General features: G+C 51.1%; 2 protein-coding genes, 2 long non-coding RNA genes and 1 other non-coding gene across 5 annotated transcripts; 4 read left to right on the forward strand and 1 right to left on the reverse strand.

Moving 5' to 3' along the window:
- Positions 1-1,644: 1,644 nt before the first annotated feature.
- LOC135372794 (uncharacterized) lies at positions 1,645-4,185 on the forward strand. The gene is made up of 5 exons (XR_010416117.1): positions 1,645-1,745; positions 1,898-1,989; positions 2,097-2,409; positions 2,485-2,592; positions 3,168-4,185. It is a non-coding gene; the product is annotated as an uncharacterized LOC135372794 (long non-coding RNA).
- Positions 4,186-20,730: 16,545 nt separating this feature from the next.
- On the forward strand, positions 20,731-23,294 carry LOC135372799 (uncharacterized). Its single transcript, XR_010416120.1, has 3 exons — positions 20,731-20,934; positions 21,058-21,176; positions 22,198-23,294. It is a non-coding gene; the product is annotated as an uncharacterized LOC135372799 (long non-coding RNA).
- Positions 23,295-40,018: 16,724 nt separating this feature from the next.
- On the reverse strand, positions 40,019-40,140 carry LOC135379598 (U5 spliceosomal RNA). The gene has a single exon (XR_010419081.1). It is a non-coding gene; the product is annotated as a U5 spliceosomal RNA (small nuclear RNA).
- Positions 40,141-46,818: 6,678 nt separating this feature from the next.
- LOC135389423 (uncharacterized) lies at positions 46,819-47,607 on the forward strand. The gene has a single exon (XM_064619474.1). It carries the CDS (start codon positions 46,819-46,821, stop codon positions 47,605-47,607), a length of 789 nt encoding a protein of 262 aa, XP_064475544.1.
- A 2,213-nt stretch (positions 47,608-49,820) lies between these two features.
- LOC135389437 (uncharacterized protein K02A2.6-like) lies at positions 49,821-50,198 on the forward strand. The gene has a single exon (XM_064619485.1). The coding sequence runs from the start codon at positions 49,821-49,823 to the stop codon at positions 50,196-50,198; it is 378 nt and encodes a 125-aa protein (XP_064475555.1).
- The last annotated feature ends 21,475 nt before the right edge of the window (positions 50,199-71,673 follow it).

Genomic DNA, 71,673 nt, shown 5'->3' on the forward strand with positions numbered 1-71,673 from the left:
TTAATGTTTTATCTTTCAGCTGAGTGTACTTGTGACCCCACCAGCACTTATCAAGGTGAAGATGTAACATCGTCAGTGGCCCTGTTACTAATGTCTAATCTATGAATTTCAGATACTTTCGACGTATTCATTGCGGTGAACAACGCTGTTGGGACAGCGCACTCACGACGTGGGAAGATACATCACAGAAATGTTGAAAGATATCAGGTAAGTTACGCTAAAGTGCGTTTGAGAGCTCTTCACTGACTTGTGTTCCACCGCAGCACAAGCCTTTACGGCTGTGCCACTGAATGTAAAAAATGCTGAGTGATTTTAATAAAGAATTTGCAGGGAAGTAGAATGTGTCACACCTTATTGACTCTTTTACAGATGTGTGGAAACGTCGTAGCGGATGACTGTGAATTATGAATCTCCAACAAGTGGCGTCACCCGGCGTCATTTTCAAGATTTTACCCTTTTTGAAGGTACGTAGTCAATGTGTGAGGCACTCACGTTCTTACTACATGGTTATCCATGCTTTTTCCGTCTTCGCAGGCAATAGGGCTGTTGATAGGGAGAATGCTAGGCTACTGCCAGACTGCAACCATAGGCGCTGTGTGTAAAGGTATGTGTATACGTCGATGCGTACTTCACAGTGACATTTTGCTGTAGGACGCGGCAGGCAAGGGAGTCCATGGCGAAAAGTGAATCTCGCCGAAGTTGAATAGCGTTAATTTTTGCGCACGAAAGGCAAGCTGGACACATCGCAAATCTCCAGTCGTACGAAACGCAGTGCAGCACGGTCGCCGGTTATGCCACTGGTTCAACATATGTTTCATCGTCGCACTTCGGACATTGCGGGCAGATACTTTTAAGTTTACCCGTTGTGGACCGATGCTGTGTGTGTTCATGGACATCATGTTTTCAAAGACATGTAAGTGCTCAATAACCAGCTGCGAAAAAAATGCTTTTCATGTTACGCTGTGATATAATACCTGGTGAGGTAATACGATGCTATGACGCTCAGTTTCATACGAAATAAAGTGTTTGATATAATGTTGCTGGTTTGTTTGATGTAATGTTGCACTGTTGTGCGGTGTTGATGTAATGTTCAGAGAATGCCAGTAAGCCTGGCTAAGGCACGGGGAAAAGGTCCACTAGAGGTCCGTCAAAGGTCGTCATTGACGTACGACGGACTTCTTTGGGACGTACGAGGATCCCAGACAACACGAAACCTCACTGGGACGTCCGAAAAAGATCCCCAAATCCCACGTCCCGCGTGGGCAATCCCATAGACGTCCCAGGAACAGCCGCGGAGGGCAACCAGCATGAAGTCCATCATGAGTACTTCGGCGGTCGTAATGGGGACTTCCCTCCCGCTCTCCCACTTTCCTTCTTCTACTCACTCGCAAACACTCGCAAACTGCGAGGCCGAATTGTGGCGTCCGTTGGCAACCAGATGGCGCTAATCATTTTAATTTCTCACTAGCTTTGTAATGTTACTCACAGTATTGTTTGAGTAACGCAAAGCTGCTAACGTAGACAATAGAGAATAACGTGCCGCGGATAATTGCATGTCATGGTTTTGAAGTTGGTAACAAGCAAACGGTCATACGGTACTGCGGCTGAGTGAAACTGAACGCCAAAAGTGGCCGGAGCAGGACGGTTGTCCGTTCTTTGTATTTGTGGCTTCCATGATGGCAGCGTTCGTCCGTGCGTATTGCCGCAGTTTGATGTACAAGTGAGAGACATGGACGGCACTATAGGTATGTTTGCTCTTTTTTAGCTAAGGATAGTTTGTCACGGATTCTGTTTTTCATAATGCAGTGAAGTTTTGCGGCGTACGGACATAATTTTCTGGCAGTTCAGAGAGAACACGTTTGACAACGTAGACAGCGTTTAGTGTGCTTTTCTCCAGTTTCAGGGTTCGTTATGAAGACGTTTGACAAGTTGCTAAGTTGAGAAGTTGTTTGAGAACTCGCTACCAATGGCCGAGTCCAGAACAACACTGTAAGTTAGAGTGACAGTGAGTTTTATTATCAAATACAAATAGTATGAAAACACTGGCTTGTGACAAACATGTATCTTGCACCGTAACACGTTGAATGTCATTACAGGGGATCAGTCAATGAAGGATTTGCCAAGTTACAGCAGCCTCCTATCCATCACAAGCTTTTGGGCTGAACGCAGACATGGTAAGCTGTAGTACTCTTTCTCTAATTTCAGGTAAACCAGGGCCAGTGCATTCATTGCGTGGGAATCAGCTTGTACACATGGATAGCGTAAGCTAGCTTCCAGTACGACAAAAAGGATGCTGTGCCAGGGGTAACTGACTGTCTTCTGTCCTATGCACTTTAAGATTGCTCTCAGCAGAGTATTACTCACTTCCATCTTCTCAGTTCAGAGGAACAAGTCAGCGTCATTTGCAAGGTGGCCCGCTTTTTCATTTCTATCCCAAGCAGAGCACTCAGTGATGCAATTCTTAACATTTTCCTATCTATATAGGTAACCACAACAGTTCTTTCACAGCGGCCTGTCCTGCAGCATCCCAATGAACAACTACTGTACGACCCGTATGGGAATTTTTTTCATGAGCAGATCAACAATGCCAAGGTAATTAAATTTGTGATAGGATTCCAAGTGTGTCCCTGCTTCCAGGGGCTCCATTTGGCATGCCACTGACCTGTATTACCACGTGAGGCTTGCGAACTGGGCATGTTTACCTCCGGTACTGTTTCAGAGCAATCAATATAAGCTAAATAATGCAATCTATTTATTTTCTGTGTGTACATGCATACTATGTGGACAGTATAAGTACAGCATGGGAGAAAAGTTTACGGAACACGGCACCTGCGTATTTCTTCGTCGGAGCGCTTCCCTGCTAGCTATCACGAAGCGGCCGAATAGGGAATAGGTGGCGAGCTATTGTATCCATCCCTCAGTATGTATGTCCACTCCTTTGTGCTGCTAGGTTGTCGCTCCATTGGAGAAATGCGACACCCTGTTGTTCCGTGAACTTTTGTCCCAAGCTGTACATACAGGTTTTCGCCCCAAGCGGTATCTAAGTAGCTCTTTTTTATTTTTTTAAATTGTATTCTCAATAACAAAACATTTTGTATACCGCCCTGGAAAGAAATGAAGTATGTGATCTAAATATTTAATGACGTCTCGGTTTTGTTCGTTGCCAGGTTACCTCACGAAGATCCGGGTGCCTCAAGCGTCGCTACCTTCTTGGGGGAAAAATGAAATAGACAACTATGTGACAACATAGACAACATCTTTCATCTAGACAACTATGTCGTGACTGTACCACGCACCGCGAACTCAGGAACGTCACAAATCAGGAGCAGCAGATGGAAGCAACAAAGAGGACATTTAAACTGTGTGTACTCAGATACATAGCTTTGTTTCGGTTAGTTAGTTGAAAACTGCACCGCTCGCATATGAGACAAGCATATGTTGCCTTGCGCGTTAGGAAAATCTATTAAAATTGCCTTTGTAGTAAGCTGTGTATTTTGATAGGGACACGCTATATCAGACAGCAGCTCATGGTGTAAAAATCTGATGCCAACACGGCAAATTCTGAACTGTAATTTTGAAAATTTAATTTCTCAGCATGAGAAAATTATTAAATTGCTTGTAATTTGTGACAAAAGTTTTAGATAAAACTTAACATTTCAAGCGAAAATGTGCTGTGGATATGCAAGCTATCGTTCCTATCTTTTTTTAGTGTGGAAGCTGACAGGACTTGTGCGTACAAAAATTCTCTATGGATCTTTGTGGCAATCTCAGAAACGGCACTATATTAATTTGCTTGTATCTGTATGTCGATATATGCATAGTTTGCTACAAGTGCTCTTATTTGGGCATACCAGTGCCACACCTTACCTTTTTGGCTTCAACTTCTGAATTCAATTCGACTTGCCTTTTAATATAACCGGTGTCCCGTCTCTGTCTAGTGATTCACTGTGCCGTAATGAGGCTGACTGGGGAACGAATCACTCGCTGTGACAAGCCAAACTGTTCTCTTTATGCAGATGTGATGTCATGCTTACGGTGTTGCACATGTCATTTTCGTCTGTGCAATGTTCCAAGTAAATGTGATTTGTAGGATTTTGGATTGCTATAGGAACTGTGCAGTGTGATATTTTGTTCCTTTGAAGCTGAAATATATTTGAAACCAATAAACTGACAGTTTTTCCCTTCATAAAAGCGAATGTGGTTTCCTTATAGCGTACACACTAACAGTGTGGAGTTCGCAAATACGCGCACCGGATACCGATGACCGCCGACCCTAGAGAACAATCAGCAGATGAGGCTAGCACCTCTGCAGAGCAAATATGCTATGCTGTGAAGCCTCCTACCAGCGTGGGCTTGAGGTACCGGAGAAGTCCCTCAGAAATCCTTTAGAGATCTCGAGGGACGTCTGTGGGACCGTCACTGTTACGTACTTTGGAGTTTCATTCAGACTTCCCAGTGACGTCTATGGAACCAACTGCGGTCATCTCTGGGATGTCTGCAACATCCGCATGGAGGCATACCTGGGACGTCCCTGGTACGCATCTGTGTTGTCTGGGATGTTATTTTGGCACTTCTGAGTACATCCCAAGTATGTCAAATATATGTTTCAGGATGTCCTCAGGATGCTTTCATCGTCCTGAGGGTAACATCATGTGGATGTCAATGGGACATCGGTGGTTTACTGGGATGGCTTTTCCACTTCAGTCCGAACAATCAAACACACCGTCAAGAAGCCAACAATGGAGTGGACGCAGCCACAACGCTACGAGCTGGAACTGGAACCACGAACCATCACAACAGCAAAAAACCGCCAAAGCCAAATGGAAACGGAAGTGCTCAAATTCTCGTCCCCACTACACCACCAGGATATTAAACTTGCAGCACACACATCGAACGCGCACGGCGTTTGTAAAAGTCGTGTTTTTCTTCATTTTAAAGAAGGTGACATCAAAGAAAAATAAACTCACCTTTGTGTCGTCTGTCGTCGTCGGCTTCGAGGGCAAAACTGGATGGCTAGTTTGATCAAGCCATTAGCTACAATATGTAAACGATGTGAACGAACGTGTACGTAACGTTGTTCCGAGTGTAGTGCTTCTATTTTGCAGCAATATTTATGTGTACTGTATATCTTCGTGGAGGTAAATTTCAAGTGCAGTGTGTGTATTGCGGCGTACGTTACACTACGCTGGTTGCGACCGGTTTGTGCTGTGCAAGGCTGGGTATTTGTTGGAAGTGCTTGTTATAGTGGACAGCAGCTGTGCAATGGCCGCGGGCTCTGTCTTTTCGTTAAGAGCTAATGAATTCCTCCTGTGCTTCCGCAGCGATCATCTCGTGAAGTGACGAGCGTGCGAAAGGTTCCTTAACGGAGGCAGTGATGTGCATGGTGGATTCCGCGGGTTCATTTTCTGTGTTCATGTTTGCCGTTCGTCTTGCTGGTCGTGTAGCCATAGTCAGGGTTGTCCGTAAATTGCGCGTATATAAAATAAATTCACGTAAATTGATAGCATCGTTTTTGTTCCTCTATTTCGGCAATGTCACCGAATACAAGGACGAACAAGTTAGGTCATGGTTACGGTCAGGCTCCGAAAAAAAGAAAAAAGAAAGTCTTCTTTTCTTCATATGAACCTGTAGGTTCTTACTTCTGCGCCAAGAGAAATTCTCACATCTCCTTAACCCAGAAACAACAGACACACAGTATGCTACGAAGGAACTCACCTAAACTGAGGTATTTTATTCTGGAACTGCCATGTTACATTTTCTCGTCCTTGCAGCCAGATCTCTTATACACATTTCCTGTTTCCGATATTTCCAAACCGTAGAGAACCTGCCCATTTTTTTTTCATTATGCCTGATTATCAGCTTGCGTGCACTGTATTCGCTGCGAGATCGACCTACAGAGGGCAACGCCGTTACCTTTTTAATGTAGATAACACACCAGCCGGTGTACGAAGTTGATAGTTCTTTCTCGTAATCCTTGTGTATATTCACCGGAAGATAATTTGTAGCGCGATGGTACGATACTATTGGGTTCCTTTATGCACCACCTACTGCACTGAAGGCAAAATAATAAACAAGTAAAAGCAGACTATGCGAGCAAGCTACCCACACTATGGTAGTTTGTCGTTTCTCCGTAGTGTGCCAACACCATTCGATCTCAGGGCAAATCCTTTTTGTCTTTATGATGAAGTTTTGAGTCGCCCTAGGATCAGCTCATCATCCATCCCGCTTTATATGCACGGTGCATATAAAGGGGTATAATTTTAGGGTCTGACTTTTTAGGGTGTTACCCAGTTGTCCTCTCCCCGTTTGTAAACAAATGATTTAGAGTGTTCGACAGTGCTCCAATTTGGTAGAGTTCAACTCCGCCCGGAGCTAGAGGGGAACAATGTCGCACTCAAAAGGCACGGTCGCGAGGGGATTAAGTGGTCCCTGAGGGGGACGCGACCTACAGTCCAATTTTTTGTTTTAATAGGAGGCAGCGATGAGTCATCAGCACCAATCAGTCTGTCTACCATGATGACGTTTCTCTGGTAGAGGCCTACTAGGACTGATATGTACCCCCTTCAGTAATTTTTTTTTAATTTTCGGGTTTAACCCGTTTGCTCCCAAAAAAACAGTTCCCATCGACTAGTTTTCTCCATGCGGTACCTACACAACTAAGTGACAATGCGGTTCTAAAATGCTTAACTCTTCTATTTTTGAAACAATTGCTGTTATGCAAGAGGACTCGCTGTTGGGCACGTTGGTCACTATACATGAAGATCCAAAACACAGCGCGAGAAGACACGACGGAAGAAGAGAGGACAAACAGGAAGGAACAGCGCCTGTCCTGTCCTCTCTTCTTCCGTCGTGTCTTCTCGCGCTGTGTTTTGGATCTTCATGTGCTGTTATGCAGAGATATTGAATAAGTGTTGACATTACCAACCACAGTTACACCTCCTAACAAACAGTACTAAAATATTGCCCGTCATCGTTCTCTGTTGCGAAACGACCAGGTACATTTATTGCGCCTCGAGAAGAAACAGATTACGCCCTAGCTCCAGATTCTAGCAAAACCTACATTCTGAAAGGTTTACTATGAAACTATGCTACCACTAGATCTGTACTGAATTTATCAGTACCTTCGCAGGTGAACTTCATAAAGTTGAGTGATGAGCATATCTGAAGTGACATGAGTCTGCAAGGGTGGTATAAAAAATACAGTGCGGTTACATCCGAATTGTGAAAGAAGAGCTTAACCCGATATTTACCCCAATTCTTCTGAAAATAAATCATGAAAACGCCAGCCATTAAGTATAAAGTGCAAGGTATTGCTTTTAAAGCGTGAGTGCTTGGATATGAACATTTGCAAGAGATGAACTGAATGCCGGAAAGAGTTGAAAAGTTTCCATTGATGAATATCTTCACAGAACAAGATTACCAAATCACAAAATTCATTGAGATGGTTGGACCCATGCCACTTCCTACCTATTAACTTGTCTTGAAGCAAATGGTAGCTACCAGCCAACCTTTTATGGATTTCTGGCGAAAGTTAACATGTTTCCTGTCGGGAGAAGTGAGATGTCTAATCAAAATAAAAAAAAAGCTTGAGAGTGTGAGACAACTGATGTTCTGAAGCTGGAACAACATAGAAGGGACAAATACGTACAAAGCCTCAATTTGCCTAAGAAATTAACGATGAAAGATGAATGTCACAGAAAAGGTTAGCCAGCTGCAGCAGTCGAACCCACATCTTCTGGACGCACCCTGGAAGTCGCTGAGAAGGCGTGTTAGCTTAGCTCAATTGGTAGAGCCCTGGACCGGCGATCCAGAAGATGTGGGTTCGACTCCTGCAGCTGGCTAACCTTTTCAGTGACTTTCATCTTTCATCGTTAACTACTTAGGTAAATTGAGGCTTTGTATGTATTTGTCCCTTCTATGTTGTTCCAGCCTCAGAACATCAGTTCTCTCATGTTCAACAGTTGCCGTCTGCGTCGATCCCGTCGTATGGATGTGTGTATGAGTGAGCAAAAATGTAAGAGTGAAAGGAGGATTATTTAGAGAGAGTGGATGGTTTGTCCCTTCAGATGACGCACCCTGGAAGTCGCTGAGAAGGCGTGTTAGCTTAGCTCAATTGGCAGAGCTCTGGACCGGCAGTCCAGAAGATGTGGGTTCGACTCCTGCAGCTGGCTAACCTTTTCAGTGACTTTCATCTTTCATAAAAAAAAAAGCTGTCACAAGGAAACAAAACCTACCCATTTATAGGATGCCAGTGTTTGGAATTGTGATGTTGGAGTCACATCAGAAACACCTAGTGACAAAGCTTTGGAAATTGAGATAAAATGGAAAAAACGAAATACAGATATTGGCTACAGTAGAGTGCAGCCAGACAAATAAGAATTGTGGATATGTATTTAACCTGGGTGTTTCTTCGCTCTACCTTGCAAGTGTTTTATTCTTTTTCTTCAGCTGGTCTAGCGTTGCCTATATCTCCCATTTATTCTCTCCTGAGCCGTCAACATTTGTTTCGGTTATGCAAAGAGTAAATATCCAAAGCGAGAAAATGATTGAAGTATTAGCTCTGCATCACTGTGAAGTCGATGTTTCTTACCCATTATGGTTTTAGACACCCAGGCCTGTACTTTGAAAGTCAACAGCAGTGCTACAGAACAACGCGTTTCTGTCCTTTCCACGAGAAATGCTCCATGTATGACAGACAGTCATTCTTTTTCAAGGCAGATAGTTTTACGCTCAATCAGGTCCTAGGATTAGCCCAAAAACAAAACAAATGTGTTTAGGGAGTCTAAACAGGTAAACTAAAAAAGTAATATTTCTCGTCCCGCTAGCTACCCACAGGGACGGACACAGGGCGTATGTGGATGACTCTCTACGGGCAGTCCGCGAGTATCATCCTCAGGACGTTCTGCGGATACCCCTCGAAGGACAAGGACACGATGACACTGTGAGGACATCCTGAGGACCGTGTGTGTTCTTGGGGGTTAACCTCCCCTGCGTCAACATATCAAGTCGTGGAAAAGCTAGAATTATCAACGGAAAGACGAAGACCCGATCCATCAAAGGAGCGCCCGAGTTCGCCCTCGGTCGTTCTTATCGCGTCCTACCCAAGGACAATCTTCCCGAACGTCTGGGAGCAGGCGCCCGGATTTACATCGTAGCCGTCCTAAAGTTCCTGGCTTCTGACGTGCTCCTGTCGGCGGGCAACGCCGCTGCCTATAATGAGACGAGGATAATCCCCCATCACCGCCTCGGGCCGACCGTTCTCTCCTGGAGGTTTATCGTTAATCTCTCCCACGTCAACATATGAAGTCGTGGAAAAGCAAGAATTAGCAAGTGAAAGAAGACTCGGTCCAATAAAGGAGTGCTCGAGTTCGCCCTCCGTCGTTCTTATCGCGTCTACCCAAGGGAAATTTCGCGGAACGTCTGGCAGCAGGCGCCCGGGTTTACGTCGTAGCCGTGTTTGAATTCTTCGCTTCTGACGTGCGCCTGTCGGCGGGCAACGCCGCTGCCTATAATGAGACGAGGATCATCCCCCATCGCCGTCTCGAGCTGGCCGTTCTCACCAGGCATTTTATCGTTAACCTCTCCAGCGTCAACATATCAAGTGGTGGAAAAGCTAGAATTAGCAAGTGAAAGAAGACCCGGTCCAATAAAGGAGTGCTCGAGTTCGCCCTCCGTCGTTCTTATCGCGTCTACCCAAGGGAAATTTCGCGGAACGTCTGGCAGCAGGCGCCCGGGTTTACGTCGTAGCCGTGTTTGAATTCTTCGCTTCTGACGTGCGCCTGTCGGCGGGCAACGCCGCTGCCTATAATGAGACGAGGATCATCCCCCATCGCCGTCTCGAGCTGGCCGTTCTCACCAGGCATTTTATCGTTAACCTCTCCAGCGTCAACATATCAAGTGGTGGAAAAGCTAGAATTAGCAAGTGAAAGAAGACCCGGTCCAATAAAGGAGTGCTCGAGTTCGCCCTCCGTCGTTCTTATCGCGTCTACCCAAGGGAAATTTCGCGGAACGTCTGGCAGCAGGCGCCCGGGTTTACGTCGTAGCCGTGTTTGAATTCTTCGCTTCTGACGTGCGCCTGTCGGCGGGCAACGCCGCTGCCTATAATGAGACGAGGATCATCCCCCATCGCCGTCTCGAGCTGGCCGTTCTCACCAGGCATTTTATCGTTAACCTCTCCAGCGTCAACATATCAAGTGGTGGAAAAGCTAGAATTAGCAAGTGAAAGAAGACCCGGTCCAATAAAGGAGTGCTCGAGTTCGCCCTCCGTCGTTCTTATCGCGTCTACCCAAGGGCAATTTCGCGGAACGTCTGGCAGCAGGCGCCCGGGTTTACGTCGTAGCCGTGTTTGAATTCTTCGCTTCTGACGTGCGCCTGTCGGCGGGCAACGCCGCTGCCTATAATGAGACGAGGATCATCCCCCATCGCCGTCTCGAGCTGGCCGTTCTCACCAGGCATTTTATCGTTAACCTCTCCAGCGTCAACATATCAAGTGGTGGAAAAGCTAGAATTAGCAAGTGAAAGAAGACTCGGTCCAATAAAGGAGTGCTCGAGTTCGCCCTCCGTCGTTCTTATCGCGTCTACCCAAGGGCAATTTCGCGGAACGTCTGGCAGCAGGCGCCCGGGTTTACGTCGTAGCCGTGTTTGAATTCTTCGCTTCTGACGTGCGCCTGTCGGCGGGCAACGCCGCTGCCTATAATGAGACGAGGATCATCCCCCATCGCCGTCTCGAGCTGGCCGTTCTCACCAGGCATTTTATCGTTAACCTCTCCAGCGTCAACATATCAAGTGGTGGAAAAGCTAGAATTAGCAAGTGAAAGAAGACCCGGTCCAATAAAGGAGTGCTCGAGTTCGCCCTCCGTCGTTCTTATCGCGTCTACCCAAGGGAAATTTCGCGGAACGTCTGGCAGCAGGCGCCCGGGTTTACGTCGTAGCCGTGTTTGAATTCTTCGCTTCTGACGTGCGCCTGTCGGCGGGCAACGCCGCTGCCTATAATGAGACGAGGATCATCCCCCATCGCCGTCTCGAGCTGGCCGTTCTCACCAGGCATTTTATCGTTAACCTCTCCAGCGTCAACATATCAAGTGGTGGAAAAGCTAGAATTAGCAAGTGAAAGAAGACCCGGTCCAATAAAGGAGTGCTCGAGTTCGCCCTCCGTCGTTCTTATCGCGTCTACCCAAGGGAAATTTCGCGGAACGTCTGGCAGCAGGCGCCCGGGTTTACGTCGTAGCCGTGTTTGAATTCTTCGCTTCTGACGTGCGCCTGTCGGCGGGCAACGCCGCTGCCTATAATGAGACGAGGATCATCCCCCATCGCCGTCTCGAGCTGGCCGTTCTCACCAGGCATTTTATCGTTAACCTCTCCAGCGTCAACATATCAAGTGGTGGAAAAGCTAGAATTAGCAAGTGAAAGAAGACTCGGTCCAATAAAGGAGTGCTCGAGTTCGCCCTCCGTCGTTCTTATCGCGTCTACCCAAGGGCAATTTCGCGGAACGTCTGGCAGCAGGCGCCCGGGTTTACGTCGTAGCCGTGTTTGAATTCTTCGCTTCTGACGTGCGCCTGTCGGCGGGCAACGCCGCTGCCTATAATGAGACGAGGATCATCCCCCATCGCCGTCTCGAGCTGGCCGTTCTCACCAGGCATTTTATCGTTAACCTCTCCAGCGTCAACATATCAAGTGGTGGAAAAGCTAGAATTAGCAAGTGAAAGAAGACCCGGTCCAATAAAGGAGTGCTCGAGTTCGCCCTCCGTCGTTCTTATCGCGTCTACCCAAGGGAAATTTCGCGGAACGTCTGGCAGCAGGCGCCCGGGTTTACGTCGTAGCCGTGTTTGAATTCTTCGCTTCTGACGTGCGCCTGTCGGCGGGCAACGCCGCTGCCTATAATGAGACGAGGATCATCCCCCATCGCCGTCTCGAGCTGGCCGTTCTCACCAGGCATTTTATCGTTAACCTCTCCAGCGTCAACATATCAAGTGGTGGAAAAGCTAGAATTAGCAAGTGAAAGAAGACCCGGTCCAATAAAGGAGTGCTCGAGTTCGCCCTCCGTCGTTCTTATCGCGTCTACCCAAGGGCAATTTCGCGGAACGTCTGGCAGCAGGCGCCCGGGTTTACGTCGTAGCCGTGTTTGAATTCTTCGCTTCTGACGTGCGCCTGTCGGCGGGCAACGCCGCTGCCTATAATGAGACGAGGATCATCCCCCATCGCCGTCTCGAGCTGGCCGTTCTCACCAGGCATTTTATCGTTAACCTCTCCAGCGTCAACATATCAAGTGGTGGAAAAGCTAGAATTAGCAAGTGAAAGAAGACCCGGTCCAATAAAGGAGTGCTCGAGTTCGCCCTCCGTCGTTCTTATCGCGTCTACCCAAGGGCAATTTCGCGGAACGTCTGGCAGCAGGCGCCCGGGTTTACGTCGTAGCCGTGTTTGAATTCTTCGCTTCTGACGTGCGCCTGTCGGCGGGCAACGCCGCTGCCTATAATGAGACGAGGATCATCCCCCATCGCCGTCTCGAGCTGGCCGTTCTCACCAGGCATTTTATCGTTAACCTCTCCAGCGTCAACATATCAAGTGGTGGAAAAGCTAGAATTAGCAAGTGAAAGAAGACCCGGTCCAATAAAGGAGTGCTCGAGTTCGCCCTCCGTCGTTCTTATCGCGTCTACCCAAGGGAAATTTCGCGGAACGTCTGGCAGCAGGCGCCCGGGTTTACGTCGTAGCCGTGTTTGAATTCTTCGCTTCTGACGTGCGCCTGTCGGCGGGCAACGCCGCTGCCTATAATGAGACGAGGATCATCCCCCATCGCCGTCTCGAGCTGGCCGTTCTCACCAGGCATTTTATCGTTAACCTCTCCAGCGTCAACATATCAAGTGGTGGAAAAGCTAGAATTAGCAAGTGAAAGAAGACCCGGTCCAATAAAGGAGTGCTCGAGTTCGCCCTCCGTCGTTCTTATCGCGTCTACCCAAGGGCAATTTCGCGGAACGTCTGGCAGCAGGCGCCCGGGTTTACGTCGTAGCCGTGTTTGAATTCTTCGCTTCTGACGTGCGCCTCTCGGCGGGCAACGCCGCTGCCTATAATGAGACGAGGATCATCCCCCATCGCCGTCTCGAGCTGGCCGTTCTCACCAGGCATTTTATCGTTAACCTCTCCAGCGTCAACATATCAAGTGGTGGAAAAGCTAGAATTAGCAAGTGAAAGAAGACTCGGTCCAATAAAGGAGTGCTCGAGTTCGCTCTCCGTCGTTCTTATCGCGTCTACCCAAGGGCAATTTCGCGGAACGTCTGGCAGCAGGCGCCCGGGTTTACGTCGTAGCCGTGTTTGAATTCTTCGCTTCTGACGTGCGCCTGTCGGCGGGCAACGCCGCTGCCTATAATGAGACGAGGATCATCCCCCATCGCCGTCTCGAGCTGGCCGTTCTCACCAGGCATTTTATCGTTAACCTCTCCAGCGTCAACATATCAAGTGGTGGAAAAGCTAGAATTAGCAAGTGAAAGAAGACCCGGTCCAATAAAGGAGTGCTCGAGTTCGCCCTCCGTCGTTCTTATCGCGTCTACCCAAGGGAAATTTCGCGGAACGTCTGGCAGCAGGCGCCCGGGTTTACGTCGTAGCCGTGTTTGAATTCTTCGCTTCTGACGTGCGCCTGTCGGCGGGCAACGCCGCTGCCTATAATGAGACGAGGATCATCCCCCATCGCCGTCTCGAGCTGGCCGTTCTCACCAGGCATTTTATCGTTAACCTCTCCAGCGTCAACATATCAAGTGGTGGAAAAGCTAGAATTAGCAAGTGAAAGAAGACCCGGTCCAATAAAGGAGTGCTCGAGTTCGCCCTCCGTCGTTCTTATCGCGTCTACCCAAGGGCAATTTCGCGGAACGTCTGGCAGCAGGCGCCCGGGTTTACGTCGTAGCCGTGTTTGAATTCTTCGCTTCTGACGTGCGCCTGTCGGCGGGCAACGCCGCTGCCTATAATGAGACGAGGATCATCCCCCATCGCCGTCTCGAGCTGGCCGTTCTCACCAGGCATTTTATCGTTAACCTCTCCAGCGTCAACATATCAAGTGGTGGAAAAGCTAGAATTAGCAAGTGAAAGAAGACCCGGTCCAATAAAGGAGTGCTCGAGTTCGCTCTCCGTCGTTCTTATCGCGTCTACCCAAGGGAAATTTCGCGGAACGTCTGGCAGCAGGCGCCCGGGTTTACGTCGTAGCCGTGTTATAATTGCTCGCTTCTGGCGTGTTCCTCTCGGCAGGCAACGCCGCTGCCTATAATGAGACGAGGTTCATCCCCCATCGCCGTCTCGGGCTGGCCGTTCTCGCCTGGCATTTTATCGTTAACCTCTCCAGCGTCAACATATCAAGTGGTGCAAAAGCCTGTGGGAATCCCAGACGGCAGACTCCGGCATGACCTCGCCCCCGGGCACATTCCTCCGGTATTGTTCCCCTATTCCCGGAAGCCCGGGGAGTGAATGTCAAGACGAGTTGTGATGGGGACTGAAGGGTGGTGGATGGGGCAGTCGCCTCTGGGACGGTGCGGAAGGAGGACAGTTTGGAAGAAGACTCAAGTTAATAAATGTGAGTCGGTATACTTTCCGTGTCAGAGTCATTCTTGGTTGGCAGCAGGGAACGAACTAGGCCATTAGAGCCCACACCCGTGGGATAGGCTTCCTAAATAGGAGCAGATCCCACATTTGGCGCCCAACGTAAATTCGTTCGTTTGTTGTCAATCGAGAGTGGTCCTGCGCGCTCTCAATTTTGGGGCCCTGTTAGGATTTTGGGGGAAAACGGGTGTTAGGCGCCTCGTGGTATGGTAGTGCATACGCGATCCATGGAGAATCAGTCTGGGTCAGCAACAAACGGGGACACTATTAACCCCGGCGAGGCAGGAGCACGTGGCGGCAACGGCGATGCCGGAACCAACACGGGGGCAGGTGTGCATCCACCTCTCCCCACTCCACAAGCGGTTGATACCGCTAGCGTATTGCTGCAAGTGAAAAATATTGTCGCTTCATTGACCCAGCAGTTGAATGCGGCGCAGACTAGCCCGCATTCTACTTTTCCCCCACGGCTCCACCCGAGTACGACAATTCCGACGTACTCGGGGTACTCTGATAGAAAATCGGTAGCCGACTTCCTATTGGAGATGGAGACCTATCAGGTTGCATCTAGGGCGTCCGACGAGGTAGTGCTAAGGCAGGTTTTGCCAGTAGCGCTAGTGGGGGACGCCGCTCGATGGCGAAGGCTGCAGAAGCCTTTTACCTCGATGGCGGACTTCCGGCAGCGTTTTAGGGAGGAATTTTTGCCACCCGATTACGCAATGCGTGTGCGCGAAGTGTTAGCTTTTCGCACACAGCATGCTGACGAGAGCCTCATTGAATTTGTGCGTGCAATTCAGGAGCTCTACGATAGGGCCGACCCGACGGCCACAGATCAGGATAAGGTTTCGCGGGTTATACGGCAAAGCCATCCTAGCTTCCGTCCGTATTTACGGGGGCGAAATTTCGAGAACCTCGATGCGCTTGCACGAGAAGCTCGGGTGATTCAGGCTGATTTATTGTCTGAATTACGGTACAGACCACCACCGCGACCGTTACTGTCAGTTGAGCCGGGTTGTGCTTGGGCAGGGCTTCAGGATTCTGTTCCACAGGGGAGGGAAGCGACGTCCATGGTTGCGGACGCGGGGTGCCGGTCGGACGTCATCGTCCCGCCGCGCTCCCTGGATCCTTTCTCCTTTGAACAGAGGCGCCGTGCGGGGTTCGGCGAAAACTCACGCGGCGGTCCGAGGAGTGGAACATCCACTGCCCGGAGGGTTCAGGATAGGCAGAACCAGGTAGAGAGGGACCCCAGTAGCAGAATGCCACAGGCGGACCGCGGGCGGGCGCAGCCCAGATGCTATGGCTGTAATCAACCAGGGCATCACAAGCGTGACTCTCCTGTGCGTCGGGTAAATTTCCGCTCGGCGCAGGGAAACTACACTGTAAACGTTTTCACACATTTAAAGGTGTGCGCTATGCACATTCAACCTGGTTGCGTAACATTGCATCTCCAGGATGATGTTTTACGAAATTCGGAAAGCATTACTAAAGGTCAAGTGTCAGTGCAACTCTTGCTTTCATTATGTCTTATATATCGTAGGTACGAGCTAATGCATATATGTATCACTATCGATAATCGAGCACGCGCAAGTGTCTACAATACCGTTGAACAATGTTGAGATGTTGCAAGACTGAATTTTCGGAGGACAGACAACACTCGAGTAAAGAAATTTTGTGCGAAACCGTGCTCCATTATGATGTTACCAAAATTACACCTAAAAAGGCGTGCGCCATGCACGTTATTACACCTTTAAAGGTGTGAAAAGATTTAGAGTGTAGTAACGCCGGCGGCGGCAGTTGGGGTTGGCCCTAATCCGTCGTCGGCAGTCAGAGAGAGCTCGGGGCGCGTGTTTCATACCTCGCCGCAGTCTTTTGCCGAGGATGGATCAGTTTTCGCCCCAATAGCTTGTAGAGTTCAGGAGTCTGCTCCTGTGTTCGGTCCGTACATAGGCGTAACAATCGCTGGGAAAGAGTTCATTGGCCTGGTGGATACCGGTGCCACGCTCTCGCTAATCGGAGACGCCGTGTACGCGCACTGTCGTGAACGAAATGTCCGCGTCAGGAAGGTTGATATCCCTTTGCGGCTAGCATCGGGAATGTCCAGTGCTACAGGCGCAGTGAGACTTACAATGCGCTTTAGCGGTGGACGGTGCAGACAACGGTTCATTTACCTGTCAGGGCTGTCAATCCCAGTTATTTTGGGACGAGATTTCATTGTCCGAGAGGGATTGATTCTCGATTTAAAGGCAAACGGATATCGGTGTGGGGGACCGCTAAGCCCACTCATTCCTTTCACCTCTCCTTCACCGACTGGCCGTTTAACCAGCCGTGTGGATACCCACTCGTCAGAAACTAAGCTTGTGCAATCTGTGGGGAGAATCCCACAGGATATCGAGCGGGTGGTAGCGTCTTTCGGGGGCACAGGAATTGAGCGCGCCGGGCTTTTGCTACCCTTTTCCGAAATGTTTACGGAGCACCCTGGAACAACCGATGTTCTAGAACATCGGATTGATACTGGTACTGCGAGGCCCTGGCGGTGTAACCCCAGGCCCCTCAGCGCGCGTAAGAGGGACCTCCTTGACGCGGCGCTGGATGAGATGATTGCGACAGGCGCGGTTAGGCGGTCGCAGAGCCCCTGGGCTTTCCCGGTGGTGCTGGCACCTAAAAAAGATGGGACGGCAAGGCTGTGTGTGGATTATCGCCAGTTAAACGCCGTGACGCTCAGAGATGCTTATCCTTTTCCGTCCATCGAGTCGATCATGTCCGCGTTGGGGAATGCCAGCGTGTTCACGATTTTGGACTGTAGCAGGGGCTTTTTGCAGATTCCTGTAGGGGAGGAGGACGTCCAAAAGACGGCATTCACTTGTCATAGGGGCTTGTTTGAATTTACGAGACTCCCTTTTGGATTATCCAACTCGCCTGCTAGTTTTCAGAGGCTAATGGACGTCGTGCTGGGTGACGCGAAGTTCAATTACGCTATGGCTTACATGGACGACGTGGTGGTATTTTCCAAGTCGTTCGAGGAGCATCTCGTTCACTTGGGTACTGTCCTAAGTAGGATGAGGGACGCCGAGTTGACAATTAATCCGGGGAAAGTTCAGATTGCATCCCCTAAGGTGGATCTCCTAGGGTTTGTAGTTGATCGTGGCACACTGAGTCCGAACGAGGAAAAGTTGAGGGCTATAATCGACTATCCTCGCCCGCGAGACGTCAAGAGCTTACAAAGGTTCTTAGGAATGGTTGGCTTCTATCGCCAGTTCATTCCGCGATGTGCGACTCTGGCTAAGCCACTTTACGAATTACTGCGGAAGGATTCCCAGTGGATTTGGGGTCCCAGGCAGGAGGAGGCATTTTCCTCGTTAACACAAGCAATAGCAGATACAGCTAAATTGTGGTTGCCGGACTTGAATAAGCCATTTGTTATGCAAACTGATGCCAGCGATTATGGGGTGGGAGCAGTGCTGCTACAGGAGCACGATGGCGGTCTATGCCCCGTCGCGTTCGCTAGTCGCACACTGTCGCCGGCGGAAATGAATTATTCCGTTACGGAGAAAGAGTGCTTGGCGGTAATGTTCGGCTTGAAAAAGTTTGACATGTACCTGGATGGGACAACTTTTACCGTTCAGACCGACCACCAGGCTCTCGCGTGGTTGCAGCGGTTGAAGAAACCGTCCGGTAGATTAGCACGGTGGGCGTTAGCGCTTCAGGGCTATTCTTACCAAGTGCAGTACCTGAAAGGAAGCGCGAACAAAGCGGCAGACGCTTTGTCTCGTGCGCCACTGGGTTTAAGCTGTGACTCACGGCAAGAATCCGAGGGTCAGGGAGGGTCATCAGCCGGTTTCGCAGGTGACTTTGACCTAGTTACACGCGCTAGACGCGGGGAAGCCTCTCTTGCTGTAAGCGACGGGAGGGAAAGGGAGATGGGATGCGCGTACAGTTGCGCTAATCTCCCGAAAGGTCGGGAAGCTCTAACTCAAAGGGGACATCTCGTGGCCGCGGTTGGTTCAAATCGGGCTCGAGACTCCTCGGCTTGGGGTACGATCGTAAGCAGGGAAGAGCTGTTGGAGGCACAACGATCTGACGGTTTATGTCAACGGGTGTCGGAAAAGCTGGCGGAAAATAGTGCAGCTGACACCGGGAACGTTGACAGGGATGTTGATGGTTGCCTCGACTCATACTTGTTGGGTGAGGATGGGCTTTTGCCGCGATACGTGCCTGGGATAGTCGAGGAGGACGAGAGTGTTTCACCCTTTAAGTTGGTAGTTCCCAAGAGATTGCGAATGGTGTTTATGCGGTACTTCCATGACTCAGCTTTGGCAGGTCACGGCAGCGGCAGCAAGACTTATCACAAGTTATGTCGTGTCGCGACCTGGCCGGGAATGAGGCAGGATGTTATGCGCTTTACCCGTAGCTGTTCTGTGTGTCAGAAAGCAAAACCGAGGGGTGGCAAACCGCCCGTGATGATGCTACCGGTAGTCAGTAACTACCCCTGGCACATAGTTGCGTGTGATGTCATGGGTCCGTTTCCCAGGAGTCCACGGGGTAATCAGTACCTGTTGGTAGTCACTGATCACTTCTCTAAGTGGGTGGAGCTATTCCCACTTAGGAAGCTGGTGTCGGAACGAGTATGGGACCGGCTCTTCGAAACATTTTCACGGTTCGGGTTTCCGGCACAGCTAATAACGGATAACGCATCGTACTTCACCAGTAAGAAGAACAGTCCAGAAGAAGAACAGTCTCTGTTCGAAATATCGGCGGCTTCTGTCCTGAGGCAACTCCCTTCCTTCACCAGTAAGGTGTTTGTTGACTCTTGTGCTGCGCTGGGTATCCAGCATAAGAGGACAACTCCGTATCATCCCCAGGCGAATATCACTGAAAGAGTGAATCGCAACCTGAAGAGCATGTTGGTGGCTTTAACCGATAGGCACAAGGATTGGGACGCACATCTTCCTGAGTTAGGTTTTGCAACCAGGACGACTGTGAATAGATCAACGGGGTTTTCCCCGGCATACCTTAACTTTGGGAAGGAGGTTGCTTTCCCATTGGAGAACGGACTGAGACAAAGTACGGAGCCGATTGCTCGGAATCTGTCGAAGTACGCGAGCGAGTTGCGTAGTCGGCTCTCGGGTGCGGTGAATTCCGCAAGGGAGAGCCTGGACGCCGCTCGCTCGGAACAGGCACGTCAGTACGATAAGGGGCATCGTCCTCTGTCGTATGAAGTAGGGGATATGGTCTTAAAGCGCACGCACCCGCTGAGCAACGCTGCGATAGGTTTCGCGGCGTCGCTGGCGTAGCGCTGGGAGGGGCCTTTCCGAGTAGATTCTCGGATATCCCGCTTGTCATATCGTCTCCGCCGTGTCACCACGGGGGACGAGACTGGACCCGTTCACGTTGGCGACTTAAAGGTCAGATATGCCGATTTTGAAGTGCCGCAGAACTGAGCGATACTCGCGCTGTGTGTTCATTACCGAACACTGAATATGTGTGCGAAATATCTTGCTCCAACTGTTCGTAGTTTTTTAGAAAACAGTTTTTTTTAGTTCCCACGCCCGGCCGTCAGACCGTCGGCAAACCCTGCGCACGGGCGCACCGACGTCACTGCTCTCGGTTTATCTGTCTTTGGCTTGGCATGGACTCTTGGCTTGGCTGCTTGGTTTCTTTCGTTTCCTCCTCTGTGCATCGTACATAAGCGAACAGCTGTTATGTTGTTGCTAAGCCGGAAACAAAGCATGTGAATGTTTTTTTTTTGCACAGCGTCGTTGGGAAAGTGCACTTCCTTGTTCTGACCTTGCCTTTTATGGGCTGGAGCGATATGAATCGTAAATATGCCACGGCGAAGTTGTCGAAGATGCGAGAGTGCTACGCTGTTAGAACAATTCATCGGTGCATTCAAGTGTTACCTATTATAAGCTGCCAAAAGACCAAGCAGTGCGAAGCTCTTGGCTGACAGTGGTGCCTGCTAATTTCCACTGCAAGGATTTCGTCCACGAATGTTATCATAGGTTACGCGCGACTCCAGAGGCAATTTGGAATCTCGGCACGAAATCGTCTGATGAAAATCTGAGGTGCCCGACGCATAACATTTTGAACGTGCCACGGAGGATCAAGGCAAAAAACAAGAGCAAAAAATGGTAAGTCGAGGTTCAGATATAAAAAATAGCAAGCTTAATGAATCGATTGTGCAGCTGTCCTACTGCGCTTACTCTGATATAACCACGATTAACAACACAATAGTACTATTGACAATCTAACTTCTGAATTATCACAGGCGCACGCTGAAGGCGGAAATGAAGCATGATCTGGCTTGCATCTGGTCATGAAGAAATTGCTGACACGTTAGTTGCAGTCCACCTCCACCAACAGGTATGACAATGTGATGTTATAATTTGAGTATTCATCTATGTTCAACTTTTCATGTGCACTCGCATGCAGACATTTTGACACCACTTTTAAATCTGCCCTCAAAGTTACAACCTGTGGTTCCAGGGTGGAAAACAAAGATCGCCATTCCGATTAGCTGCTATCTCCCAGTTCAAGCACTTTTGCTGTCTGGACACTGGTTCCTGTGGATGGGGTGTTACAAGCTTTACTGTCTGATATAGAAGGTATGTTACATTAGTTCAGTTAATTTGTCTTTTGCACATTTTTGTTACTGTTAGCTGGATTACTGTTGGACATACAATCCTTTGACACACCAAAGCTGATGTCGCCTCTGATAACATTTTAGAATTTTCAGTGTCATCAACGTCCATTGAGGAAGGTGCCTTTACTATCTGTGAATCTTCAACTGAAGAATAGCCCAGAATTCATGTTAACATTGTCTACTCTTATTAATTCACTGTCTGTTTTCTGAGAGCTAAGAAAAATGGAAACTATTTATTTGTCACAACTTCACACTGGATACTGGTGTGGTAGTGGCTTGACATGTAAGCTAAAATACCTGGATTCTACAATAATTGTGTTCAACTTGGTGCATTACCCTGGGCAATGCCACATTCACTACATTTTTAGTGGGTCCGGTGCACAAATACTGTGTGCATACTGCATACATACATACTGTTCGATAGGCAAAAATACCTGAGCAGTGCTGTGTAGTCTTTTTACCCAAAGTCCATACTCTTACTGCAAAGTCACAGTACGTAGAACAGCAATGTGCAGGTATGCTGCGATAGAGATTCACAACAGAAAGAAGACTGTTGAGAGCATCTAAATTTTAATGAGACGAGACTTTCGTGCACAAGGCTGCTCTTGTCAATGTCTGACATGAAGTTACAAAATCCCAGAATATATAAAACATGTTGTAATGTAGAGAGTGAGGCAGACATGTAGAGACATGTAATGTAGAGAGAGAGACATAAAGATAATTATATAATCATATATAATAAAATAAAAAGGGGGTACAACTGCCCCCTCAACTCAACTCGACAACTCAATAACTCTACTTATTCTCTACCTTACAACATGTCATATATTCTGGAATTTTGTAACTTGATGTTAGACATCAAGAAGTACAGCCTTCTGTGCAAAAGTATTCTTTCTGTTGTGCACAATCATTATGCAGTAAATGCGACTATCCATTTCTTGTCATTAAATGCTTTTCCTTTCTTTCTTTCTTTTTTTCTGCAGTGATGAGCATCCATAAGGACACATGCCAGAAAGGGAGTCTCTTTGGGATGACAAACCCTCATCACCTCATGAGGATACAATGGTTGACGAATGGTTCTCAAGCACATCGAAACTTCCAACAAATAATTCATGAAAAAGCCAGTCAGTGCTAGCACCAGGAATTGAACGTGGGCCATCCTGCTACCAGTCAGAGATGTTCAGTGGTGTAGCCACGAGGGGGCTAAGGGGTCTCGAGCCCCCCCTACCTGCCACGGACCGACCCACACAAATCGTGCAAATCCGAGAACATAATATATGGGGGGGGGGGACCAGTGTGACTATCGCGAAAGTTCTTGCAGTTCATGGCGTCTATCTAAGAAGCATTCTTGAATGGTTTTCAAAGTATGAGCTTTTCAAAATACTTCCAATCTCGTGACACCACTTCATTGGTCATGACAGCCTATACATGTAATCGTACTGTGAACGTCTAAATCAACTATTTTCGTTCCCTTTTTTAATCCTCAGTTTGAAGTGTGCACAAGTATGTGTGTGTTGTCGACACAGGATCAGCGGGGGGGGGGGAGTTTTCGTATCGAGCCCCCCCTACCTTTGAGGTCGGGCTACGCCACTGGAGATGTTACATTTCAGGCGCTCATTGACTTTTGGTGAATTACTTGTTGACTTTGTCCCAAGGTGGAGCTCGCTACAGCTCATTTGCTATCTGTTAATGTTGTGGCGTGTGTTGCGTTTTTTTCTTTGTGTGTTCCAGACTCAGAACGGTTAATTTGGATCAGGTCAGGTATGTTTCATTTAGACATGGCAAACATAAAGTGGTGTTTCTCAACACAACTTAGCAGTGGTCTTCATGCATTACTGATACAGGCCATTAAGCGTGAATAGAAACCTAGCCAGAGCAGCTGATACACAGAGAGAACATAGCCCGTGTGTGTTTGTCTTTTCCACCGCAGCCCTTGGGTTTCCTCCCTGATGGCTACACATGTCAGGGATAGGTTTCAGAACCGGTAGTTCCCGCCAAGTGTGAATTGCTTTTCAGGGGATCATCACGCTGGCAGATGAAACATATGGTTTAAATTATTTGCAGGACAGGAATTGCGCAGCTTCACGCAAATACTACTACTACGACGTAAGAGTGGTTTAAAATCTATATTTTTTGTGCTCCTGACATTATCGCACAAGATGTAGTATCCACTATGATCCTTAATGTGGGGGGTATGTACAGTGCAATCAACAGATGCTATTTACAAATCTGTGTTTTCTACTGTGTTGAAATGCTGTAGTTTGTATCTGAGAGCCATAGTGAAACACAGGCCCTCGAGAAACATGGCAACACATTGCAGGGACTCTGGATGCTGCCTAAATTTCCAGAACACACAGCTCAAGGCAGCGGTTAAATAACAAGTGGTTAGAGAAATCAAAGATAGTTGCACCCGTAAGCAGTCCGCTGTTGGATTTGCTTCTGTCAGAGATACATTATCTCAAAGGGAACGCACGGACACACTCAGAATGATACTAGGGCTGCCTGTGAAATAGAGTGAGGAGAGGGGAAGATATATATAACCTTTTTCTTGTCTGTTATTCTATTGGTTAAATTGTCATTTTCTTAGCAGCATATGTGTGTATATTCCAGAGTCTGCTAATAAATATATCAGTTTAGAGCTAGCAGTCGCATTGTAGATGTCTCATCCTGTCCTTGGTTGCTTGTGATTCACTATGGCCATGCTTGCTAATGCAAAAACAGAAAACAAAAAAAGACAATAGAAAAACACGGAAAGAGCGACCTAAAAAGCTGCCTGTTCTAGTGCTCACATGGAGGCAATGCAATGAGGTAACATATTCCATTCATGAATTGTGCATAGTAGTACATATCACAACGGCAACCGATTAATCAGATTTTTCTTAAGTACTTTGTTTTTTTTTTAGCTTTGTTTGCACAGTCTATTATTGGAGCTTTATGTGATTCCCCTCTTCAGATACTTTAAGATTGCTGATGCTGTGCAGTTTGTTAATTTTGAAACTGTACTGTGCTGAGGTACAAAAACAGAATTGTCATATCTGCATTTGAGCACATAGGACTAATTTGTAAGTACTTTACTTGTTGACATTAATATTTGCACCAGGTCACAACTTTGTTGATTTATGGAAAATGTAAATAAATATATTTATTTGCTTCCCAAACAACGCACAAATGTCTTCTTTTCTAGTGAGATATTCCCTGTTCACCAGACATAAATGTGGAAAAGTTAAAGGAGCACAATGATGGTAGAGTCTAGCGTTGCTTTTTGCCACTTCACATATATGCACTGTTATTCGTGTGCACATGTAGGAATAGGAAGGTAGAGGATGCGCATAAAAAATTTCGTATGCAGCCACACATATGGTTGAGAAGATTAATTAGATGATGTCCAAGCATATATAATTGTGCTTCATGTGCAATGGGTGTGCTAAGGGATTGCTTCCATGAAGCCTTTTTATTTATTTTTTATAAATTCTTTCTATAAATGTTATTTTTGATTTTATATAAATTTCATATTACATATTGTATACTTATATGTTTATAAATTTTATACTAAAAACTCAAGTTACACGGCCCCTGTAAGAGTGCCCTTTGCAAATGGTTTGATAACGTGTCTCGAACTGTAAAGGTAAGAGGCAATCGAGAATGCTGCAGACAAGGTTGCAACTTACATATTGCTTATCACGTCCTACATACAAAGTGCTTTGTACAATAATTCCTGAGCACGGAATTAATCCCGAGGCTGGCCAGTGATGTCACCCACGACGACAAGTCACATAACTGCCTTTAATACTTTTACACCCCATGGGCTGAGTTGTGAATTGAAAGAGCACTCTACAGAAGGATAAGGTGCACCTGACTTCTAGGATCTATGCTATGCCCTAACTCTTCAGACACCACATTTCTAAGTGGCAATATGTGCTCTGGTACTTCTTTTGCGTCTGCATAGTGTGCAACCACATGGCTACTGGAGCTTTCGTGTGCATGTTTTTGTGCGACGGTGTTCATTACAAACAATATCCAGATGTTAGACATAAAATACAGTAGTTTGTAGCGTACCACACAACGCAGCGTGACATGGGAGTGCGTGATTCAAAGAAAGCTTCTGGAAAATGCACAGAATCCCACAAAAAGTTTAAAATGTGATTTGTATTTCGTTTTACGTCTTTCGTCGTTACATACCATCGTCGACGCTGCTGCACATTGATAAATCGTACGTAAAACTTGTCCCATAGCAGTATGCGGTTTCTCAAATACATAGCACAATTTTCCTGCAGTAATAAAACGCTGTCGGCACTTTCTTGCTGACACGGCTGTCGAAACGTCAGCCTCTACAATGGGCAAGTGCTGTAAAGGGGCTAACGCAGACGCGACTTGATACAAATTGTACGTGCTCACAAAACACAAACGACGAATTCCAGTCACAACATCGCACAGAGGTTGGTTCGCGAATGAGTTCGCAGCTGCTGCACTGTTTACTTATCGCGGAACGGTGGAACCCGGCTGTCCGCCATCTTCAAGCACAGATACGTGAAGCCGCGAGAAGCCGTAGCTGAAATCCACTGACAAGTACGAAGGCGCGTACACGTCACAATGCCCGTTCGGGCGCATTTACGTCATAAAAATGGCTGCGCCCATGTGTGTTTCGGAATGAATTACCTATTTTTTTGACATGGTACTGTACCGAACTGAGAGAATGAAGGTGTATTTTGGGGAGAGCTGGATGTGGGCTTTCAGAATATCACAACCGTTTCGACTATTTGGGATATCGGAATAGCTGACCTTTAAAACGCTATCATGAACGAGCCCAGGGGGCGGACGAAGTGGGCGAGGCAGTTCGCACACACAGTCAGCCACGGGGAAACTCGAGCGGTTTTAGCTCAAGGCAGCGTGGTAGAACGACATGCTCTACCCGCGGCGGACCACGGACTGCACAGCAGCGTTCCCGTGTGTACAATTTGCGCACGCGCTAACTTTTCCGTGTCTCCGCACTATCCTCTCATTCTGCAGGGCATCTGGGAATGAGAACACGTCGAGAAGGCCCACTACCCGTTCCCGGTCTAGGAAAGGGAGAGGGGTCATGCCTCCCGGGCCATCTAGGGGCAGAGCGGAGGGGGACACCTCGCTGTTCATTGTAATAGATGTGTGTGTACACCGGACTTTCGGAGGACTGATATCTTGGCACTGTCGCGCAATGCGCTGACGCGAGAGATTATTGAGGCATACATGATAAGTAAGTCGGGTGAAAGATGTGTGAGCCAGCCTTCCGTGACGTTGTCAGTGCGGGAGATAAAGATCTCGATGATAGCGAGTGGCAGCCGCTTATCGCTGTGTAGTGTGAACTTGTTCCTTGTTGCTGGTAGAGGGCGGGAGGTTGTTTTTCTGGTTTTTTTTTTCTTTTTCTTCCTGTCTATGTGCTTTTTGCTATTAAACTGAGTTGCTAGTGGCGCAAGTGTGTGTCTCCCTCTTGTCCGTGTGTGTTGCGCCTTAAGATGCATCAGTATTACCAACTAGCCCAACTATTGTTGTTGCAGAGCGCAGGTTCAGGCCCCGCCCTCACGACACACACTGGCCACATGGACGGTGCAGTCCGGCGAGGAGACCGTCTGCTTTGTGTCCCGGAAGAGGTGGAGGGACCAGCCACGCCCCCTTCGCGGTGCCGACCCCGAGACTGTGGCCGCCACCTTCCGGGGCCACCTTCTGAGCGACCGTCACCCCTCCGAGCCCCCGGCCTCCTACACCGACGAAGAGGCAGCCCGTCTGTGCAAGGTGTGTGGGGGCCTGATCGTCCATCTGGCCACCCACAACCAGGGCAGCCGCCACCAGATCGCCGCGGCGTCGTTGGCCAAGCCAACCCCATCGGAGAGCCAGACATCCGCTGGCTCGTCCGACCCCCCGGCCATCACCACCCCTGAACAGGCAGTCCTGGCGGCACTCCAGGTGCTGTGGGCCTTCCGGCCGGAGCTACTTCCGTACTCCCAACTCCCAGCCCCAACGACACCCATGGACCAGGCCCCGGAACCAGCAGCGTCTACGTTCGACCGGGACCTCCTGGACTTCCTGGGGCCCAACCCGGTGACCGGGCCTTAGGTGGGGGGAGTGTGGGGATCCCAGACGGCAGACTCCGGCGTGACCTCGCCCCCGGGCACATTCCTCTTGTATTGTTCCCCTATCCCCGGAAGCCCGGGAAGTGAAGGTCAAGACGAGTTGTGATGGGGACTGAAGGGTGGTGGATGGGGCAGTCGGCTCTGGGACGCTGCGGAAGGAGGACAGTTTGGAAGAAGACTCAAGTTAATAAATGTGAGTCGGTATACTTTCCGTGTCAGAGTCATTCTTGGTTGGCAGCAGGGAACGAACTAGGCTATTAGAGCCCACACCCGTGGGATAGGCTTCCTAAATAGGAGCAGATCCCACAAGCTAGAATTAGCAAGTGAAAGAAGACTCGGTCCAATAAAGGAGTGCTCGAGTTCGCTCTCCGTCGTTCTTATCGCGTCTACCCAAGGGCAATTTCGTGGAACGTCTGGCAGCAGGCGCCCGGGTTTACGCCGTAGCCGTGTTAGAATTCCTCGCTTCTGGCATGTTCCTCCCCGCGGGCAACGCCGCTGCCTATAATGAGACGAGGATCATCCCCCATCGCCGTTTCGGGCTGGCCGTTCTCACCTGGCATTTTATCGTTAACCTCTCCCGCGTCAACATATCAAATGGTGGAAAAGCTAGAATTAGCAACTGAAAGAAGACCCGGTCCAATAAAGGAGTGCTCGAGTTCGCCCTCCGTCGTTCTTATCGCGTCTACCCAAGGGAAATTTCGCGGAACGTCTGGCAGCAGGCGCCCGGGTTTACGTCGTAGCCGTGTTAGAATTCATGGCTTCCGGCGTGTTCCTCTCCGCGGGCAACGCCGCTGCCTATAATGAGACGAGGATCATCCCCCATCGCCGTCTCCGGCTGACCGTTCTCACCTGGCAGTTTATCGTTAACCTCTCCAGCGTCAACATATCCAGTCGCGGAAAAGCGAAAAAAAAAAAAAGGATTTGAAGGGAGACCAGAGCATATATCCTGAATTTTCTAACAACAACAACTTTATTTTCGGTCTTGGAGAGTGGGGAGTTTCATCGCAACAGGCGATACTCTACCCCAGTGCTTGGTGGAATGGGGGGAATAAAATAACGAGCCCCTTTACAATAACGATCGAAGTCCGATGGTGTCCAGAAATGTCAGAAGAGCTTTGAGCGCAGAGCGTTGCTGGGCTGGATTGGGCCAGGGACCAAGCAATTTCGGTAGGGAGAGAGGGCGAGAGTCCAGCTGACGAAGAGACTCGGAGAGTGTGGTTCGGGAAGGTTCGTAGTGAGGGCAATGAAGAATAATGTGCTCCAGATCCTCAAGAGCACCACAGTGGCAGCAGGTGGGAGAATCAATTTGTCTCAAGCGGTAACACCACTGAGCTGTAAAGGCCACATCGAGGCGCATGCGGTGGATTAATGCAGCATCCTGACGAGATGTGTTGCGTGGCATGCAGAAGGCGAGCGTGGGATCAACTCTGTTCAACATAGAGGGGGAAGAATGTCGGTTGTCCGTTGGCGGGAAGCCAGGGGTGGCACTAGACGTCGCAGAATTGAACGGCGGTCTCCTCTGAGCAGAACAATACGGGTCCGGTTCCGAGACGAGAGTGCTGCTTCTGCGGCGCTGTCGGCCTGCTCGTTCCCCACGACACCACAATGGGCTGGAACCCACTGGAGAACTAGCCTGTGGCCTGCGGCGTAGATAGTGTGGTATGCCATTAACACGTCTGTGACTAGGGGTGCGGATGGGCCTCGTATGCCGGAAGTTTCAATTGCTTGAAGTGCAGATTTGGAGTCTGTAAAGACTGCCCATTCCCGGGGTGGAAAATCAGCGATGTGTTGTAGAAAGAAAAGGATGGCATAGAATTCCGCAGCTGTAGAGGAGGTTGGATGTGAAAGGCGTCTTCCGTGCACGACGCCTTCGGATGGAATGACGAAGGCTGAGGCGGACTTGTTGTTTCGGGATGCGCCATCAGTATATGCTGCCGTAAACGTAGAAAACTTCTCGTCTACCAGAGCATGAAAATGGGCTCGGAGGACTTGAGGGGGGACCTGATCTCTTCTTTGCAGAAGGTTTACGAGGCGTACAAAAGTGGGCGGTACCGGTAGAGACCAGGGGGCTTCCGGCGGTATAGTGTCCTTAGTTATGAAGCCAGTGAGAGTCTGGCGTGTCCTCTGCGCTACTCGATAGAAGTCGCTTCCAGGGCGGTATCGAATTTTCCTGAGTAGCAGGTGGCGGGGAATGTGAGCACGCAAACGGAGGTAGCGCCGAGCCGTTTCCCGTTCACGGAGAACTTCAATCGGGAGCTCACCAGCTTCAGCCAGTACTTGTCGTGTTTCAGCCATTCTTGGAACTCCGAGGCATTGACGAAGGCTTCGAGCAAACAGGGACCGAAGCGTATTTAATGAAGTTGTTGATATCCTGTGCAGAATAGGAAGGCTGTAAAGCACAGTTGCCCTCACCAATGCCGCGTGAACCGCGAGCAGGGAACGCTGATCACAGCCCCATCCTGGGCCAGAAAGATGTTGGATTGCGGGGAGCCATCGCTGCACTTTAGTTTCAAGGTGTTTAATGTGCCGAGCCCAGCGCAAGTCCGAGTCGATTACCACGCCAAGGAAGCGGTGAAAGCGTACTGGTTCTAGCTTCTTTAAACCAAGCCAAAGTGGGAAATTGGCCATAGCTTTACGCGTGAAAGGGAGCTCGACACACTTTTCGGGTGAAAGGTCCATCCCGAGGTGCGTCAGGTACGTATGGATATTGTTTAAAGCGAGCTGCAGGCGGCGCTGGAGAGCCGGGCGTGATTTTCCTACTGTCCAAAGGGCGACGTCATCTGCATACACGGAGAACGACACTTTGCGAGGAATTACTGATTGTAGGCCGGCCATCACCACGTTAAAGAGTGTCGGGCTGAGAATGCTTCCTTGGGGGACTCCTTGGGGAACAGGATGCCGAGGGCTTTGGCCTTGGGACGTACGGACAGCGACAGTTCGGACCGTAAGGAAGTCTTGGAGCCAGATGAAGAGCCGACCGGATACACCAAACGAGCGCAAGGCATGCAGCACACAAATGTGCGAGACGGAATCATAGGCGCGCTTGATGTCGAGGAAGACCGATCGGACGATCCGTCGATGGGCTTGAGCATGTTGAACTGTAGAGACTAGGTCGAGAACTGGATCCATGGAGCTTCGGTGGCGACGAAATCCAGCCATTTCGTGAGGGAACGCACGTCGTTTTTCGAGCCACCAGTCGAGGCGATGCAAAACCATTCTCTCCATCAGTTTCCCCACACAGCTTGTCAGGCTCACCGGGCGAAACGAGGATAGGGCATTTGGGGGCTTGCCTGGTTTCAGGATGGGAACAACCAAGGCCTCCTTCCATGTATGTGGTAAAGATCCTTGTTGCCAAGACGTATTATAGACATGAAGGAGGGCTTGGAGTGACCGCCCGTCAAGGTTTCGTAGGGCGGCATAGGTGATTTTATCGGGCCCAGGGGACGAGCTGGCGTTCACAAGCTTCAACGCTGCCTTTAGCTCGATTAGTGTGAAGTCGCGGTCCATAACTTCCGGGGGACGGGGCCAGTCGTGGTGGAGTTCAGCCGTCAAACTGTGGACAAAACTGCGGTGTAGGGGCGTGGTCGAGGCAGCCGCCGGAGTCGTTAGTACCACACAGAAGTTCGTCGCAAGCGTGCTCTCGTCTACACGCTGAACGATAGCCAAGGCCGCGAGAGGATTCTTTTGAGGGGGCGCCTCCTTCAGAGATCGGATTGTCCGCCAGATCTTCGTGGCCGGATCGAACGGTGAAAGGTGGTGGCAAAACTTACGCCAACGCTTCCTGTCCTCGTTTTTAAGTTCTCGTGTTACTTTAGCTTTCATCCGGCGGTATTCCACAATGTCCGTAAGTTGCCCTGTCCGACGAGCCGTTCTTTCTGCTCGGCGACGTAATGCTCTAAGGTGATTAATAGCGGGGGAATGGCCGATATGGCCTGTTACCCTTTTAGACATGACCACCGCGTCCTGAATACCGCGGGTAATTGCTTGAGAGAGAGCCTCTGGGGACATACCGGTGTGCACAGATGTTCTGAGGCCCGCACGAAAACGTCTCCAGTTTGTGAAAGAAATCAGTCCAGCAGTTGCAACGAGGATAACCGTCGTTGTGAAGTGGAACAGCCTTTAGCCTTTAGGCTTTTTCAGAGCCGTTGAAAAAGAAATCGAACCATCACGGACCTCCCGCCGTAATCTGGACGGGAGGTCCAACGTCTCTATGACACTTACCACAGGTCAACAGGTCCCCGTCAGCCCTGCTAAACGCCAACGGGTAGGGAGCCCTTCCTCTGGTGATCCCAGCATTCCACAGATCGTGAATGTTCCCGATAACACCATGGACACTTCGGCACCGCCAGCTCCTCAGCAGACAGATGCGATGAACGATAGCAACCTTGCCACTTCACTTCATGACCCGTTCACCACTGTCACCTACAAGAAGAACCGAGCCGGCGGTATTCCCATACTGTTTCGACCAGCAACTACTGACTACTCCTTCTGGAAGGTGAATCCTAATGCGGTCGCTAGTGAGATACGCCTGCTAACCCAACAACAGGTTATGCACCACCGTTTCCACCGAGATAGTTCTCTCTTCGTCTCCGTACGGTCCGAAGCAGCCGCCCGCAACCTTTTGTCTGCTAAGTGCTTAGCTGGCATTCCGGTGATACTATCCATACCCCAATCGTACGCCAGAAATATGGGCAAGATATATGATGTTCTAAGAGAGTATTCGAACGACGACCTCGTGCTCTACCTTAAAGACGCAGGGGTTTTATCAGCACTGCGACAGGTTCGGCATTCCCTAGCAGAAGATGGCAGTGATGTGTTCACCCCGTTACGGAGTGTTATCCTGACTTTTGAACCTACAATCCGTCTTCCTCCTTGAATTGCCCTTGGGTTTCAGACCTTCACAGTCCAAGAGTACATAGAAGGCCCCATACAGTGTTATAACTGCCAACGATTTGGCCATATTGCACGAAATTGCCGAGGTTCTACACGGTGTGGCATCTGCGCCGGACCTCACCGGAGATCAGACTGCAACAATAAAAGAGAGCCAAAGTGTGCTAACTGCAAATCCAGCCATCCCGCATCATTTTCTTTATGTCCTGTCAAGACCGCCGCCACCAAGAGGCACCAAGACCGAACCCTACGACTTCCGTCTGACGCTCCTAGGGATGCTAGTGCCACACTCCCGTCTCGTACAAATGCACAAGAATTTCCTGCACTACCCCCTCGATCTGCACCAGGTAAACGAGGGTCGCTGAACACAGTCGCGGCTACGCCTATCACAAGCGCACCGCCTCCTCGTCCATCAAGACAGATTACAAACACTTACGCCAGTGTGACGGAACCAGCACCCTCATCAGCCCCCCAATATACGGCAGATAATGCCCTTAAGGCCATTGTCTCTGCTTTTCCTGGTGCGTCGCAACTGCCCGAGGTTCAAGCGCTTCTGGCACTGGAGGCATTATCTTCGAATCAGCATGACGGAATTGTATAAAAACGCCCTGGCCATGCAGTGGAATCCTCGAAGCCTGCGTAACAAGCTCCCAGATTTTAAATTACATCTCCAACAGTACAAGTTCCCTTTCATAGCTATATGCGAACACGGCATGGATTGTACACATCGTGTTAGTGTATACACAATCTATCGCTCTCATCATTCCCCTGAGAGTAGAGCAGCGCTATACGTTCGCAATGACCTCGTTGCTGCACCCATTGGCTCAGTTTGTCATCGCTCTTATGATTACGTCACATGCAGGATCCGCCTTAGCCCCATGCTGTTAACGGTCGTCAGTATCTATATCCGTCCCGCGGTACAGGTCCCGTGGAGTGACCTCGAACGCTTACTTGGTTCTCTGGAAGCCCCGGCGCTTGTGCTAGGGGACTTCAATGCACATCACTCGGCCTGGGGAAGCCGAAGGACGGACAGTAGGGGAAGGAGGTTGTTAGAGGCAGTGGAGAATAATAACATGTGCCTGCTGAACAACCGCGAGCCCACTTACATGCGATCCCCAATGTCACTTGATGTATTGGACCTCTCGTGGTCCTCAACCGACATAATTCGCCACTTGTCGTGCGCTACGGACGTCGACACTAGAGGTAGCGATCATTTTCCTCTATATATTTCGCACGACAGACTGAATTTTCTACATTCGTCGATGCCCTATTTAAAACATATGAGAGGCAAAGTGGTGAAGTCCTGTCTCTCTCTGTTTCTTTTACTTTACTTCTTTTATTTGTTTTGGGGGTGGGCTGGTCTGGGTCCGATCTGGATGCGTCGGATAGATCGGATCCAGATCGGTTTTCTGTTTGAATTGAATAATATAGCCTTACCCAAACGGGTTAGGCCTATCAAAAATTGTCGAGAAGCTCATTCTGCTGTTTTCCCTCCTCGGTGATCTTTAGTAAATGTTTATTGAAAGAGTAAACAAAGGCCTAAAGCCCAGACCGAAAACACATTACAGAGATATCAGAACCCTCATGCGCAAAAGAACCACACATTGCGAAATAATATGCAACAGACAGGCGCACGAATGCCTCCGGCTTAAAAATCAGGCAACTCTCGACAAGCCTCTCTGTACAACAATGCACTATACACTATAAAAAGACTATAGAATGCTATACACTACATCACCACACTACGCTACACGTTGTACGCTACACTATACCTTATATTACAGCTTACCTATACACTATACCTTATATTACACTACACGACACACACACAAGATACAACACAGTATATATAACGCTATACAACGCTATACAAAAGTTAGGTTAGTAGGCCTACTCATGAACAGGACAGCAAAACAGCAAAAGGCAGGTAAATGAGCAACCCCAAACACGAAAGGCGAAATAAGAAAATTTATTCCACCAGATGAGCATGGTATGTACAGTGAGCATACATGAACTATATACAATACACTGCCGGAAGAAGCTGCACAAAAACAACGCTAGTCTAGTTGGGAACTGGACAAAAAACTAAAACCCCATTATGCATGCATGAACTATATACAATGCACTGCCACAAGAACCTGTACTAAAACAGCGCTGGTCTAATTGGGAACTCGACAAAAGACGAAAACCCAAATAGGCAGAAGTAGCCCAACAATGAGCAAGCAATGTAGTACAAGAACGAAAGGTATTAAGAAAACGACTTCTACATCTCTGTTACTTGTGCTGGAAGAAAATAAGATCTCTCTTAACTACGAAAACATCTTTAGCCTGCCACGTGGAATAAAAAGCCTCCAGTTCCATATAAAGCAATTCTTCAATCAGAAAGCTGCGTACCGCGTCACGATATTTGGCGACTTCTCCACGGATTAGGAGGAACCTCCTGTGGTTTAAGAGCGCCCTATTGAGCGCTCGCCATAGAACGTGAAAACCAAAAAAGGTTGCTAATCTGGAGAGACGGTGGGTTGGAGTCCGCGGTGCAACACGCAGCGCCTCCCACTGTAAGAGGCAACGTAAAGAAAGACAGAGCGCTACTTGCGACCGAAAAGACTTTGAGACCGGTCACTGGTAGAATACGTGGTGAAGGGTTTCCGTTTAACGACAGAAGCAACACAACGAGGCCGCTGTGACAGCCATTCGACGAAGTCGCTCGAGGGTAGGCAGCGCATTCCACCAAGCTTGCCACATGAAATCGTGCGTTTCTCCAATAAGGTCACTGAACATGCCAGTACGAAAAGGAATGTGTATGTTTCGAGGTCGATCTCGTGCCTCGTCATTGCTGAGGGCCACACGCTCTGATATACGCACCGCGGGAACCTGTAGGATATCCTTGCCACGGAGAAAGAGCTCGACTTTGCGAAAGAGGGTGACGAGCGAGCTGTGCAGCTGAAGAGGTTGCCCAGCACGAACACAGTTTGTGGATGAAGGGAGGCCCGGCAGAAAACGCACCAGTGTGGAGGAAAAGTAAGCAGCTAAAGCGTGTGCTGGACACTCTGTATCCCGGAGCACACGAAGGAGGAGCTTCAGTGCTAGGCACTTGCAGACGACCGAAAGATATGGGATACTCCAGCCACCCAGCGACACCGGAAGCCGCAGGGTTGAGCGATTAATAACGGCCTGCTTTCCGGACCAGAAAAAAAGAATACAGAATCGTGTTTAGTCGCATGACGACTCTGGAAGGGGGAGGGAGAACCTGTCCCAAGTGCCAGAGACGGGCGCAAAGAATCGACCTGATGAAGTAACTGCGTTCACAGAAGCTGAAGAAAAAGAACTGTGCTGACGGCACCTTTGCTGGGACTGCTACTATGCCATTGTCCCAGGTGGACACCTGCACCCCTCGGCTGTCGAAAACGACACCAAGAATGGGCATGGAAAAACACACGGTGAAGGGGACTGCACCTGGTACGGTGAAGGGGCCTAAAGTCATCAACCTGCTCTTGGATTCGTTTAGCTGGGCAAACGAAAGCAGCGAATAAGATCGGAACGCTTCGCAGACATTGCGAATGGACGTCGCGTCACGCAAGAACAGTGTGACATCATCCGCGTAGACAGACACTTTCATTGATTCACTACCCAGCATTGGGAGGCCGGGAATGCCTCCGTGTGCCAGGACATGGCGCGCAAACACATCTATCGTTAGGGCACACAGCAAAGGAGACATTGGGCATCCCTTGCGAACGCCACAAGCTACTTTGAAAGGAGGTCCTTCCCGTCCGTTATAGAAAAGGCTGCTGGTGTGGGAGTTGTAGATATTCCGGACAGCAGAAGAAAACTCTGAGGGGAAACCGTATCTGTCTAGGATGGAGAATAAGAAGGAGTGAAGGACCCTGTCGAAAGCTTTGCTTTGGTCCAGGGAAAGGACACATCCGCTCACACTGCTCAAGGTGGAATACGCGAGCAGGTCCCAAATACCAGACAGAGCTGGATACATAACTGAACGCCCTTGTACCTTGTGGATAATGCTGTCGTAGACATCAAGAAGCCGACGCGTTAAAACCGCCATGAACAGCTTATAATCCGTATTCAACAAGGTAATCGGAAGCCAGCAACTGGGGTCCGAGAGTCTGTCGTTTTTTGGGAGGGATAATCCGGCCAAAAGTGAAAAAGGTCAGGATTCGCCGGCATGTCATGATGGTCCAAAACAATTCGAGCAGGTAAGGACGTAGTACATGCCAGAATCTTTGATAGAATTCCACTGGCAAACCATCACAGCCTGGCGCGGTTCCGTGACGCATATGTTGTGTAGCCTCGTCAAGCTCTCCAACTGATAGAGGGCCGCGCAGCAGTTGTTGTTCGACACTGCTCAACTGGGGTAATATGTTGAGGAAAGGGTCATTCCTATCACATGGGAGACAACTTGCAGAGAGATCACGAGAGTTAAACTCGTTAAATGTGCGGAAGACTTGTGCAGGGTCTGTCGTCACAGAACCGTCCGGCAGCACACATGACTCAACAAAAGAAATGTTTCGCGTGTTCCGTTCTCTAAGGGAGCGGTACATTTGGAAGCCCGACACTGAACGGCTACGTACCCGTTCCATCCGTGCAACACTACTTGAACTCCTGAGGAGTAAATCCCGTTTAGCAATCAAAGCGTCCAACTATGCCTGGGACTGGAGGGATAGAGAGGTTCCCCTGCGAACTACTGGTATCTTATCACATATGCGGTTGAATTCTCGAGTGTGTTCCCTCCTACGACGATTTCCCCACTCAATGAAAAGGGTACGCATCTCGTGTTTTGTCTTCTGCCAGTGCCGCAGCGAAGGGGTTACAGTTGTCGACAACAGGGTTTCAATCGCGCTGACTGCATCGGGATCAGACAGGAGCGTTCGGTCCAGCCGCCAGAAGGTGCGGTGTAGAGCAGGTGGATGGTCAAGTTCTAAGGTGAGGAGCACTGCAGAGTGATCATATTTGTAAAGGGCAGTGGATGCAATACTGTGACTGTCACAAGAGATAATGTTCCCGCGCGAACTGTCGGGGACATACAAACGGTCTAATCGGGAACCAGTCACCCCCCGTTGCCAAGTGACACCGACGATCTGTGGTCCATGAACCACTCTCCAAGCGTCCACGAGTTGGAACCGATGCACAAGGCGAGTCAGCTCACGAGTGTTCCATGTGGAGGGGCCCTGACCACGACCCATCACATCCACCTGCGAGTCTTCTACACAATTGAAGTCACCCGCAACAATGACATTACCGGTAAACAACAATCTTGTGCCTAGCGAAGAAAAGAACGCATTCGTCTGGCCCACACTAGCAGGGGCATAGACATTGACAATACGATATTTTGCATACTCCAACATGAAAGTCGAAACATAATAGTCGACCATCAGAGTCATAAGTGCAGAAAAACCGGTTCAGCAGAGCACGGTTAAAAATTAGAACAGCCACTCCGCACGCGTTTGGCGAGCCTAGGCTAGCATAAACAGGGATATTAAATCGTGTCTTAAACTGTACGGCATCTCTAGCTGAATAAAAGTGTGTCTCTTGTAGTAACAATATGTCACCAGCCAAACGCCGACCAAAAGCAGCAACATCTGCTTGCTTCGAAACGCAGCGTAATCCGTTAGCGTTTAATGTGGCAATTCTAACACGCATGTTGAGAAGCAGGTATATTGCCACGCATAACGTAAAGACAGTTTTCATGATTGGTCAAAAAAGAGGAACGTAGCTGCGCACTGTCAGTCTCCTCGGAACCAAATAGTTCGCGGACGAGAGTCGGATGTTTCCTCCGCCTTTTCTTCGGATGAGGTCCCTCGGTGCTCCCTTCACACCACATCGCTGCGATGATAAGCAGTCTTGCATTGGCTGGTCCTCCACAGTAGTAGACTCCGCACTCTCGTCAGAATCAGACGCACATTTAACATTAGTGGGAACGCTTGCCACAACGGGATTGGATATTGGCACATGCACGTCAACAAGAGAAGACACTGATGGCACCGACGAAGCACTGGCAGAGGTTTGCGGTAAAGGTGTCGGTGCTCCTGGCAGCAAGCTTGTCGCAGACGCAACTTCCTCTCGGCTCGTCGTTTTGTCCACGGGAGGATCATCTTCACAAATCACCACCGCCTCATCCTGTGTAGTCGAGGGAGTCTCATTGCTCCGTTGCGCCGGGGGTAGCTGCGGGAACTCCAGGCTTGCTGCGGCTGCATAAGACACAGGCACGGGGCAAGGTCCTTGGGTATGCCTCACCGACGACAACGCGAGCCGCATTCATCCGTAGTGTGACCAAAGGTGGAACAACGCTCGCAGAACGGCACTTTGCAGGCAGACCTGAAGTGCCCCTCCTGTTTGCAACGGTGACAGACACGTTTAAAACCCGGATAGTCGCACTGAATGAGAGCATCTAAAACCCGGATGAAGTGAGGCAACGGTGTCTTCTCACCCATTTCCATGAGGACCTTCTTATTTCCGGTCCTTAATGTTCCGCATCCTTTGCGATCTTGGAACGTCACGTCATCCATCTTGAGGACCTTCCCATACTTGGTTAAAGGGACAGTCCGGGAAAACCGGAAGTTGATTTTTTCCGACTGCCACTGGGGCTTACATGCTGGGTGGAACGTTTCAGCTCACAAAATGGCGTGGTTTTCGAGATATCGAATAAAAAATACTCCTCTGAAGACATCCGGTTTCGTTTTTCTCCCTCGCATACTCCTTTCCCCAAGGATCCTCTATGTACATCAGCCGTCACGTGAGCATGGCGTCCCCAATGGACAAAGTGGAGCGGAGGACTGCGCCGTTGCTGGGAATGCAGAGAGGTGTTCTTGTCTATGAGTGTACTGAACAGAAGGTGATACTTGTGTTTACATTGACGCTACTCTGCATTTTAGTCTACATAACGCGTGATTGCTACTCAAAAACATCATAATGGACAAATGCTAGCACGCAACAATCAACTATCGCGCAAACAGGCATGCGCAAGTCACGTGCGGCATTGCTCTTATGCACGTCACGCGAGAGCTCGCTGCGGCCTTTACTCAGGACCAACTGCGGCATAGAAAAAAGTCGATTATAAATCGTGCGATACGATTTCTTCTGAAATATTGTGCACAGTTGTTGTGAGGAGTATTAGAAATCATAAGGCGGTGTTTCCCAGACCTATGTTTTCGACCGGACTGTCACTTTAAGGCCCTATTCAAATTGTCATCCCTCATGTACATGGGGACCCTCTTCAGCACCACATTGACTGAGCGAGGACCGTAGAGTTCGATGGAGCAGGACTGCTCCGCGACCGTCAGGCCCAATTCAAGGACACGGTCCAGGGCGGACCGCGTTGCAAGACCGATCTCATACAGGTTGCCTCCACGGTGGGAAATCCCATAGAAGTTCCCGGCACCAACGACATCAAAGATGACATCGACGATATCATCCATCGTGGCGATGTCCGGTACACGGACGCCGAAACACCATTCCCGTGGGGGTGGGTTGTTGTTCATCCTCGCCAGGATCCCCGCGGTGTACGCGGTACCTCGGCAGGAGCAATTTAAATCTCAAAACCAGCAAAAAACTGAAAACTTACGGCGGAGCGATGGAAGATCAATACGCGGATTTGAAGGGAGACCAGAGCATATATCCTGAATTTTCAATGTTCGTCGATGCCCTATTTAAAACATATGAGAGGCAAAGTGGTGAAGTCCTGTCTCTCTCTCTCTCTTTCTTTTCCTTTACTTGTTTTATTTGTTTTGGGGGTCGGGGTGTGGAGGACATGTCTGATCCGGACGCATGTTTTCTCTTTGAGTTGAATAATGTAGCCTTACCCATACGGGTTAGGCCTATAAAAAATATTCTAGAAGCTCATTGTGCTGTCCCCCTCCACGGTGATCTTTACTAAAAGGCGAAAGATCAATACGCGGATTTCAAGGGAGACCAGAGCATATATCATCGCCAATGCATCGCCAGAGCATCGCCAAAAGCAAAGACACGGAACACAGCCGGCGATCAAAACAAAATCCGGAACTAATGCTGGAAACAGCTATACACAAAATCTATTTACAAAATCTATACAAGATCTATACAAAATCTTTACGAAGGAGAGCAGTTCTGTACAAAGCCTATACACAAAGGAGAGCAGCTATATACAAAACATACATATAGTTTTAAATATATATATCACAGATTACACATTATTGAAAGATGAAAGTTTGAAGACCGGCGACTATACTCTACAAAAATTTACATCGTAACAGCTGTCACGAAGCCACTGTCTCTTCAGAACTTGACCACGACTTCATCCCGCGCGAGCACGATTACGTTGTGGTGGTTCTTCCACCGACTACGAAATTCCTGGCGACCCAGAGCTCGAAGTTCCATCTTGAGGCGTGTCCTCAGGGCAACGCGGCACGCGAACATCAAGTTCACAAGGATGCCGGGGGCAGCGCCGTACACAGTCCGAGTTCGGGCGCACCACAGCTGATAGCTGATTTCTGCCGCGAGCAACAGAAAGGCGGGTTGCTTCCGCGTCGGAACTGGGATGGGGTCCAGGAAGTGAACGGTCTCGTAGGAGACCCGATAGAGTCCATACAACATGGCCACCCGTCGCCACAGAGCAGCAGCGTTGACACAGTCGAAGAAAATGTGCCTATGTGTTTCTTCCTCGCCACAGACTGCGCAAGCGGTTGATCTGGATAGCCCGAAACGGTGCAGTCGAGCTCGTGCCATGAGGACGTCGTGACTGTGCTGCCAGAGGATGTCGACGCGTGAGCCCTCGATTAGCCGAGACGTTAGGTTGCTTCAGTCGTGTTGTGTTGCTCTGGTTGTTGTCGGGCAGGACGGTAGATGTCACACAGTGCCTCGTACAGGCTTCCTGCGGACCACGTGAGAAAGTCGGCATCCTGGAGGTGCTGGTGAATGCGTGTGGCGTACATACGCATGAGCTGATAGAACATCATGATTTTCAACGTTCGTCGATGCCCTATTTAAAACATATGAGAGGCAAAGTGGTGAAGTCCTGTCTCTCTCTTTCTTTTCCTTTACTTGTTTTATTTGTTTTGGGGGTCGGGGTGTGGCTGGTCACGCCTGATCTGGACGCATGTTTTCTCTTTGAATTGAATAATGTAGCCTTACCCAAATGGGTTAGACCTATCAAAAATTGTCTAGAAGCTCATTGTGCTGTCCCCCTCCACGGTGATCTTTAGTAACTGTGTATTTATAAACGTAAACAGACAAACCAAACACTCAACACTCACTCAAAGACAGACACTCAAAGACAAACACTCACTACTCAAGCCATTCTACAAACACTCTGACTACAGAGTGGCACTAAAGCCAGAAGAGAGAATACATAAAACAGGAGGCACACAACAAAGAACCTAGCAACTGAGTGGGCCCACTCAGCTAAAATGCGCAGACCTATACAGTATTACATGGGAGGACAATTTATATACAAAGGCGATAATATACAAATATACATACAAATATAATATACAAAATAACCTGTACACACACAAAAAAGAAACTAATAAACGTCGTTTGGGTCAAACACAACGAAAACATGTCCTCGGCGCTGTGTAGTGGGGCGGTCACAGTTTGACCAATATGTGACCGTTCACAAGAATAAACATGTCACAGTGGCTCCTCCAGCGGCGGCGAAAGGAGTCTCTGCCAAGCGTGCGAAGTTCTGCCTGTAGTCGGGACTCGAGGGCAATGCGGGCACTTATCATCACACTCACAAGGCTCGCGGGCTGGGCACCGTACACGCAGCGTGTTCGCGCACACCACAGCTGATAGCAGAGTTCGGCTACCAGGACAATGAATACAGCCTGCTTTCGCCTTGGGCCCGGAAGTGGATCGAGAAAACGCACCGTGTCGAAGCAGACGCCGGGGAGCCGGTAGAGCGCAGCCGCTCTGCGCCACAGGGCTACTGCGTTGACGCAATCGTAGAAGACATGGCGATGAGTTTCTATGTCGCCACATATGGCACACGTATCCGTCCGTGACAATCCTATGCGGCGAAGCCTCTCTCTCACAGACAGGACCTCGTGCGAAAACTGCCACAGGACATCCACCCTTGAGGACTCGATGAGAGGTGACGAGAGACATCGCCGATCCGCCTGTGGTTGGGTGCCGTTTACCGGGAAGCTGACCTCACAAAGGGCCTCATAGAGCTGTCGCGCCGACCAGGTGGTGAAGTCCGTGTCCGGCAGCTGCTGACGGAGGCGTACGGCAAACTTCTTTACAATCCTGTAGAAGGTCATGAGCCTCTCAGTGTGAAGTCGAGTGTGGTCATAAGAGCCCACAAAGTCCCTGATAGACGTGCCGAGGAAGATGGCGAGGTCGTACGAGATATGGGACTCGTCCCGAAGGATAGCAAAAAGAGAGGCGAAAGCCAGCGCGGCACAGAAGAGCCGCACATCCGGGAATCGCCATCCACCGATCTCCGTCGGCCGCACCATGAGCGCCCTTTGTACACGCTCTGGACGACCGTTCCAAAAGTATTGGTAGAGCATGCTGTTGGCCCTTCGCGCAGTTACCATTGCGGGCTGAAATGCAGTGCCGAAATACCAGAAGCGAGGGCAGAGGTGGCGTGATACGACCTCGGCCCGCACCAGAAAGCCTAAAGCAACTGAAGACAGTGACTGGATACGGTGGGCCGTATCTCGCAAAGCCAGTTCCCAGTTCTTGATGAGGGGCCCCCGTCGGTTGAAATGAATGCCGAGGATGCGGCACGTCTCCTTCAGCGGTATACCGAATGCAACGGTGTACGGGAACTCATCTCCAATGGCAAGGACGGACGACTTTCTCTCGTCCACCTTCGCCCCAGAGGCACTGGTATACTTCCCGAGGCAGTCGAGAACCTGCTGAGGAGCTCCGGGTGACGGTAAACAGACGGTCAGATCATCGGCATAGGCGAATAACGTCGGGAACCGGTGGCTCCCTGGGACAGGGAGACGAGGCATGAGGCTGTCCTTCGAGAGCGAGGAGATTGCCACTTCGAAAACAAGGACGTACAGGAGAGGGGACAGTGGACAACCCTGGCGCACTCCCGTGCTCACCTCAAACACCGACGAGGCTCTTCCATTGACGAGGACTCTGCTTCCTGCCCCTGAATAGAGGACGCGTACAAAATGCTCAAAGCGTTCACCAACTCCCACTCGGTTGAGCACGAAGAAGAGGAAGCGATAGCAGACCCCGTCAAAAGCTTTCTCCTGGTCGAAATAGACGATAAGAGCCGATGATATTCGGTGGGCCATCCAGTAGAAAATGTCTCCCATGGCGAACAGATGTTGCTGTATGCTCCGACCGGGCACCGAGCAGGCTTGAGCGGGTGATATCACAATGTCAAGCACGCGCGAGAGACGCACCTGGAGCACTTTGGCCAGCAGCTTGTAGTCCGTAGTTAGCAACGTAATCGGGCGCCAAGCTGACAGGTCTTTCGAGCGTGATGAGTCCTTGCACAGTAACTTTATTAGCCCACAGCGAGATGACTCCGGAAGAACCCCCTGATCGATGGCTATGGCGTAAACCTCTGCTAGTGCCGTGCCAAGATAGCCCCAGAAGCGCAGATAAAATTCGACAGGAAGACCATCATGCCCCGGGGTTTTGCCCTTCGGCATGGCCTTGGCCGCTTGAAGAACATCCGGAATGGTGATATCCAGCTATAAGTCTGCGGACTGGGCAGGCGAGAGGCTCGGGAGGTTCGAGCAAACATCGTCCCACAGAGAAGAGTCCACGGGCCTTTCGGAGAACAGGCGGGAGTAATAAGCGCGACACGTGCAGAGAAGATCTTCAAGCGTGGTCGCGGTCGTTACATCTTCCTTAGTCAACTCGTCAAGCTCCACACGGAGTGAGTTGTGGTCATCCGTGAGGGCCGTTCGCACATGCCCGGGAGTACGTAATCGTCGTCCAGGTTGAACGTCCTTCGCTGACCAGCCTTGCGCGGTCTGCCACAGGACAGCCGAGAGCTCAGCCTGCAATTCCTTGTATGCTGAGATCTCCTCTTGACTGGCCAGGCCACCTTCAAGTAGTGCTCGAAGACCGACCTGAAGAACGCGGATGTCCATCCGCCGCTCAGCTGCTTTCCTCTTCCCCCATGCGAGGAATATGTCTTTCACGCCATCCTTTACACTGTCCCACCACTGAAACGACCGGTCTTCTTGTAGTCTTCCCTCCAGGTACAGCCCGACATCGGTGATAACCCGCTCATCTTCCAAAAGGGAGACGTTGAGGCGCCACGGCGACGGCTGACGACCAAAGCCTTCGGGATCGCTGCACTCCAGAACTGCGCTGAGGTTCCGACTTGTACAATCGCAGAGTCCGTAACCGAAGCAAGCACGCTCGCCGAAAGGTAAAAGCGGTCCAGACGGACATGGCGGTCCCCAGCACTGAACGTGAATCCCAGCGTGGAACCGTAAACGTGTACCCAGGCGTCGGCGAGGCTGCATGCCGAAAGAAGCCGCCGCAGCGATGATCTTTAGTAGATGTGTATTTATAAGCGTAAACCGACAAACCAAGCACAAACACTCAACCCATTCTACAAACTCTCTGATCACAGAGTGGCACTAAATCCAGAAGAGAGAATACATAAAACAGGAGGCACACAACAAAGAAATTAGCAACTGAGTGGGCCCACTCACCTAAAATGCGCAGAACTATACAGTATTACATAGGAGGACAATTCATATACATACATACATATACATATACATACAAAGGCGATAATATACAAGTATACCTACAAATATAATATCCAAAACAAACTGTACAGAAAAAAACTAATTAACGCCGTTTGGGTCAAACACACAACAAAAACATGTTCTCGGCGCTGTGTAGTGGCGCGGTCACAGCTTCACCACTGTGTGACCGTTCACAAGAATAAACATGTCACAGTGGCTCCTCCAGCGGCGGCGAAAGGAGTCTCTGCCAAGCGTGCGAAGTTCTGCCTGTAGTCGCGACTCGAGGGCAATGCGGGCACCCATAATCACACTCACAAGGCTCGCGGGCTGGGCACCGTACACGCAGCGTGTTCGCGCACACCACAGCTGAAAGCAGAGTTCTGCTACCAGGACAATGAATGCAGCCTCCTTTCGCCTCGGCACCGGAAGTGGATCGAGAAAACGCACCGTGCCGAAGCAGACGCCAGGGAGCCGGTAGAGCTCAGCCACTCTGCGCCACAGGGCTGCTGCGTTGGTGCAATCGTAGAAGACATGACGATGGGTTTCTACGTCGCCACATATGGCACACGTATCCGTCCGGGACAATCCTAATTGGCGAAGCCTCTCTCTCACAGGCAGGACCTCGTGCGGAAACTGCCACTGGACATCCACTCTTGAGGCGAAAGGCGAAACTTTATTGGGAAAAGTGCACCAAATTTACATCCTATTTACAACACATGTACATATTATTTACATCATATTTACATACATATTTACATCGTATTTACATCATATTTACATACATATTTACATCGTATTTACATGCATATTTACATATTGAATACGCGGATTTGAAGGGAGACCAGAGCGTATATCCTGGACTTTATTTTCTACATTCGTCGAGGCCCTATTTAAAATATATGAGAGGCAAAGTGCTGAAGTCCTGTCTCTCTCTGTTTCTTTTCCTTTACTTGTTTTATTTGTTTGGGGGGTCGGGGTGAATTGAATAATGCAGCCTTACCCGATGGGGTTAGACCTATCTAATTTCTAGAAGCTCATTGTGCTGTCCCCCTCCACCCCTCCACGGTGATCTTTAGCAAATATTTATTGATAATAGGAAACATTTAAAGCATTGCATATGAGGCACTGTACAGAACCCATCAAAGCACACCCCAAAGCCACAGCGGAAGTATTAGGGCCATTACCCACACCTGCGCAATGCACAATGCACCACACTTCTCACACATACTCTCACTGATCGGCCGTATGTACGCCAGTACTTACAAACAATTATTTGCAAGTGATCTACAAGGTATTTACAGGTTACAGGTGTGTATAAAACGGTATACAAGCCAAAAAGCGACCACAAACCCAAAAACTCAAAGGAACCCAAAAATTGTACCTCCCCCCCCCCCCCCCCAAACCAGCGAGCGAATACACAATGCATTAATAGTGCTCACACGAGTTCAAGAATTGATGCGTTCATGAATGTCATATCTTTAGGGTCACCTGGCCGTTCACAAGCACAAACAACTTGTAGTGGCTTCGCCACCGCCGCCGAAACAACTCAATGCCAAGTGTACAAAGCTCCCCCTGCAGGTGCATTTTTATGGCCACGCGACATGCGAACAGAAGGTCCACCAGGGTGGCTTGTTGGGCACCATACACGCACCGGGTCGTGGCACACCACAGCTGGTATATCCCCTCGGCTACCAGAAGGACGTGTAGTGTTCTTGTGTTAAGAAAGACGACGACGGAGGATACGAAGAGAGGGAAAAGGAAGTAGAAGTGACCGAGCGCGTGAGAAACGTAGAATGTAGTTTTTGGTCGGGAAAATAAACAACGTGGTTGCAGTGTTTCTACGTCGTTAGTCCAAGACACCACAGGAAAAGCTGGCGACGAGGTATTTTCCATCAACAACCCACGAGGATAGTAAGAACAGGGAACCGAACAAGTAAGGAATATGGAAACCCTTCTACCGGCGTTCCCCAAGTTCGATCCACACACGGACGCGTCGTCACTCGCACAGCGTTGGACTAAATGGCACGCCCGTTTCGAAAACTTCCTTTTGGCCGCCAACGTCACAGATCCCACTAGAAAGCGTACTATGCTGCTTCATTACGCCGGAGAGGAGCTGTGCGACATTTTTCAAACCCTCTCGGATACGCAATCGGACTACGACACAGCTGTCGCCCGTTTGAAAGCGCACTTCGCCCCTAAGAAAAATACCGTGTACGAGAAACACGTATTTCGCCAAGCAAAGCAAGATACTGGAGAAGCGCTGAGAAGGCTTGCAGCAACATGCGAATTCGCAAGTATTGACAAAGAGTTGGTATCCCAAATAATCGAGGGAAGTGCGTCACACAGATTACGCCGCGCCGCACTCCGTGAAACGGATATCACCCTAGACAAACTACTGGGAATTGGCCGTAGCCTTGAGATTGCAGAGCTACAGGCCTCCAACATAGAAGGTCCTTCACAACATCAGACAATCCAAAAAGTGGCAGCGAAGAAGCCCTGGCGAGGAGTCACCACTCGCAAAGAGAATCGCTCCAACCACAGGAGCTCACAAAAATGCTTCGGATGCGGGGGAAACTGGCCCCACAACAATGGAAAAGCGAGCTGCTCAGCGTGGGGAGGCACATGTCATAAGTGCCAAAAGAAGAACCACTTCGCCAACTGGTGCAAGAGCACTCCGACGAACAAAGAAGCCGTTCGGTCTCTGGTATCGTCAGCTGCCATTTCGGCTTGAGAGACTCAGCACAATTGCAGTTCAGACGAGTCTGTGTTCCACATACACAACCCAGCAACCAAGCTCCCAGTAATTACAGTAAGCATAAATCAAACGCCGCTGGAGTTCTTTCTGGATACTGGGGCTGGCGTCAACGTGGTCGGAGAGCGGATCTGGAGAAAGCACTTTCGGACACCCCTGAAGGCAACGACGACACGACTGGTACCTTACGGGGTTACTCGAGAAATCTCTCTCATGGGAGCATTCACGGCTTCGTTCAGCTTGAAAGACAGCAACGTGGAGGCACTGGTATACGTCGTGAGGGGCACAGGCATCACTGTTGAGCTACAGGACTGCCATGGAGCTGAGACTCATCAATATTGTGCAGACGATAGCCCAGGAGACATCCGTAAGCATACGAAAGGAATTGCCAAAGTAGTTTGGAGGTCTCGGTCGACTCAAGAACTTCCAAGTGAGCTTGGAAATCTCGAAAGAAGTGAGACCAGTTGCTCGTCAGCATCGCCGCATTCCCTTCCGGATGCGGAAGGCATTGGAAGCTGAGTTGACCAGTCTAGAGAACCTCGACATCATCGAGCGTGTAACCAGCCCAACCCCATGGGTCTCTCCTATTGTCGTGGTTCCCAAGCAACACACGGAAGGCGCCGTGAGGATGTGCATAGACATGAGGGAAGCAAACGTGGCCATTGCGAGAACACGGCATGTCATGCCGACTGTCGAGGACATTCTCAGCATCTTAAATGGCGCAGCGTACTTCTCTAAGCTAGACCTCAACGAGGGTTACCACCAGCTGGAGCTGAGTGAAGAGTCCCGAGCTATAACGACATTCTCCACGCACTGCGGCCTGAGGAGATACAACAGACTGCTGTTCGGGGTGAATGCCGCAGCTGAGATCTTCCAAGATGGCATACTACAGATCTTGCCAGACGAAGATGGCATCATCAACGTGAGCGATGACATTTTGGTGTCAGGACGCACAGTCGAAGAACGCGACCGGAGATTACGTTTGGTGTTAAAGCATCTCGAACAGGCAGGGATCACACTGAACGAGAAGAAATGCGTCGTAGGTGTCCGAGGTGTGAAGTTCTTCGGTCATGTCTTTGCAGCCGGAGAGGTCAGTGTCGATCCTGAGAAGGTAGAAGCAGTAGTGGAAATGTCACCGCCTAGAGACGCAACAGAAGTCAGAAGCCTTTTAGGCATGCTTACCTAGTGCACTCGGTTCATTCCACGCCTAGCAGAGATGGTGGAGCCTCTGAGAGGCCTCACACACAACGATGCTGAATTCATTTGGACGGAGCGGCATCAGAAAGTCTTCGAGAGAACAAAGCAAGAAATGTCCCAAGTGCGCACATTAGCGTATTTCGACGACAGCAAGGAGACCTACATAATAACGGATGCAGGGCCAGATGGAGTAGCTGGAGTTTTGGCCCAAGCGCCTAAAGACAAGGAAAATCTCAGCATCCTCGCGTACTACAGCAGAGCACTGACGTCAACAGAAAAACGGTATCCCCAGACTGACAAAGAGATGTTGGCGATCGACGGCGGAACGTTTTCGTGCGTACTTGGCAGGAGCCAAGTTCACTATAAGAACGAACCATCTGCCACTGGTGTCCATTCTCAAGAACGCAAGCGCCAAGCTCTCAGCGAGATTGGAGCGGCTTAGCCTTAGACTACAGCACTACCTTTTCGACGTTCAGCACATCCCCGGAAAGGAAAATCCTGCTGACTACTTATCCAGGCACCCAGTACCAAATCGAGATGACGGGCCAGCTCGGGAAACCGTCGCAGTCGAGGAATACGTCTCCTTCGTTCTGAGAGCAGCTACACCGAAGGCATTAACGGTGCAAGATGTGGAAAAAGCATACAAAGAGGACCCGCAGATAAGCCTACTTGTCAAGGCACTACGGGAAGGTCACACACTACGAAGGTCACATGAGCGCCTGTGGAAGGACGAAAGGCTGAAGCTCTTCCTCCAGATTCGGGACGAGCTGACAGTGACCGAGGACAACGTCGCCCTAAGAGGAACATGACTGGTGATTCCAGAAAATGTACAAGACCAGGCTGTCCCACTTAGCGCACCAAGGCATCGTGAACACGAACCAGCTCATCAGGGCAAAGATTTGGCTCCCAGGAATCGACAAGAAAGTAGAGCAGCAATCAGACATTGCGAAGCGTGCCAAAGAACAGTTCAGGAGAAAAAGACATCGCCGCTTGTGATGACACCGCTCCCAGACGGACCGTGGCAATCACTTGCTGCGGACTTTGCAGGGCCTCTGCCAGGCCAGAAGTACCTGCTGGTCGTCGTGGACGAATATTCGCGGTTTCTAGTGGTTTCCATGCTCTCGTCTCTAAACGCGAAAGCCGTCACGGCTAGACTGAGCGACATATTCGCTGTGCATGGAATGCCGTATGATTTGAAGACCGACAATGGTCCCCCTTTCTTTGGGAAGGAGTTTGCTGAATTTCTGCGCCTGAATGGCATACGGCACCACCGCACAACACCCTTGTGGACGCAAGCAAACGGCGAGGTGGAGAGATTCATACGGAACATAAAGAAGACCGTCAAGGCTGCGTGTGTTCGAGGGAACGATTAGAAGGCATAGCTGAACGAGTATCTTCCAAATTATAGAGCAACTCCACACTCCACGACATGTGTCACACCATCCGAACTACTATTCGGCAGGAAGATCCGAGTGAAGCTCCCCCAGTAACGAGAAAAGCACTCCAGACGAGAAGTTGAGTCCGTCGACCGGCGACGGAAACAGAAGATGAAGAGCTATGCTGACGAAAAACGCAAGGCAGTAGCCCACAGCCTTCGACCAGGGGACACTGTACTTCTGAGGCGACCGTGACCGTTAGCTCATGAGTCTCCGTATGAACCACGGCCGTACAAGGTAACGAAGGTCCAGGGTACCGCAATCACCGCGGAGCGTGATGACAGGAGAGTTGTGAGGAACGCTTCCTTCTTCAAGCGCATTCCGCCGTGCCCTTCACGAGAGTCCGAGGACTGGGACCTGGCCGAAGATCTGGTGTGCACGCCGAACGGCCCCCATTTCCTAACCGGGGGCCCTAACACGAACGAGGGTCCAATCGTAGCCCGAGATGCGACACAGACGGGGTCCACCAGCACACGGAGATACCCAGCAAGGGAAAATCGTGGCACACTGCCGAGAAGACTCTAGGACTTCGTACTGGAGCAGAACTGCATATTGAAGTGAGGGGGGGGAATGTAGTGTTGTTGTGTTAAGAAAGACGACGACGGAGGACACGAAGAGAGGGAAAAGGAAGTAGAAGTGACCGAGCGCGTGAAAAACGTAGAACGTAGTTTTTGGTCGGGAAAATAAACAACGTGGTTGCGGTGTTTCTACGTCGTTAGTCCAAGACACCACAGGACGAACGCTGGTCGTTGGCTCGCTGGCACCGGCATCGGGTCCAGGAACTTCAGTGTGCTATAGGGCACCAGGCGAAGGCCATAAATGTCGGCAACCTTCCGCCACAAAGCGGCCGCGTTGAGGCAGTCGAAGAAGACATGACGGTGGGACTCCAGGGCTCCGCACAATGTGCACCTGTCCAGACGAGATAGGCCAAGATGGTGCAGCCTTGCTCTCACGGGCAGCACGTCATGGGAATGCTGTCACAGAATATCCACCCGGCTGCCTTCGAGGAGGCGAGACCCGACGAGGCTTCTGTCTATGGAACGAGGGGGCGGATGGACGGGAAAGCTTGCCTCGCAGAGTGCCACGTACAGTTGTCTCACCGACCAGGTGGAAAAGTCAATGTCCGGTACGTCCTTTCTCAGACGTACCGCGTAGGCTTTCATACATCAGTAGAATACCATCAGACGCTCCGCGTGCGGGCGCCGGTGGTCGAGAAAGCCTCCAAAGTCCGTGATGTGCGTGCCCGCGAAAAACACGGCGAGATCGTGGGATATGTGCTCCTTGTCTGCGAGCACTTTGAACAACGAGGCAAGTCCCAGGACCGCGCAGAACAGTCTCACATCCGGGAAGCTCCAGCCTCCTTGCTCAGGAGGTCTCATCATTACGGCCCGTTGTACTCGTTCTGGCCGTCCGCTCCAGAAGAAGCCGTACGTCAGTCGATTAATCCTACGGGCGGCAGCTGTAGCAGGCTGGAAGGCTGTTCCGAAATACCACAGTCTTGAGCACACTCGTTCTCTGAGGTCGAGGTTCAAGGCTGACAGTTCGTGTAGGTGGTCTTGCATGACCGGAATGGCGCGCCCCCAGTTGTTCGTGAGAGGCCCAGCTCGGTTGAAATAAATGCCAAGAATGCGGCAGGAGTCGCGCACGGGTATCCCGTACACGTCAGTGTATAAAAACTCCTGCCCAAGAGCCATCACTGCCGATTTCCGTACGTTCAGTCTGGCCCCGGAGGCTCTGCTGTACTTCTCCAAGCAGTCCAGAGCCTGCTTGACAGCGCCAGCTGAGGGCAGACACACCGTGAGATCATCAGCATACGCGAACGCTGTTGGCCACCTGTTGCTTCCGGGGACTGGCAGACGTGGTACCGCGGTCTCCTGCGAAAGCATGCGGATCGCCGTTTCGAAGACCAGTACGTACAAGATGGGAGACAGTGGGCAACTCTGCCTCACTCCAGTTTGAACGCTGAATTCTTCCGAGACTCTCCCGTTGACTATCGCTTTACTCGCCACGCTTATGTAGAGGAGCCGGACTAAGCCATGTAGGCGGTCGCCGAAACCCGCCCGCTGCAGGACAAAAAAGAGGAACTCGTGGCTGACCCGTTCAAAAGCCGCGGCCTGGTCAAGTGACACCAACAAAGCTGTGCTCCGGCGGTCTGCCACCCAGTAGAATATGTCACGCAGGGCAAACAGATGCTGCTGGATGTCTGGACGGGAGAGAGAACCGTGTCGATGACTCGGGCAATGCGTAGCTGCACGACCGTTGCAAATATCTTACAGTCCATGTTGAGCAGAGTAATGGGCCGCAGAGCTGACAGCTGCTCATAACGGCCGCGATCTTTCCAGAGCAGCTTAATGTGGCCACAGCGAGAGGACGTTGGTAGCATGCCCCGCTTCTCGGTTTCATTGAACATATCAAGTAGGGCCTCTCCGAGCGTGCCCCAGAAGCGCTGGTAAAACTCTACAGGGAGACCGTCCGGTCTAGGCGCCTTCCCCTTCCGCATAGCCTTCAGTGCTTGGAGGACCTCCGGCAAGGTCACGTCAAGGTCTAATTCTGCAGACTGGCCGGCAGTTAGGCTGGGATAGTGAGCGCAGATTTCATTCCACACCGACATGTCCACTTGCCGATGGGCGAAAAGGGCAGCGTAATGTGCCTCGCAGGTGTCGAGGACGTCTTCTAGGGTGTTAGCCGATGAACCGTCCTCATTCACAAGGCGTTCCATACGAGGCGGCGGTAAGCCCTGAGAAGTCTGAAGCGCCTCACGCACTGGGCCTGGTAATCGAGGGTATGAACCCGTGACAGATTCGGGGGACCAGTTGTTCGCCCTCCGGAATAGGAGAGCTGACAGCTCTGCCTGGAGCTCATTGGAAGCAGACCGTTCTTCTTGCGTCGTGAGACCGCCTTCGAGGAGTCCCCGCAGCCCAAACTGCACAAGGCGAAGGTCCCTCGGGCGCTCGGCCGCAAGTGACTTGCCCCACGACCGGAGTAGCTTGCGAGCACCGTCCTTGACATTGTCCCACCATTCCAGAGTTCTCTCTTCGGACATTCGACTTGTTAAGTACTCCTCGACGTCGTGTGCTATTCTCTCGTCCTCTAAGAGAGATACGTTGAGGCGCCAGGTTGCCGGTTGGGCCCCAAATCCGTCGGCGTCACGAGTCTCCAAAACGAATGCCTTGTGGTCAGAAAAAAAATTTAGCGGACGTGCCAACTTGGAACACAGCACATCTGCCAAGAAACAGTCCTTGATACATAAAAGCGGGCTCCCGAATGGTAAAGCCTGCACTGGGGGTTCATGCGTCTGACAGGTCACAGGCTCTAAGAGACGACGGAGCTCAGGTGATTTCCAGGGCTGGTGTCTGGAAGTGCCCCCTGCACGGTCGTGACAGTTGTCAAGGACACAGTTAAAGTCTCCCCCGCGGATCACGTCACGTCTTCCTCTCAGATAGGGGTCGAGCCGCCTGAAAAAGTCGTTCCTCTCTCGGTAGTCCGTCGGGGCGTACACAGTGACAGGCCGCGAGTCGCTTCCACGGAGAGACAAGTCGACGGAAACGATTGTCCCCTCATAGTAAAAGGAGTGCCGCAGTACCTGGCCACGAAATCGTCCCGTCAACAGGATTGCAACTCCCTTCGACCTTGAGGAACCAAAACTGAAGAACCCCTTGAGACCAGTCCTACTCTCAAAATCCTTGGCTTTCTGGAAGCACGTAAAATGGGTTTCCTGAAGGAACGCCACATCCACTTGCAGAGAGTCCATGAGCGAACCAAGCATCCGCTGTTTCCGATGTTGTCGCAAACCTCGTACGTTAAGAGAGACCACCTTCATTATTCAGGTTAGGGGAAATAGGGGAGGCAGGACAAATTTTACCCTGCCTAACCTTCTTGCCAACAGTCTTCTTAGGACCTCTCTCCTATCAACTTTCTGCAAGGGCTCCTCCAGACTCAGGAGAGACGAATCGTGCGACTCGCTTGAAGTGTGTGGACGCTTCGTGGACAAAAAGACCCCGTCACTCATAACTACATCGGAGTCGGGAGGCCTGTCAGGCGAAGTCTCCTTCGTTGCCTCTTCATCAATGACCAATGGGACATCGGAGCCCTCGCTAGTGTTGTCCGAAGAATCGGGTTCCTGGACAGGATCCTGCGGGCGGTCTTCGATGAAAGAAGATAGCTCAGAGAGATGATCCGATGAACAAGTCTCCACCTGGAGCACCGCAATGGCGGGCTCTCCTTCTTGACATACCTCAGAGGACGCTGTGGCGACCTCGCTGTAAGGAGGTCGACACGGGGCTCTCCTACTTCAGAGGTCTCATTGGCGACCCCTTGGATTTCTTGTTCGTGCTGCTGGGACGACGCAATGGCGACTCCCACGGGAGACTCTTGAGCCCCATCTTGTGCAGCTTGCGGTGCAGTATCCTCGTCCGTGGTGAGGGCGACTATCTCACGTGGATCTACTGGTGGCTCTGCCTCGCCGGCCACATCCATTGCAGCTACTCCTGCAATGCTCGCGTAGGTCGTGCCGCGGCATCTGGTGGCCCAATGGTCGGCGCCACACTTGTGACACATCTCCTTGCAGCTGGAGACTTCGTGCCCCCAGCCCCCACAGCGCTGGCATCTCGGTGTACAGCTGTCGACCACAAAGTGCCCTTCCTGTCCGCACCGGCGGCACAGCCTCCTCATGCCGCTATAAAGGCACATTCCCTGGAATACTCTGACGGAAATGAAATTGGAGACTTCCTTCGTCATGTCCAGGAGGACCTTCCGGGTGCCCGTCTCCACGGAGGGGAAGTCCCGGTACTTCTCGCGGTGTGTCTTCACCACCCGGCCGTACCGCGCCAAAACAGCCTCCATCTCTTCGTCCGGCATCTCAGCCGGCAATTTCAAAACGGAGATGACCTTCATAGGTGATGCAAGAGACACCATCGGTAACGCCTTGTTCCCCACAGAGAGTGAGCCTTTGGCACGTAGCATGTCGACTGCCCGTACAGAGTGTACAGTGATGAAGAAACGTTCACGGCCCGCCGGGCGCACCGTTCGCAGTTCCCGTAGGGAAACAAGATCGGCGGCTGCCGCCGGAACCTGCCTATAGCGGACACTGCTATCCACATACACGCAGAGCGTCAGGTCTTGTCGTACTGCGGCGCCAGCTCCCTATTGAACCCTTCGGTGCCCATCTCGGGGTGCTATGGCGACACAAAGCTGTTAAATTATCGAAAAACCTTAAACCTACTTGGGATCGTTCGGAAAACACGTCCGCTTCACAACTTCGTCGTCTTCTTGAAGGGAGACGAGAGCATATATCCTACATTCTCTTGGCGCGAGCTCGCTATATACCGCGCATATGAGAAGCAAAGAGGTGCGGTGACGTACTCCTCCCTCCAACACTGTCTTCTTTTCTTCTTCTTTTTTTCCCGGGGGGGGGGGGGTAGAGACGAGTGGTGTCTCACCATGTTCTCTCTTTGAATTGAATAATATAGCCTTACCCAAACGCGTTAGGCCTACCAAAAATTGCCTAGAAGCCCATTCTGCTGTCCCCCTCCACGGTGATCTTTAGTAAATATTTATTGAATTGAATAAACAGCGCAAATACCAAAAACCTGACATCGCCAAAAGCAAAGACACGGAACTGAGGCGGCGATCAAAACAAAATCCGGAACTAATGCTGGAAACAGCTATATACAAAATCTATATACAAAATCTTTACGAAGGAGAGCAGTTCTGTACAAAGCCTATACACAAAGGAGAGCAGCTATATACAAAACATACATATATATATATATATATATCACAGATTACACATTATTGAAAGATGAAAGTTTGAAGACCGGCGACTATACTCTTCAAAAATTTACATCGTAACAGCTGTCATGAAGCTGTCTCTTCAGAAATTGACCACGACTTCACCCCGCGCGAGCACGAAGACGTTGTGGTGGTTATTCCATCGACTACGAAATTCCTGGCGACCCAGAGCTCGAAGTTCCATCTTGAGGCGTGTCCTCAGGGCAACGCGGCACGCGAACATAAAGTTCACAAGGATGGCGGGGGCAGCGCCGTACACAGTCCGAGTTCGGGCGCACCACAGCTGATAGCTGATTTCTGCCGCGAGCTGCAGAAAGGCGGGTTGCTTCCGCGTCGGAACTGGGATGGGGTCCAGGAAGTGAACAGCCTCGTAGGAGACCCGAGGGAGTCCATACAGCATAGCCACCCTTCGCCACAGAGCAGCAGCGTTGACACAGTCGAAGAAGATCTGCCGATGTGTTTCTTCGTCGCCACAGACTGCGCAAGCGATTGATCTGGATAGCCCGAAACGGTGTAGTCGAGCTCGTGTCGGGAGGACGCCGTGACTGTGCTGCCAGAGGATGTCGACGCGTGAGCCCTCAATGAGCCGAGACGTTAGGTTGCTTCGGTTGTGTTGCTCTGGTTGTTGTCGGACGGGACGGTAGATGTCACGCAGTGCCTCGTACAGGCTTCCTGCGGAACACGTGGGAAAGTCGGCATCCGGGAGGTGCTGGCGAATGCGTGTGGTGTACATACGCATAAGCTGATAGAACATCATCAGCCGATCACTGTGAGGGCGGGTGAGGTTGTACGTCCCACCAAAGACACGGATCGATGGCCCGCTAAAGAAGACAGCGAGGTCATTGGAAATGTGCCCTGTGTCGCGTTGCACGCCGAAGAGTGTTGCGAAACCGAGGGCTGCACAAAACAGTCGGACATCCGGGAAGTTCCATCCGCCGAGCCGGGAGGGCCTCACCATCACTGAGCGCTGCACTCGTTCGTGACGGCCGTCCCAGAAGAACTGGAACGTCATGCGGTCGGCTCGTCGGGCGGTCACCATGGCAGGTTGAAAGGCCGTGCCGAAATACCAAAGCGGCGAGCAGATGTGTCTTGACACTGCCTCTGCGCGTGCCCTCAAGTCCAGGAAGACGGCGGATAGCGACTGCAGCCGAGACTCCACCTCCCGTAGCGCCGTGGCCCAGTTGTTCGTAAGGGGGCCTCGTCTGTTGAACTGAATTCCTAAGATCCTGCACGACTCCTTGACAGGAATGCCATAGGCGTTGCTGTAGGGGAAATCCCCGCCAAGCGCCAGCACTGCAGACTTGCCTTCGTTCAACTTGGCTCCAGAAGCGTTGCCGTACTGCTCCAAGCACTCGAGCACAGGTCGGATCGCGGCCGCGTCTGGTAGGCACACCGTGAGGTCATCGGCGTAGGCAAACGCCGTGGGGAAACGATGGCTGCCGGGAATAGGTAGGCGGGGCACCAGGCTTTGTCTTGAAATCATCCGTATGGCGGCCTCAAAAACGAGCACGTAAAGAAGGGGTGAGAGCGGGCACCCCTGCCTAACTCCGGATTGCACAGGAAAAGCCTCAGACGGTTTTCCGTTGGCCAGGACCTGACTGCGGGGGTTGTTGTAGAGCAGCCTCACCAATCGCTGGAAGCACTCGCCAAATCCTGCCCGGCGCAGCACGAAAAACAGGAATTGGTGGCACACACAGTCAAACGCCTTCTGCTGGTCGAAGGACACTACGAATGCAGGTGTAGCTCGGTCGGCAGCCCAGTAGAATATACCCCGCAGAGCAAAAAGATGCTGCTGGATGCTGCGGCCTGGGATGGAGCAAGCCTGGACGGGAGATATGAGCCAGTGCATTACGCGGACAAGCCGTCGCTGGATTACTTTGGCAAATATTTTGTAATCCACGTTGAGTAACGTTATCGGTCTCCACGCCGTAAGCTCTTCGCGGCGGTTCTTGTCCTTGCAGAGGAGTTTTATTAGACCGCATCGAGATGACGCTGGCAGGATACCCTGCTCTACGGCCTCGGCGAAAACCTCCCAGAGGGCTTCACCAAGGATGTCCTAAAATCGCAGATAGAATTCGATGGGAAGTCCATCTGGCCCTGGACACTTCCCTTTCTTCATAGACTTTGCCGCTTGGTAAACCTCCGGGATGGACACGTCGAAATCCAGGTCCCCCGACTGGTCGGCTGTCAAACTAGGTTAGTCGGCACAGATGTTCTCCCACAGCGCTGTCTGCACTGGTTTGCGCGAGAACAGGCTTGCGAAGAAGTCTTGACAGGTGCTGAGAATGTGTTCCAACGAGGTGGCCACTGTGCCGTCCTCCTGCACGAGACATTCCAGACGTACCGGGGAAGAACGCTGGGTTGCAGCAAGGGTAGACCGTGTTCCCTGTGTCTGATATGGAGACCCTCGACGTCGGCCTGTGGACGGTGCCCATCCTTGCGACTTGCTGTGTAGCAAGGCCGATAGTTCCGCCAGGGGCTCCTTGTACGCGGAAACCTCCTCCTAGGTCTCCAAACCAGCTTCCAAGAGACCTCTGAGACCGACCTGCAGGACGCGAACCTCACGGCGTTTCTCCGCAACTAGCTGTTTTCCCCAGATCTGCAGGATGTCGCGCGCTCCCTGCTTCAAGCTATCCCACCACTCGAGTGACCGGTCTTCAGCCGTTTTTAAGCGAAGGTATGCCGTTAAATCCGCCACAACCCTGTCATCTTCCAATAGTGACACGTTAAGGCGCCAGGTGGCACGTTGTAGTCCAAAGCCTGAGGGGTCCTGCGTGTCGAAAACCAATGCCCGATGGTCGGAGAAGTACTGTGCTGACGTCCCCACTTGCACCACCGCACAGTCCACCAGAACCTGTACCACCGTCTTGGTCACGTAGAATCTGTCCAGTCGCGCGTGACGATCCTGAAAGGAGTACGTAAAACCTGGGGTGTCTCCGTGTAGGTGATTCCGCGCGTCCGTCAAACCACATGCCCTGACTAGACGCCGCAGTTCCTTGGCCTTCCAGGGCTGGTTTCTTGCTGTTCCTCCGGCTCTGTCGTGGACATCGTCAAGGACGCAGTTAAAGTCACCAGCAAGGAGCACATCCCTCTTCCCCATCAGGTACGGATACAGGTTTCTGAAGAACTCGTTCCTTTCCTGATAGTCAGTAGTCGCGTACACTGATATCAGGCGATTGTCGCGTCCTTGAACTGATATGTCTACTGAGACCACTCGGACTTCAAAATCATAACTGTGACGTAGAACTGTGCCACGAAAACGACTTGTAAGCAAGATAGCAACGCCCCGAGACCGCGGGTTGCCGAAACTGTAAACACCGTTCGTGCCAATACGCTGGGAGAAGGACTTTGCTTCCGAACTGCTGCTGATGTGCGTTTCCTGGAGAAACGCAACGTCGACTCCAAGGAATTCCAGCAGGGATGCAAGTGCCCTCTGCTTGCGGTGTTGACGCAGCCCTCGTACATTAAGACTTAGTACCTTCATTATCGGGTAATTGGAGGGGGGTTGGGGACGTAAGACTGGCGTCTTGCCTGGCCTTCTTGCAGTCAGGCTTCGGGGTGCCCTTGCCTTCCTTGAACCGCTCTTCTTCTGACGGCGTCGAATACGACAGGGAGCCGGTCGAGGGATGCGGACGTTTCGGGGGCTGACCACCTGCATTCTTGTCCTCCCGCAGGTCTTCGCTAGCAGCGTCGTCGTCGAGGGCTTCTTCGTCGATGACGAGACCAGGCTCTGAGCCGTCGCTGTCCACTGATGATGTGCCTGGGTGCGAAAAGTCAGCACCGTCAAGCCGTTCCTCAGCCACGGTTGACGTCTTCGTGACCTTGTTTCACGGTGATCTTTAGTAAATGTGTATTTATAAGCGTAAACCACTCAAACAGACACTCAAAGACAAACAAAACACTCAAGCAATTCTACAAACACTCTGACTACAGAGTGGCACTAAAGCCAGAAGAGAGAATACATAAAAGAGGAGGCACACAACAAAGCTAGCAACTGAAACCTAGCTAGCAAAAGCTAGCAAAAACCTAGCAACTGAGTGGGCCCACTCACCTAAAATGCGCAGAACTATACACTATTACATGGGAGGACAATTCATATACAAAGGCGATAATATACAAATATACTTACAAATATACATACATACATACCAATATAATATACAAAACAACCTGTACGGAAAAAACTAATAACGCCGTTCGGGTCAAACGCAACGAACACGTCCTCGGCGCTGTGTAGTGGCGCGGTCATAGCTTGACCACTATGTGACAGTTCACACAAACAAACATGTCACAGTGGCCCCTCCAGCGGCGCCGAAAGGAGTCTCTGCCAAGCGTCCGAAGTTCTCCCTGTAGTCGCGACTTAAGGGCAATGCGGGCACTTATCATCACGCTCACAAGGCTCGCGGGCTGGGCACCGTACACGCAGCGTGTTCGCGCACACCACAGCTGATAGCACAGTTCGGCTACCAGGACAATGAACGCAGCTTGCTTTCGCCTCAGCACCGGAAGTGGATCGAGAAAACGCACCGTGTCGAAGCATACGCCGTGGAGCCGGTAGAGCACAGCCACTCTGCGCCACAGGGCTGCTGCGTTGACGCAATCGTAGAAGACATGGCGATGAGTTTCTACGTCACCACACGTGGCGCACGTATCCGTCCGGGACAATCCTAAGCGGCGAAGTCTCTCCCTCACAGGCAGGACCTCGTGCGAAAACTGCCACAGGACATCCACTCTTGAGGACTCGATGAGGGCTGACGAGAGACATCGCCGATTCGCCTGTGGTTGGGTGCCGTTTACAAGGAAGCTGAACTCACAAAGGGCCTCATAGAGCTGTCGCGCCGACCAGGTGGTGAAGTCCGTGTCCGGTAGCTGCTGACGGAGGCATACGGCAAACTTCTTTACAATCCTGTAGTAGGTCATGAGCCTCTCAGTGTGAGGTCGAGTGTGGTCATAAGAGCCCCCAAAGTCCCTGATAGACGTGCCGAGGAAGAAGATGGCGAGGTCGTGCGAGATATGGGTCTCGTCCCGAAGGATGGCAAAAAGAGACGCGTGAGCCAGCGCGGCACAGAAGAGCCGTATATCCGGGAATCGCGAGCCACCGATCTCCGTCGGCCGCACCATGAGCGCCCTTTGTACACGTTCTGGACGACCGTTCCAAAAGTATTGGTAGAGCATGCTGTTGGCCCTTCGCGCAGTCACCATTGCGGGCTGAAATGCAGTGCCGAAATACCAGAAGCGAGAGCAGAGGTGGCGTGATACGACTTCGGCCCGCTCCCGGAAGCCTAAAGCAACTGAGGACAGTGACTGGATACTGTGGGCCGTGTCTCGCAAAGCCAGTTCCCAGTTCTTGATGAGGGGCCCCCGTCGGTTGAAATGAATGCCGAGGATGCGGTACGTCTCCATCACCGGTATGCCGAATGCACCGGTGTACGGGAAATCATCTCCAGTGGCAAGGACGGACGACTTTCTCTCGTTCACCTTCGCCCCAGAGGCACGGCTATACTTCCCGAGGCAGTCGAGAACCTGCTGAAGAGATCCGGGTGACAGTAAACAGACGGTCAGATCATCGGCATAGGCGAATAATGTCGGCAACCGGTGGCTCCCTGGGACAGGCAGACGAGGCACGAGGCTGTCCTTGGAGAGCAAGGAGACTGCCACTTCGAAAACAAGGACGTACAGGAGAGGGGACAGTGGACAACCCTGGCGCACTCCCGTGCTCACCTCAAACACCGACGAGGCTCTTCCATTGACGAGGACTCTGCTTCCTGCCCCTGAATAGAGGACGCGTACAAAATGCTCAAAGCGTTCACCAACTCCCACTCGGTTGAGCACGAAGAAGAGGAAGCGATAGCAGACCCCGTCAAAAGCTTTCTCCTGGTCGAAATAGACGATAAGAGCCGATGATATTCGGTCGGCCACCCAGTAGAAAATGTCTCGCATGGCGAACAGATGTTGCTGTATGCTTCGACCGGGCACCGAGCAGACTTGAGCGCGTGATATCACAATGTCAAGCACGCGCGAGAGACGCACCTGGAGCACTTTGGCCAGCAGCTCGTAGTCCGTATTTAGCAACGTAATCGGGCGCCAAGCTGACAGGTCTTTGGAGCGTGATGAGTCCTTGCACAGTAACTTTATTAGCCCACAGCGAAATGACTCCCGCAAAACCCCTTGATCGATGGCTATGGCGTAAACCTCTGCTAGTACCGCGCCAAGATGGCCCCAAAAGCGCAGATAAAATTTCAGAGGAAGACCATCTGGCCCCGGGGTCTTGCCCTTCGGCCTGGCCTTGGCCGCTTGAAGAACTTCAGGAATGGTGATATCCAGCTCTAAGTCTGTGGACTGGGCAGGCGAGAGTCTCGGGAGGTTCGAGCAAGCTTCGTCCCACAGAGAAGAGTCCACGGGCCTTTCGGAGAACAGGCGGGAGTAATAAGCGCGACACGTGCAGAGAAGGTCTTCAAGCGTGGTCGCGGTCGTGCCATCTTCCTTAGTCAACTCGTTAAGCTCCACACGGCGTGAGTTGTGGTCATTCGTGAGGGCCGTCCGCACATGCCCGGGAGTACGTAATCGTCGTTCAGGTTGAACATCCGTCACTGACCAGCCTTGCGCGGTCTGCCACAGGACAGCCGAGAGCTCAGCCTGCAGTTCCTTGTATGCTGAGAACTCCTCTCGACTGGCCAGGCCACCTTCAAGTAGTGCTCGAAGACCGACCTGAAGAACGCGGATGTCCCTCCGTCGCTCAGCTGCTTTCCTCTTCCCCCATGCGAGGAATATGTCTTTTACGCCATCCTTTACACTGTCCCACCACTGAAGCGACCGGTCTTGTTGTAGTCTTCCCTCCAGGTATAGCCCGACATCGGTGATAACCCGCTCATCTTCAAAGAGGGAGACGTTGAGGCTGACGACCAAAGCCTTCGGGATCACTGCACTCCAGGACAACGGCCCTATGGTCAGAAAAGAACTGCGCTGAGGTTCCGACTTGTACAATCGCACAGTCCGTGACCGAAGCAAGCACGCTCGCCGAAAGATAAAAGCGGTCCAGACGGACATAGCGGTCTCCAGCACTGAACGTGAATCCCGGCGTGGAACCGTAAACGTGTACCCAGGCGTCGGCGAGGCTGCATGCCGAAAGAAGCCGCCGCAGCTCTTTGGACTTCCACGGCTGAGGCCTCGTTGTGCCACCCGTCCTGTCGACAGTGTCGTCATCAACGCAGTTGAAGTCCCCTCCAAGAAACGCATTTCGCTTCCCATGTAGATACGGGTCAATTCCCCTGAAGAATTCGTTCCTGTCTTGATAGTCAGTCGGGGCATACACAGATAGAATACGCTGATCACGACCCTTAGTAATCTTTAGTAAAAGGCGAAAGATCAGGAAAATATCTTCCCGGAACAGCACCGCAAGCGGTACTGCCCCGACGACCTTGTTATCGGCCTCGCGCTCAAAGACACGGCCCACCCAGGGGCGGACCGCGTTATCTAGGGGCCCCTCTCCAAATATGAAGGACCGGCTCCCTTTCGCCTCCCTCCACCGCGAAAGATCCTAGCCCAAAGGAGAAGTTTATTGTGAGAAAAACCGCATGACCACAATGGGTCCCCCACAAACAGAGCCAACATTCAGAACAAGTCGCGACACTCACACTATTACACGCAAAAACATTACGGCAGCAATCATACTAACCACTATTACAATACCTTCATACATCGCTATCATTAGATTCACACAATAAAATCCAAAAAGATCCCGAGCCCAGCAAATGCAACTTACTGTTCATACGGAAGACAACAGCGAACCAACACGAGGAATTATGTCAGTACATGCGGATATTAGAGCAATATTTCAGCAGACTAACAATCACTGTATCATACAACACAGTACGAGAATGCAGAGCACAGTGCACCCCACCTTTGTCCGAAAACCTCAGCAGAACAATGTCAATACATAAACTACAATGTACCACATTCGGCGACCAAAGGCGAAAGATCAATACGCGGATTGGAAGGGAGACCGGAGCATAAATCCTAAATTTTCAACGTTCGTCGATGCCCTACTTAAACCATATGAGAGGAAAAGTGGTGAAGTCCTATCTCTCTGTGTTTCTTTTCCTTTACTTGTTTTATTTGTTTTGGGGGTCGGGGTGTGGAGGACACGTCTGATCTGGACGCATGTTCTCTCTTTGAATTGGATAGTATAGCCTTACCCAAACGGGTTAGGCCTATCAAAAATTGTCTAGCAGCTCATTCTGCTGTCCCCCTCCACGGTGATCTTTAGTAAATCTGTGTTTATAAGCGTAAACAGACAAAACAAACACTCAAGCCATTCTACAAACACTCTGACTACAGAGTGGCACTAAAGCCAGAAGAGAGAATACATAAAAGAGGAGGCACACAACAAAGAACCTAGCAACTGAGTGGGCCCACTCACCTAAAGTGCGCAGAACCATACAGTATTACATGGGAGGGCAATTCATATACAAAGGTGATAATATACAAATACACATACAAATATAATATACAAAAAAAAACTAATTAACGCCGTTTGGGTCAAACGCAACGAAAACACGTCCTCGGCGCTGGGTAGTGGCGCGGTCACAGCTTGATTCGTTCCTGTCTTGATAGTCAGTCGGGGCATACACGGATAGAATACGCTGATCACGACCCCTAACTGACACATCAACTGAAATTAGTCATCCTTCGAAATCGAAATACATCCTCAGCACTGTGCCATGAAACCGTTTGGTCAGCGTGATGGCAACTCCTCTCGACCTTGTGTTGCCGAAGCTGTAGTAGCCCTTCACCCCGATCCTGTTTTCGAAGTCCCTTGCTTCAGAAAGGCCAGAGAAATGTGTTTCCTGAAGGAGTGCTACGTCGAGTTCTAAGGAGTCCAGAAGCGAACCCAACATCCTCTGCTTCGCGTGCTGACGCAGTCCTCTTACATTAAGCGTCAGTATCTTCATTATCTTCGCTGCGGAGTGGGGACACAGACTGCCTGTCGCTGTTCCTTGTCTTCTTGTGATCCGCTCTCCTACGGGACCTAGCGCCTTTGACTGTCTCCCATTCCTCCTCGCCCTTAGTGGACACTGCGCCGGATTCTTGCGACTCACTGGACATGTGAGGTCTCTTGGCGGGGTTAACTGCCAAGGAGCTCTCTGGTCCCTCGGAGAGTGGTGACAGCGGAGCTGGGACATCCTCGACGTCGACATCGAAGTCAATAACCAAAGGCGCATCAGAAATTTCGCTGAAACTCTGCGAACCGATGTCAGTCAGACGTTCTACAGGAACAATGACAGGCGTAGCGCGCACAACCGGGCACTCCACAGTGGCGGAGGCCTCGACTTCCTCTTCAGCCAATGTCTTGGCAACGACTCCAGCTTGGGTCTCACAGGGGGCCGCAGTGGCAGCCACCTTTCTCACATTCACAGGCACATGACGCACCTCCTCCTCCCCCTCTAGCAGACTCGAATCCTGACGGAGCTCCTGTCGTAGGTCAAGAGGGACGTCGGATCCTTCCGAGGGAACCCACCGGAACCCATGGCGGGGCGTTGCAACAAAGACTGGCGGTCAAAGGGCCAAGGATTTGGTAAAAATCGTAACTTTGAAGAGAGCTCTGTGAAAATACAGCTGATCGAACGATCGTCGTCGTCGTCTTTAGTAAAAGGCGAAACTTTATTGGGAAAAGTGCACCAAATTTACATCCTATTTACAACACATGTACATCTTATTTACATCATATTTACATATACACCACACTTGACCGGCTCAGGAGCAGCTCCTACTTAACGGTGCACACGCTAATTCTCGCAATTCATGCACTTGAAAAATTTAAAACTTTACCACTATTCTGCCGTTTGATCTTACAAACAATAGCCAATGGCCCTTCCACCTTTTCTTGTATGCACTCACTTCCATAGAGTCCAGTTCACGCTGTATTTTCTCCTTCAAGTGCAACCGGATGTTAAAGAGTGAGGTCCTCAGGCACACATCACCACCACCGTACACTCGCCTGTTTCGGGAGCGCCAGATCTCATGCTTGACCTCACCCATGAGGAGTGCAAAAGATGGAACTCGATTAGCAGCCACTGGCAGAGGGTCTGAATAAAGCACAGTGTCGTACTCTATGCGAGGTACGCGAAACACGGTGGCTACTTTCCGCCACAACGCCGCTGCCAACACGCATTCATAGAAAACGTGTCTGTGGTTTTCTAGTCCATTGCAGACCCCGCACAGATTTGAGCGAACAAAATGGAAGCGGAAGAGCCTCGTTTTCACTGAAAGGACATTATGGGACAGTTCCCAGGCCAGGTCTGCACGGTCTCCGTCAAGAACGTTAGCCACTACCAATCTTCGGTGTTGTCTTTCTTGCACTGTATTATCTGGCATTTTGCACCTTTTATACAGCTCTTCATAGAGTTGCTTTGTCGACAAGTATGGCAGGGTCCCTTCTGGCAGAAAACGTTGCAGAATTCGCGCGTACCTGGCTACCTCTGCATAGAATGGAGTGGGTTTCTCCGCCTTCGGTCTTGTGTTGTCAAGCCTCTCTCCAAACAGTCGTGCCTCTGTCCCCATGGCATACAGCATGATAGGTTTGGCTATGTGTTCATCTTCTTCTAGGGTCTTTCCTATCTGTACAATTGAGAGGGCCAAGGACTTGAGTCTGACGTCTTGCACTTGGAATCCACCGCCTTCCAACGGACCCTCGATCACCCCTCTTTTGACTTTTTCAGGCTTCCCCTGCCAAAACAATGACATGATGGTGCGGGTCAGTTGCTTCGCCGTCTTCTTATTGGGAGGAAACCCTGTGCCCAAGTACCAGATCTTTGACGTCATTGTCTTCTGAATGATGTCAGCTCTTTCTGCGTAGCTCATTTGCTGTCCATTGTAATCGTCTCGAATACGCTCAAGTTCTTTTCGGACTTTCTTCCAGGATTCGTCGGACGGTCCTCGCATGTCGAACTGGACTCCCAACAGCTTCGCTCCTTGGACAACTGGTACTCCGGCTATCTCTTGCTGCTGTGTCTGACGATGTACCGGTAGGATGGTTGACTTTTCTTTGTTCAGTCTTGCCCCTGATGCTTTCGTGTAGAGCTCCATGATCTGTAGCGCCTCTTGAACTGCGCGTTCTTCCGTTGTACAGATGGTCACATCATCAGCGTAGGCAAAGATTGTTGGTCTTCCCAAGATGCCTGGAAGCGGTACCCGTGCAATCCTCGGGCTTGACGCCAGCTTAAGCAACAAAGGCTCTATGCACAGCACGTACAACAGCGGTGATAGTGGGCATCCCTGTCGAACGCCTGACCTCACGTGGAAAACTTGCGTGGTCTTCCCATTCACTTCGATGGCACTAATGGCTTCTCTGTACAGCAGTTCGACGTATCTAAGAAACTTTTCTGGGAGTCCCATTCTTGTTAGAATATAGAAAGTGGTGGAGTCCCGTCTCTCTCTCTTTCTTTTCCTTTATTTGTTTGACTTGTCTTGGGGGTCTGGGTGTGGCCGGTCAGGACACGTCCGACCTGGACGCGTGTTTTCTCTTTGAATTTAATGATGTAGCCTTCCCCAAACGGGTTAGGCCTATCAAAAATTGTCTAGAAGCTCATTGTGCTGTCCCCCTCCATGGTGATCTTTAGTAAATGTTTATTGAGAAGAGTAAACTTTTTACACAAAATGAGGTCGAACATGACTATGGTAACTATATACAAGAAACGCAAGAAAAACACGCACAAACAGCAATAGACGGTAAGTGAGAGCTAAAAAACTATGTACAGAACAAAGAACAACCAAACACTAGCAGTGGCTCAAGACAGAGACCTCACTTTAGGGAACAGTTATCATATTAAGCCCACGGGTTAATCAAAAACAAACAAAAGGCGACAAGACTAGAAGCTACAAGAACTGGAACAGGCATCACACAGGTGGTATATACAAGGGTATGTACACGTTTGTCCATGAGACCTATCACAGCTTCATGATTATATGGCCACTAGCCAACACAAACACGTTCCAGTGGTGCTTCCACCGCTTTCGGAAGTTCACGAGACCGAAAGATCTCAGCTCGTCCTGGAGCCGAGCTTGTAGGGCGATCCGGCACGCGCACAGCAAGTCCACGAGTGTCGCCGGCTGTGCCCCGTACACAGCACGTGTCCTGGCGCACCAAAGTTGAAAGGTAACCTCGGCAACCAGGAGCACGAAGGCGGGTCGCTTCCGCACCGGCACGGGCACCGGGTCCAGAAACTGCGTCGTGTCGAGGGCGACCGCGGGCAACTGATACAAGTCGGCCACCTTCCTCCACATGGCCGCCGCGTTGATGCAGTCGAAGAAGGCGTGCTGATGCGTCTCCACCGCCCCGCAGGTGACGCAGGAGTCCCAGCGTGAGAGGCCAAAGCTATGCAGCCTTGCTCGGACCGGCAGCACCTCATGCGATCGCTGCCATAAGACGTCCACTCGTGAGCCCTCCAGGAAAGGGGACACCACGAGACTTCGGTCGTGGGACCGCAGGCCCGCCTGTACCGGAAAACTGGCCTCACACAGCGCCTCGTAGAGTTCCCTTACAGACCGTGTGGTGAAGTCGACGTCAGGCAGGTGACGGCGTAGCTGGACAGCGTACTTCCTCATGAGTCTGTAAAAGGTCCTGAGCCTCTCCGTGTGGGGCCGCCCAATGTCGAAGGCTCCTCCGAAGTCTTGGATATAGGTGCCGGCGAAGAACAGGGCCAGGTGGTACGAGATGTGTGTCGTATCTCGGAGGACAGAGAAGAGGGTGGAGAGGCCCAGAGCCGCGCAGAAGAGGCGCACGTCTGGGAACCTCCAGCCGCCCAGCTGTGGAGGCCTCATCATAAGGGCCCTCTGCACACGTTCTGGTCGCCGATTCCAGAAGAACTGATAGGTGAGGCGGTTCGCTCTTCTCGCAGTGGCGGTGGCTGGCTGGAAGGCCGTGCCGAAGTACCACAGTGGGGAACACAGATGCCTGGACACCACTGCCGCACGCTCTCTCAGATCCAGGTCGAGGGCTGACACCGCTTGGATGCGGGCCGACATATCGTGGAGTGCATGTCTCCAGTTGCTCGTGAGGGGACCGGTCCGGTGAAATTCAATACTGAGTATGCGACAGGCCTGTCGTACCGGTATACCATAGGCGTCCGAATAGGGAAAGTTGTCCCCAAGAGCCATGAAGGCGCACTTCCTTTCGTTGAGCTTGGCACCCGACGCCCTGCTGTATTTATCCAAGCAGTCCAGAACCTGGACTGTCGCATGGGGTGTCGGAAGGCACACCGTTAAATCGTCCGCGTACGCGAACACGGTCGCGAACTTGTGGCTCCCTGGGACTGGTAGGCGGGGCACGGCACACTCGTTGGACAACATCCTGACCACTGCTTCGAAGACGAGGACGTAGAGTGTAGGAGATAAGGGGCATCCCTGCCTCACTCCTCTGGTGACGTCGAAAGCCAAAGACGGCCTGCCGTTCACCAGCACTTGGCTCTCAGCACCTGTGTACAGAAGTCGCACGAACTGCTGGAAGCGCTCGCCGAAACCCGCACGGTACAAGACGTGAAAGAGGAAGCCATGGTCCACCCGGTCAAAGGCCGCCTCTTGGTCGAAGGATACGATGTACGCTCGGGCCTGACGGTCGGCAACCCAGTAGAAAATGTCCCTGAGGGCGGCCAAATGCTGCTGGATGCCGCGTTCTGGGACAGCGCACGCTTGAGCCGGCGAGACGATGAGTGTGCTGATCCGGGCGACACGCTGCTGGAGCACCTTGGCGAAGAGCTTGTAGTCCACATTGAGCAATGTGATGGGCCTCCAGGCGGAGAGCTCATCAGCACGCGCACCGTCTTTGCAGAGGAGCTTGACGTAGCCTCGACGGGACGACGCCGGTAAGGTGCCACGCTCAACAGCATCCAGGAACACGTCACGCAGGGCGGGACCGAGGATGTCCCAGAAACGAAGATAAAACTCCACAGGGAGTCCATCAGGTCCGGGTGACTTCCCTTTGCGCATACTCTTTGCGGCTTGAAATAACTCGTGGACGCTGACATCGAGGTCCAGGTCGCTTGACTGGTCGGAAGTGAGACCCTCGTACTGGCGGCACACTTCCTCCCAGAGTGAGGTGTCGACTGAGTCTCGGGCGTACAAGGTGGCGTAGTGCGACCTGCACGTGAGGACCAGGTCGTCCAAGGTCGTGGCCAAAGTCCCATCTTCCCGGACAAGGCGTTCCAGCCGCACAGGTGTCGAGCGCTGTACATCCGAGAGGGCCGCCTGGACCGGGCCGGCGGACCGCATATGAGCCGGTCGGGAAGCGTCTAGAGACCATCCCTGTGACCGGCGCCACAGAGGTGCTGAGAGTTCCGCCTGTAGCTCCTTGTATGCTGTGGCCTCCTCCCGGGAACCCAAGCCGCATTCCAGAAGGCCCCGAAGACCGACCTGCAACAGATGAATGTCTCGCCTCCGCTCCGCCACCAGCTCTTTGCCCCATCTTCGGAGGATCCTCCTAGCACCATCCTTCACACTATCCCACCACTCCAAAGATGTCACTTCGTGGATTCGGGAGTCGAGGTACGCTTGGACGTCCTGTACCACTCGGTCGTCGTTCAGGAGCGATGGATTCAACCGCCACGGCGAGGGTTGTGGTCCAAAGCCAACTGGGTCTTGTAGGTCCAGGACGACTGCCCGGTGGTCAGTAAAGAACTGCACAGAAGTGCCGACCTGCACCACCGCACAATCCTGCACCCCACACGAGAGAGACTTCGACACGTAGAACCGGTCCAGACGGACGTGGCGGTCTTGGCTGCTGAACGTGAAACCTGGTGTGAGTCCGTGGATAAGGTTCCAGGCGTCTGTGAGGTCCCTCGCCTGCAACACGCGTCTCAGCTCCTTGCACTTCCAGGGTTGGTTCCTCGATGTTCCCCCCGCTCGGTCATACTGTTCGTCCACAACACAGTTGAAGTCGCCACCAAGTACAACGTCCCTCTTACCGAGGAGGTAGGGGTCGACGCTGCGGAGAAAGTCATTCCTCTCCTGGTACTCCGTGGGAGCGTAGATGGACACAAGGCGCCTGTCACGCCCGTTAATGGCCACGTCCACTGACACAAGTCGTCCTTCAAAGTCGAAGGAGTGGCGCAACACAGTTCCACGAAAGCGCGGTGTCACGAGGATGGCCACGCCACGAGACCTCGATGTGCCACAGCTGAAATGTCCCTTCACACCCACTCGTACTGCAAAGTTATTAGCTTCCTGCAGGCTACTGAAATGAGTCTCCTGGAGGAAGGCGATGTCCACTTGCAACGATGCAAGCAGCGAGCCCAACATTCGCTGCTTTCGATGCTGGCGGATCCCGCGCACATTAAGGGTGAGCACTTTCATTGTCTGCTTGGGAGGAGGGTGGGGACGGCACGGCACGATTGGCGGCCTGTCGTCGCTTCTTCTTCTCAGTCTTCTTGCGGCCGCTGGCCCGTTCGACTGTTTGCCACGGCTGCTCCTGAGGGACAGCCGCTGACTCCAGCGAGTCGCTGGACATGTGTGGCCGTTTCGCTGGTAGTGGAGCGTGGTCTCGGCCCTCTTCATCAGACGAGGATGACATTTCCTCGGTCGACTCCACAGTGGCATCCTCGTCAATGACGAGTGGCGTGTCGGAAGCCTC

The sequence above is a fragment of the Ornithodoros turicata genome, chromosome 1 (genome assembly GCF_037126465.1).
Source record: "Ornithodoros turicata isolate Travis chromosome 1, ASM3712646v1, whole genome shotgun sequence".
NCBI classification, from domain to species: domain Eukaryota; kingdom Metazoa; phylum Arthropoda; class Arachnida; order Ixodida; family Argasidae; genus Ornithodoros; species Ornithodoros turicata.

Coding starts and splice junctions, on each gene's coding strand:
- LOC135389437 (XM_064619485.1), top strand. CDS start 49,821: ATGACACCGCTCCCAGACGGACCGTGGCAATCACTTGCTGCGGACTTT.
- LOC135389423 (XM_064619474.1), top strand. CDS start 46,819: ATGGAAACCCTTCTACCGGCGTTCCCCAAGTTCGATCCACACACGGAC.